Source organism: Helicoverpa zea, chromosome 5, assembly GCF_022581195.2.
Source record: "Helicoverpa zea isolate HzStark_Cry1AcR chromosome 5, ilHelZeax1.1, whole genome shotgun sequence".
Taxonomy (NCBI): domain Eukaryota; kingdom Metazoa; phylum Arthropoda; class Insecta; order Lepidoptera; family Noctuidae; genus Helicoverpa; species Helicoverpa zea.
The window spans coordinates 11,118,473-11,169,705 of NC_061456.1; the positions used below are offsets into that span (position 1 = coordinate 11,118,473).

The window sequence follows — 51,233 nt, forward strand, 5'->3', positions numbered from 1 at the left end:
GTTGTTGTCGCAGTATGTTTATCGTATTTGACACAGATTAACGTGGTTGTGGTGTAGTGAAAGTGTAAGTTTTTGTTGAAATAAAACTTATTTACGTTAAAATAAATGTTGAATAAAAAGGTAGGTACCTTTTTAGAGAGATGCAGGGTGATATTGCTTGTGTTAAAGTAGGATGTTTAAGCGGTGAAGTGGCTGAACATTAATCTCGGCATGGGTACCCAATTAGTGACGGGACCCAAAACATGGTAAGAAAAGAAAAGTATGTGGTTCGATTACAGGTCAGGCATATATACGTGTATGAGAAGAGGCCTATGCCGCAACACTTTTTAACAACACTTACACACTGGCAGACTTTCCGACACCGCTCAGTTTATACGGGGGCTATTTCTTGCAAACAATGGATTACTACCGGTATCAAAGACGACGTTTAAAACCGAGTGACAGATTTTTGCCGCTCGGTTTTGCTACGCGCAACCAAAATCTTCCAGTGAGAAAGCGCTGTTGATGATGATACCAAATCAACGGTACAGTCACGTGTAAAAACACGAGAGTACCCGAATAAGCCTAACGTATGACATATAACCCGAAATGATCAGCCGACAAACGTTACAAGTAGGTAATTGCTATAAGAATGGATGGAATGACCATTCATTGGTGTACTGTACGCGAGTGTACTTGTTCCCCGTTTAGTACATAGTATGATGTGGTCACCTGGGTTGTGAATAAGATGCTTTGAAAAAGGTTAGTGAAATTGTGTATTATGGTTATGAAGTTAGAGTTCAATTTTGTATGCAAAAATTTGTATTATTTGGTTGGAATGTAGAAAAGTGCTGTTTTCTGTCCGTTTCGAAGTTAATGTAGGTAGGTATGTAAAAGTCATGGTAACACCCATGTTATGTGTTTCTCTAGAAATTAAGAATTTGGCAAGCATATTAATAGCACAAAACTGAAGAGAGTGTTTGTTTGCTCCAAAACTGCACGTTTTTTCTAGTTTCCCTGGGCGATGGTGAATCCGCTGCCAGAACTTTATTTAACAGTATATGTATATGTAAAAAAAATATGAAGACGTTCCTCTAGGCGATTATCGACCACGGTGGATGGTCTCTTATAAGCATTATAAAGGACTATCTTCCGCCTGCGGCTTCGCCCGCGTGGTGTGTTGATAAAAAGTAGCCTATGTGTTAATCCAGGGTATCACCTATCTACATACCAAATTTCAAACAAATCTGTCCAGCCGTTTTTGCGTGAAAGAATAACAAACATACATCCATACATTCTCACAAACTTTCACCTTTATAATATTAGTAGGAAGTAGGATTATAAAATTAATGCAATTTAAAAATAATTATCTATCTATAATACGTAGAAGCATTAGAACACTTATTTTCAATGTTGTTCAGTCCATTTGAGATTGACCTATTGAAAGAGACAACCGACATATTGGACTCAAGGCGATCACCGTTATTCCGTCAGTTACTATTCAACGAGATGAAATTGAAAACCTAGACATTAGTTTAGTAAAACCTTAAGTAAGTAAAGCAACCGCTATAATTATAATGGTTATTCGAATGTAGTAGGTAAAATATATCCTACTGATATTATATATATACTTTCGCGAAAGATTTTGCTCTTTCGCGCTAATTCTACGCGCTAGATTTTGATGAAATTCTGCAGTAATACCAGAATAATAAACCTAAAAGCAGCCTAGCAGATAAAAGTAGCCTATGTATTGACATAGGCTACTTTTATCTGCGGCTTCAACCACTGGCAGAACCCTAGTACATAGTGATAAATGAAAAAGCAATCAAAAATAACGTAACAAATAGTCCCAAAACCAGTAGCATTTATAAAAACCAAAACATACCAGTTAACAATCACTACTGCAGTTATCTAAACACTTATCACAAAACTAACAAAAGAATAACAACAATATAAATTCGCACATGCAAATTACAATTTTGATAAAACTGCCAAAAACACCCCATTAACACAACCATTAGTTAAAGTTCTATCAAATAATCACTTAGTTTGACGTAGGTAGGTACAGTCATTGAAATTAGAGGTTGAATCACTTTGACACTTTCGCCATTTTGTAGTTTAAAACATTCGATTGAGATATCACGATTTTTTAAATTCCCTAGACGTGTGATTCTAAAAAGAAGAGACAGAAAATTTATCATCATCATCAGCCTTTTTATTAGGGTACAAACCTCTAACACAGAAGATTAAGTTATTAAAACATTATTTAAGCATTATTTAAACGTAAGATGAAGGAACACTATCTTTCCTTGTCATCATAGATGCTTATAGTATTTAGTGTATTTATATATTTGTATTCATATATTATATATATTTTGTATATACATATTTAGGTTAAGTTCGTGATTATTTTATTTTAGTTATAGCTTCTTTTCTTTCTACGCACTCTATCTGCAACTCTTTCTATTCTAACTCTCTCATAACGGGCCAGCTGGAAGAGATTTCTAATGAAATAAGCTGTGCCTTTGTACTATCTGTTCTATTTTTCTTCTTCTCTGTATTCTGTGTGTGTACATAAACTGTTAAATAAATAAATAAATTAAGCTTTAACCACGCTTGCTCAAAGTGGTTTCCGATTTCAGACTTATAGTACATTTTCCTCGAGGTGTTTAACATTCGATTACTTTCGCCCATCATCATGAGTGTCAAGTAGTTCAACCGTTAAAGTCGGCGACTGTACGTTACATGTCAAAAAATTGACACAAAACGTTCATTAAACAATTTTCTTGAAGCGCTTTTCCTGTATTTTTCCAGTTCATAGCTCTGTGACCGTCGCGTGGAGATAAATGTACAGTAATTATATGTTTAGCACCAACATTCACGTGGATTCTGTTATTGCGAATTTCGTATGTCATTGCTGTTCAAATTAATGAGCTTAGATCAATCATAGGGTCCAGCAAAACTTGGTGCGGTCGGTCCTTGGGTGGACATCTTGTCATGTCATCCTGACATCCTGCGTGTTTGAATTTGTGGGTCTCGGCTTTCATTTAAATATCTCTTGCAGTCGTTACTGGTAGTCAGAAGCCAGGAAGTCCCAGGTAAATGGGTGGAGGAACTCATATAGGCAGTCGCTTCGTGTGACTGTTCATGTTACTGGACTTAGCTGCAACCAATCAGAAGCCGACCCCAACTTAGTTGGGAAAGGTCTAGGCAGATGATTGCTGTTCAAATGAAAGCCGTAGCTAGGCTAGTATGAGAAACTAGTGAATGTGCGAAGCAATTGGAAGCTGTAGACTCTTATGAATGAAGCTTAGGGGGATTGTTTGAAATAGAGGCCTGAAAACTAAAGCTTGATGGAATTGGTGCTATACAGCCTTTGATTCTAAGCCTGCCTACCATGTCCTTTGTTTATGGGCGAAAATCCGTTCTTGGTAAAGGAAATTAAGTAGAAAACCAAAAATTGAAACAGAGCAAATATTGAATATTGAAACCGCAAATATTGAAACAGAGCAAACTACAAATAATTCACAATTAAGCACATGATGTGCTTCACATGATGTGGTGCACACCTGTATTTACCTGTAATATAACCAAGACTATTCTTTCCTTTTCATATCCAGCTCCACATTCACGCAAATCCTATTTACATATCTAAAGTCCTGTAACATAATCGTCGGTAATTCCTCTTAGCATGCCAATTATAACTCAAGGCCTAACATCGAGACACCAGTTAAACACAATGAAATCCTTTACAAACACACGTGACTGACAGATCGTATTTAGTTGATGATCGTAATAATATTATCTATTGTGTACTTGCTCTTCTTGCTGCAGAGAGAAAATTGTAGTTCTGCGAAGAAGTACAATTTTCTCTTTTGGAGAACAAAATAACTAGAAAGTAGAAAGAATAAAAGAAAGTAGACAGCAGGTAGTAAGCAGGCAGAATAACAACCGTTGTTCGGACGACAAGGAACATTACTAACTCCGCTCTCCTACGCCGTCTTTAGAAGCCGCCAATGTTTTGAAAACCAAATCACCAAACAATAAAGGGTTATCTTTGACAGGTTAGTTTTGATTTGACAAGGAACCCGAACACCTCGGTAGTTCTAGTAAATGATCACGCCTATAGTACGTTACACAACCTACAAGAAGGCGCCTGACTTAAGTGCCATTTGGCATCTAAAGCTTATCTTGCTTTCTTTCGTGATTAATCACTTAATAGTTCTGATGTCAGAGTTTTCTCAAATCCGCTTGATGGCTTCTGACATGGAATTGTAAAAACGACTGCTACTGAATTCAGAGACGCCCGCCGGCTTTACGAGTCCTCCGATGCTCGGGTGAATCAATCACCAACATCCAGACTCCTTGCTGCTTTATGAAAGTTTCTTAAGCCCACAAAGCAATTTCGGCCCTACCCGGTAATCGGACTCGAGACTTTGTGCACGGCAGTCGCACTAAGCGTCTACTAGCCCAACGATGCAGTTAAAGTGGTGCTAATAGATGAGAAATTGTTTAGATAAAATCATGCTTATTGATGTATTAAATATAATATATAAAATAAATAAAAGTGATTTCATCCTGTAGATGGAATCATATTTTATTTTTCTTAAAATATATTGTTTTTCTAATTTATTATTTTTAAAGAAATAAACAAACTCTTCAGTGCAGATATAAGTAGAGTAAATAAGCACTTTAAAGAATTAGATACGTGGGTATAGGTATTCTTACAGGTAGGTAAAACATTTTTTTTGTAAAATCAATTTAAAAAACAGAAGATAAATGCTCTATACTTTACGACTCCTATGGGAAATTGGATTGAAAGAAAATAATGTTTCCATCGACGCGTTTATTCTTCAATATTTTGTTATTTAATTTTCCAATTTACGGTATAGAGTCATTCGAATGTTTTTTGTTCTAATCGGGCCTCAGCTAACAACAAACATAGATACCTAGATTAACTTATTATTGCATGGATTGGCAAATCATCATGGTATCGGACTTTGGAATCATTGGTTTAACAGTTAAAGTCCAAAGTGTAACCAAACCTTTGCTTCCGTTGACTGAAACAACATGGTTAAAAAATAAACTCACCTGTGTACACAGCTCAACGTAACCTGAAAACATCCTCGTTTATATTAACACTGATTTTCCATACAGATGCCAGTATCGACTCAGCAGTTGACTTGATCGGGCTTCACCGAACAATGGAGGACTAACTACCAATAATACGCCTACCTGAAAAAATACAAAAGTAATTAGTGCCTTTAATAATTAACAACAAAGCACTTTATCTAATTGGAATTCTACTTTATCATTATGAACGGGTAATTGATAGTATAATATCGGTAAGACAAATAATAAGGCACCCATTCTGCCTATCAATGTATCAGACATAATGTGAAATCAAACATTGCAACAGTGACAGACGGTCGTGTTCGTTTCGCTGTTTATAAACAATGGACGTGATATAACTTCAAATAAACGGTGCATTGGAATTACTTCGAAAATGGCGGAAGAAAAAGTTAAACCTGTGGACGTCGAAGAAAAACCCCTAAATAAAGATGTTATCCAGAAACTATATAAAGACAAAAGTTTTCGGGAGAAGTTGGGCTACATCAGAGATAATATCACTGTTGAACCTTTGTTAGCGGGCCTGATTATACCCAGTGTTATATCAAGATTTGCTATGGGCAATCTTAATTTGGACAAAGCCTGTCGTGTTAACTTAGGTTTCGGAGACGAGATTTGCGACGCACTTATTAAGAAAACGAGCAAAAACTACTCGGAATACGAAAAAGAGGTTCAACAATTGATTTCTTCTATAGACATTTGGAAGGGAGTGATCCAAACGGCTTTACCATGCATCATAATAATGTTTCTGGGCGCTTGGAGCGACAGGACTGGGAAAAGGAAGATAATTATAATGCTACCGATTTACGGAGAAGTTCTAACGTCTTTAAACAATTTGGTCAACGTGTATTTCTTCTATGAGATTCCTGTGCAAGTTACTGTGTTCTTAGAGACGTTGTTTCCAGCTATTACTGGTAGTTGGGTGACTATGTTCTTGGGTGTATTCAGTTATATAAGTGACATTACTTCGGAGGAATCTAGGACATTTAGAGTGGGTCTGGTGAACTTCTGCATGACTGCTGGTCTGCCTATCGGGATCGGCATGAGTGGGTTCCTACTTCAGAAGATGGGCTATTATGGAATATTCTCGATGACAACTGTGATGTTCATCTTGGTACTTATGTATGGTACTTTCTGCTTGAAGGAGCCTGATCAGTGGCTTCAGGATAAAGGATTGCCTCCGGTGAGTAGTTTTGTTATGTTCATACTTTTACTTTGCAATACTAACACTGTGCCCATTTGTAGGTTCTTATGTTTGTTGGAAGCAAAAAAACGTTAGACTGTTGAAAATAATCCATAAATGATGTTTAAAGTACCAACAGTCATCACATAGTTTCTCATTCATACTTAGGTGTTTTGAAATTTGCATTATTTTGGTAAAATATAACCTTTTGACCACTGACTCATTATTTCGTCGCTAGAGTATTTTATTGTTGTTTTTTAAATATCTGAGTAGATAATAAAAACCGTAGTTGTAGGTAGTAATAATTATTTGATTGCATTAAAGGATTAAGATTAGAGCAATGAACAAAATATCATGTATTTGATACAATAATCATGTTACAAACTCCTGCTTCAAGTAGGTATGATATTCACAAAATATTTAGGCATATAACAAAGTCATTGTGCTATATTTTTAAGCTTATCGCAGAATTTAGAGAGATAACTAACAATATTTTGGTGGTCGGTAAAACCTGTAAAATCTGAATATAGGTATTTACCTCAACTTCACAATTTGTCCCCGCTTCTTACTGTCTATAAACCCAGTCAGTTCAGTCTTAAGTAAATTAAGTGTTCTGCCCTAAAATCTTAAGTTACATATCTACCATTACATGAAATACATAGAATTATTGGGAAGTTAGTTATTTAAAAAAATTAGATGTTCCGTATGATTTGCTGGAAAATCGAAAAACTACGCACTGACTGCGTTCAGTAAATTGTTTTTAATCATAATATGGGCATATAATATTGATAGTCTTACATATGTATAGGTATCTAGATATTATTAGCGCCACAATGTTTATTTGTAACAAACGATCACAGAAGCTCATCGATCGATATTATCATAATTAATATTAAATTAAACGCTGATGTAATTCCCGTGCTTAATGACATTTTGGAACCTTTCGTATAACGCAATGTACAGATTATTTTAGCAATAGCTATCTCGATAGTCTATCAAATGCGTTTTTATAGTGTACAGAGAACAGTACAATACGAAGATTCCATTTATTGTTTTGACAACACAAACGTCAGAATTCAATGCCATTTCAAAAAATACAGAAACAAGCTTTATACGAATAAATCAAAAGTGTTTTATATGCTGGACTATAGGTTTACAGGTTTTTTCCACGCAGATTTTTTCGCGACAAAATACGGTTGCGAGGAAACGCTATTGGCGCCAAAATGTAAAAAAAACAATACTTAGGTATTATTTGGTGCTTTTTGGATTTCAAACTAATTACCTACTTATTCGTAGCGCAGAATGCTCCTAATTTAAACAGTAAGTTGAAAATAGAATTTTGATAGTTTGGAATTAAAAACTAAAGCTAAAATTTTTAGAATCCGACTCTTAGGTTTGAATTAATACTTTTGCAACATAATTTATGTAACTATTGCAAATGTGACCTCATTCAAACCGGCCCATTATGTTTTTCTCTAGTTTTCTGTAAAGAAAAAAACACAGATACGTAAGTTAAGAATGCTATTGCGAAAAATGCAGTTTGCTATCAATCATGACTTCGACTCCGCAATCTTGCAATCATTGTCCTCATTAGATTCAAGACAAGCAGTTGCTAGCGACAGATAAGTAATTATATCTATGTATCGTATTAATGAAATATTGGTATTTGTTTCGAGAAAAAACTGTGAATTAATTATGGAAAAAATAATGTAGACATAAGACTCCTTCTTGTTAAAATATCGATTTTAGACACACACTTTCCAAGGTGTCTCGTACTTTTGTTGAATTTGGAATACTTGGTATACCTATTCTCATGTACAGGCATGGCTAGCATCTTTCTTACACACGGCGGTGGATTTTTGTTACGCGTAGCAAAACAGAGCGCATACGCGCTACAAATTCTGAGCGGCAAAAATCGGTCGCTCAGTTTAAACGTCAAGTTTGAACAGGTCGTTATCAATAAAATTGTTTACTTTGCACATCGATCTGAAAATCCTCCAGTGTGAAATCGTTGTATAAGTGAAAGAGAAGTTTCATTTGTACCTACATTATAAGTAATAGAAGTAGGGTAAAAACCCCAATTACCAGAACCAAAGCAAAACCGAGTTTAAAAGATTAAATTCTTTGTTTAATTGTTGAAATAATTTCGTGTTAGTAGTCAGTTTTGTTATCACAAGGTATTAAAGTGATTAGTTTATGTATAGAGTGTGAATGTTAAGCTAATCTGAATAAGATAACGCAAAACCTCTATTTTTATGGACACTGCTGTTATCTTTGTCAATAATTTAGGTGAACATAATATAATCATTATAGTAAGATTAGTAAGGTTGATTCAACAGTTGTGCGAAGTAATATTATATTATTTTATTTTTTTAAATATTTGGAGAAATGGATGAAGAATTAATATCATGTTGTAATGAGTGATTTTTCTATTGACAGAGAATCTGTATACATTCTGGCTGGTATTTTTTTGTTTGTATGTTTTAGAAAACAATTTTATTAGGTATTGTATGACAATAATATGTTTTAAATCTAAAAGCGAATCTTCAATTATGAAGATACTTAAGTGTTCTTACGTTGACTGATTAAAATTCTTACACGTAATTGTAAGTAACTAATTAGTCCATCATAAACATACAAACCGAAAATATCAGTATGGGAAAGACAACAATAACAAATATATAACAATTTAACTATCAAATTACTTAATTTCCACAGTAATAACTATCAACTAAATGAATTACCAATATTATTAACCAAAATATACAAAATGTATCAGAAAAACTTGACAGCTTTATTAATCAACATAATAGTAATTAGTAGAATTAATCACACAATTACTAGATAATGAACTCATTATCATTAATATTTGACATTACTCATTATAACATTAAATACTATGGCCTACAATTTGTTATCTCACCCTACAAATGTGTATTGTTAATCCTTAAATATTCATTAGGAAAACGCTGGAAATATTGAAAACAAGAATGTTGTATAAACAGCAATAAGTAATTACTTTTGTTCGAGTAATATCTTAGTTAATGAGACTTTGCATAGTTTAACAGTAGTCTGAATTTGTTCTTCAAATCATCATCTCAATCATAGGATTTCGACTACTAAACGATAGTTTATTTTATTGATTTTCAACGGCCTGCTTAGATTTAGCTTAGATAGCAATCTTATTTTTGTGTTTAAGTTTTTTTTTTTTTCAATTAATGTAAATATTTTGTGAATAAACACGTACTTTTGAACTTCAAAAATAAATAAATATTTTTTTTTGACAATAAAACAATTAAAATTTTTAGCATCAGCAGACAGCATGTGGTACAATTTCCACCACAAAAAATATTAATTTTCAAAACCGCATAGTCCGTAATACATTTTTCAAGTTCAAAAACCCTTAACCCTACTCTATTAACTACGTAGAATACAGCCAGATCAACAAGTCAGTCCAAATCTTAACACATAATTTCTTTCCAACGTACGTCGTGCGTACAACGATTACCTTAATAGGTAAATGTTCTGTCCAACGGCTATTGTACATACAGTACCAGCTATCACAATAGTGGCCAATTTATCAAGCAATTTGCTTTCACTGGCTATTGAATGTAAACTCTATAGTTATTCAGCTAAGTCACAATATGGAGTGGAGAAGTCTTATGCCTAATATTTTATGTAAAGACCTATGGGGCATTGAGAAAGGAAAACTTCAAATAGTCCTAGTGTTGTGCCAAAGTATTTCATATTTAACAGGTTTCAATACTGCGATGTATTTCTACTTAAAAGTGAGAAATTCATTATCGTTATGCTTAAAAAAACTGTTTATATAGGTAGTGGTAGTACTCCGCGATTGCTGATCTTGAGAGAAAAAAAATCGATTATAGATGCTTCGGAATGTAGGTAGTCCTCATAAAACATAGTTTAAAAGAGAGTATTGTCCATATCCAGTTAAAAATATTTGGTAACCCGCAAATGAGTAGGTAGTAGGGCTGAATGTCCTCAGGCGTTGATTGCATATTTCGATATCACATAAAGGTTATCAGATATCGATTATTTACAATGTTTTATACTGCCAGGCTTAAATTGCACAATGCACCTGTGAAAAGTATTTATGGACATACACATAGTAGGCTCCTTCATTGACTTTTGCGCAAGAGTCAACTCGATAATCGGGCATTGTATTATTTTTCTTTATATCTACTCGTATCAGCACTTTATAAGATAATTCGACACATTTACGATCCCACATTACGGATAATGGTACTTGTGTTCTTTGCACACTACAAACTTTTAGTCGGCCGATAGTTAGTTTGGGCTCATAAATCAGTATGAAGATGAATGGAAGTACACACGTAAAAACGACCAGGTATCAAATTCTCCGGTATCAGACCGACTAAAAACTTTGATTGAATCTACGATTTTCAATAAACATATTTTTTCTCAACCGGCTGTCATTGAACATCCTAGGCAGTCGTTATGGGTAGTCAGAAGCCAGTAAGTCTGACACTAGTCTAACCAAGGGGTACCGGGTTGCCCGGGTAACAGGGCTGAGGAGTTCAGATTTCTTCTTGTAAATCACTGGTACTCAGTTGAATCCGGTTAGACTGGAAGCTGACCCCAACATGATTGGGAAAAAGGCTTGGAGGATGATGATGATTTCTCAACCGCCTGGCCAACAGTCGGCCGACTCTTTAGTCTGCAGTGTGTGCATAGGCTTAAACGAGTTAAATTGTTTGTCATTATGACTTGACAAAAAATGCCATCCATTATAATTAAGCTATGGCGGAAAATAGCATTAAAATTCATTAAATTATCGGTTACATATTTCCGCTCAGTTTGCGTAGAATAGTGTACATATTACACATATCACCGTTGGCCAGCCTTTTCCCGACAATGTTGGAGTCGGCTCCCAGTCTAACAGAATGTAGCTGAGTACCAGTGTATTACATGGAGCACGGCAATCCGATATATTAGTTTTGACTTTACGTGGTACATTTGAACATCTTTACATACTTACGTGAAATACCTACGAGAAAATGTATTTTCTAACATTTATAATCTTGCTAGTTTAGCGAGTGACTAATAGGTAGGTATCTATTACGATGTTAGTATATTTTTTATTTAGGTTTTCCTTGCCTAAATTAAAGAGATAATTGTTAATGCCAGATAAGATACTTCTAATGTTAGTTTTGACCAGCTACCCTATTTGAATAAGACACTTTTTTCAATTGTTTTCTTTTGTAAATATGTGTTAAGCTTAGCATTGTTACACAGATTTTGTGGGTGATTTGATGACGATGCTGGCGAGTAATTTTCCACAGATGAATTTTACAATGGAAAGGCGAATACCATCCTACCATTGTAAGCAAATATGAATGGTACAATGTATAAATAAAAATGAGAATCTGTAGTTGTAGTAATAGTAGGTACGCGAATTCATGAATAGTCATCAAAGTTACATTGATATTATAAATCTGAAAATCACATAAGTTTATTATTGAAATAAAAAAGCAATAAAAATATCTATATAGGAGCCTTTGTTTGCAATTTTTTTTAAAGTTTGACAAAGAGAAAAAAACATCCGAATTGAGATAGTCGTTCTTTTAGGAGGTCGGTTGAAAAAGAGGTTTTAAGACAACATCCATAAGTTAAGATAAAAAAAAATACTAGTGACGTTTAATTACTAGACTTAACTATAATATCGAAAATATCTCACGTAAATACAACTGGGATTTAGCCTGATATAATAATTTACAATACCTGATACAATACAATGCGCTTTGTTTTACAACATTATTTGTTTGATACAAGTCTCAGGTATGTGTTTAACGCAATTGTACGATATAATATAATAGTTTTATAAAGATACTTACAAATATTTGAATTAGGTTCTGTTTGCAAGATATTCAACGATAGAGAACACTTATGTATATAGAAAATTATAGTTATTATATTTTCAAAACTTCATAACTTATAATGGAGCTAATTTCAAAATTCAATCCATAATCGCAACAACTTTATAGATAGGTTTCCCTACGGAAATCCACTGTAGTCTATAAAAGAATGATATTTATTTGCATTTTCTTACATCTATACTAATATTAGAAAGCTTAAGAGTTGTTTTCTTGAACGCGTTAATCTCAGGAAGTATTGGTCCAATGTGAATTTGTCACTCCCAGTGGGCAGCGATGAGGAGTTATTTTGATGCCATTTTATAATTGTTTTTAGTTGTATATATCAATAATAGTTAATAATTATATTTAGGTCATGTAAATATGTACATTTAATTAATTATCAAATTTGAAAAATGATATCTTAAACCCTCGACAAATGGGCTTACTAACACTGAAATAATGTTTCAAATTGGTGAACAAATTCCTTAGATTAACGCATTCTAACAAACAAAACACGTCTGCTTATTACATTAGTAAAGAATTTCAAGTCTAAGGAAGTCGAAGGTCAAAGGTCAAACAACAGGATGTAGACTATTCTTTATGACTACTTATAGCTACTGATATAAACTTTCGTGGGAGGAGACACGTCCGTATTAACTCCTTTACGTAGTGGCCGAGTTTCGTCCATTCGTTGTGTAAATGCATTATATGTCTTAAGGCGAGGAATTGGTCAACAATAATTCCATAACCGGCACGCGCATCTAAGGCGCCAAAAGGGGTCGGAGCGTCTGAGCGGGGCGAGGATAACAATACGCGCGCTAGCTTATAACTAAAAGTCGTAAGCGACAAAATGGTTTTGTAATTTTATTATTTAGAAATGATAATTTGATAAAAATTCCTTCTACAATTTTAAAGAGTATGTACATACTCAACTACTAAAAAAGTTAAGAGGCTTAAATCGGTCCCGTATGCCCATAATATGTGAATCTCTTTTTAAAAAGAGGTATGTTTGATATATTTTTCTCTGTTATAAAAGTTACCTAATCATGTTTCTACGTCTAACAAAATAAGGTTTATATCATGAACTTTCAGGTAACCAAGTTGTATTTTGATCCGTTTTGTATTTACTGAGAAAAATTGAAATCCTTGGCGCCAAAAATTCCAATTCGTCCTCTTAACGTAGATATAGATAAAAGTTTGGAATTTTTGACCTTTTTGTGAACTGGTAAAAGAGTTATAACTAAAAGAAAATCTTTTAATTTAGTTAGCTGTTGAATAGGTTTTGATTTTCAGTGATTGTAATATATAACTATATTATCTATTGTAAATTACAATTTTGATTCTATTGTATTCTTTAGTGTTTCATAATATAAAGCTAAAATTATGATTCAGGCGCTTTGTTAGACAGATGAACGTATTTTGTAGCAATAAATCTGTCACACTGTTCGAGGCGCCATATATACATGTAGTGCTCAATGCGATAACCGCTCCGGAAAAAGTAATAAAAAACAATTGGTGAACAATTGTGTTAGAGACCCATTGTTTAAAACAAAATTGGTATCCAATTTACAAACAAAATTTAAAAGAAATTGCTAATAGGATGCCATGCAATTTTGCTGAATTCAAAAAAAAAAAAACAATTGCAATCTTCAGCCTATTCTAAATTCAAATACTTTTTTTCAGATTGAAAGAGCTGGTAACTCAAATGTATCATTCTTCGACCTATCGCATGTGGTGGAAACTGTGTCGGTGGCGTTCAGGCCGCGACCTTTCGACAGGAAGGTCAAGGTCATCCTCACTCTGCTCATGGTGTTCTTACTTTTTGGACCTACTTCATGTGAGTATTATGCCCATAGTATTTTTATGTAAGTGGTAATTCAGAACTAAGACGTGTGATAAACATAACTATCAGGTGTGTAGGTAGGTAGTCGAAGAAGAGTAGAGAAGAACCTGTTTTTTGATGGAGCTACTAAAATCATTGATCCGCGTAAAAAAATATACTTAGTTTCTAAGCGTATTCCCAACATTGCGTTACGTTGCCATAGTTTTGTGACCAGAGATTTTAATTTGATATATACTCAGTGTGTTTATAAGGTTAGATAGATTGTGAAAATCTACAGAAGTTATGAATAGATAGTCTATAGAATTCCCTTCATAATTTAGTTCTCATCTCCTTCGTACTACAACAAAAATTAAATGCTAAAATTTATCTATTACAGCGGAGCATACAGTCTTCTACCTGTTCGTGAGGAACCGACTGAACTGGGACATGGTGAAGTTCAGCGTCTACCTCAGCTACTCCATCGTTCTACATTCATTCGGTAAGTACCTAAGCGAATTTACAAAAGATATCTTTTTATACGTTTATGTCAAATAGGCGAGTTAACGGCTTGTTATCGTTAAAATTACGTGTTGCTACTTACTGTAAAGTAAGAATTGATTTGACTTTAAGATATAAAACCTATGAAACCCTGTGGTGGGTCTAATAATAATTCGAGGTAACCACAAAAAAGCGACATCACACAAGACTCAACAAATTCTGTCATTGTTTAAAGTAACAACAAAGGTCAGATCAGATCTTAGTTTTTTTGCTACTACCTCGTAATGTGAATAATAAATAAATTATACTTTCCTTAGCACGTTGGCACATTTGGTAAGTGTAAAGTCATTAAAAGCCTTCAAAAAGGTGATATACGATTTTATAGGTACCTTTTCCCTTTAATGAGGAGCCAGGAGTGCCGACAACTTCCCCTGATTGTCAAAAGGACTTTAAACGTTAATCCTATAAACTTCGTGCAACGTCGAAAGATTTGAAAAAAGCCTCTCAATTTTATTACATTAAGAGGTAATGACAAAGGTTTTTGGTATAACAAGAGCAAAACGAATTATAGTGAAAAATCGCTTAGGTTGGCTTTTGTAAAATATGATGTCTGGGTATAAATTGCAATTAGCGACTTTTTATTCAAATTATTTAACAGTTATTGACGATGATGAAAAGGCGTGTTTATTATGTACAATCACAACAATAATTGGGTTACTAAATCCACAGTATTATATTTATAATTTATACGTATAAGCAGGACTCTGATATATTAAACACATTGTCTTATAAAATAGCTTCTGAAGAATGGAGAATCAGTGGGGAGTAATTACTGTTCTTTGAATTTACCAAAATAACAACTGCTTTCTTTCTTCCAGGTGCAATGTTCTCAATAACAGTGCTGAGCAAGCGCATGCAGATTGACGACTCCGTGCTGTGCCTCGTGTCTGTCGTCAGCAAGTTTGTTGGCTCCATATGGACTGCTTTCGTCACTACTGACATCGAAATGTACCTAGGTAAGTGTCTCGAAACTTTCACTATAGTCTGAAGATCCATAGGGAAGCCTAAGGTTCCCACTTGCATTCTCTCTCGCTGACCAATGTCATCACGAATGGCAGCTTAGGAAAACCTACACCTAGTTTCGGTTAGGGATAAGTTTTTTTGAGCATAAGATATGAGCTTTCAAACGAGCAGATTATAAATGCGGTTCTTTATCCGCGCAAAATATGCATTATAGCTTCGGTAAATGACTGTCCGGAATGTGCCCAAAACTGATCTGCTAGTTTGAAAGTGCTCTTAGACAAGAAGTCACACGTAATAATCAAAGCAAGTGAAAGCAAGCGGTGGTCGATACTCGATAGACTCGCCGCAAACCACAGCTTGTCACAACTATTAGAAGTCTAAGTTCCATCCATCTTGTCTTTGGTTTAGTGTTTTAGTTCGATAAACTAACTAGCATATTATACGTTTGTTTCTTGCTTGTCTTTCACCATTCAGTATATCTCATTTTGTTGACCGGCTTTTTTGAGAATAAAATTGTCTTTAACATTGCATAGCAAATTTTCACGATTGATCAGGATTGATCATGAAAATCTTTAAATCCCAAGTTTTTACTTTATTTGTCTGTAAGGGCTAGCCTCTAAGACGGACCCACAGTTATTAGGATTTTATTTAGCATCATGTAATTTAAATAAACCTATAAAATTGTCTTTACCAATAAATACGAAGTTCTACCAGCATTTCCAATATGAGACTATCCCATAGACCTTCTCTTAATAAATTGTAACACCTTTAAACTTTATGTTTCGTTTCATCGACATTTATCACACTGTCAACACTCGATATTTTCCTATCATAGAACATGTAAAACACAGAATTGCAATTACAAAACTGAAATGGATCTTCAATTACCATTGCCATACAAAACCCTGACGGCTCTTCATACTCCAGTTTTATTATGATAATGTGCATTTGAATAACGGTTGGTTCAATGGCGGCTATTAATTTGATTGCGTTCACAATTGCAGTGCCCGTTGCTGAGCTGCTGAATGCTACCACTTTTACGTCACTGCGATCCATCATTTCGAAGCTGGTGGAGAAACAGGAGACAGGTTGGTTGGAGAAGATTTTTTTTGTATTGTGGTAACTCATTAATTGACACACAGGATATAAGTGTAGTTGTATGTTCTATGGGCCTTAGATGTCTGAAATAAAGTTATAAATAAAAGAGAAAGACAAGGAAGATTTGTTTAAGAAGTTGTCCACTGCAAATGTTGTTCGGAGCTACTTTGAGCACATTATAAAATAAATAACCGTCTAATAAAAACTGCTAATTTATATGTTGACAAACTAACAACCGAAATCAAGATAATTGTGTCATATAGCATTTAGTATTTCAATGGTTTTAAGAAGTATGGTAACTATTGTATTATCTGCCACAATATACATATTTACGCGTATTATAAATCATAACACATTGACACATTGACAAGTACAACTTCTACCCTAAACATCGGAATAGATACTACTCGTTATGACCTCCAATTACCACTTCCAGCTAAGGTGAACTCGATGTTCTCCCTGACTGAGACGGTGGCAGCTCTGGTGTTCCACCCCTTCTACTCCTGGATGTATATGAAGACGTTACACGTGTTACCTGGAGCTGTGTTCCTTACCAGTGCTGCTATTGCTATACCACCGTCTATTATATTGATGTAAGTAGTTTTGGAAGTTACTCAAAGAACGTCTACCACTGTGAGTTGAATAGAACGGAGTATAAGAGTCTTGTTCACTACCCACCTATGTTTCTTTTGGAGATCATCGTGTTCTAGAGACAAAGTAGGATATTCTGTCGGAATTAACAGTCATGGAATATTGGATGTAGATCATTGGCCCTTAAAATCTACATTGAAGTATAAAAATTAAAAAAAAACCACGCTTGAATATTACAATCACCTTCTTTACAAGGACTTGATGTCTAGGTCCAAAGGCAGCATTCACAGTGAAATATTACCACCTCAATTTCGTCCCATCCACTAATATCTTTTTGTCATCTTCTAGGTTCTTCTACGCCCAGCACAGAGCAAGTGTGAAGAGTACAAGAAAGAAGGCTCTAGAAGCGGAAGAGAAGAAAGACGCAAAGGAGGCCGAAGCCAAGAAGAATGATCCTCTCCAGTTCATCCCATCGCCAGCTGAAATTGAAAAAATTGAAATGAACAAAAAAAGTTAGCATTTAGGTGAAATAACTGGATTGCAATGACTCTATCCGTTGATTTGCTTACAAGAGAAGGTTATGACGTGCCTTGTATGGGACTGATGTCGAAATTCTATCTTGATTAAGCAAATCTACAGATAGCTAGTATATTGCAATCAATCGACGGTTAGCTTCTTTGAAACTGGATGAAAAGGTTTTCCACATGGATTTGAAAGTACTGCTGTAAAATTTTGTTTTTAATTTTGGTTGTACAAAATTTGTAATTAGTTAAGCTAAGATAAAATCGAATTAATACGCACACCGTTATTTAAGTTTTTTAAGGCATATTTACGTTATGTATATTTTATAAGATTTTTAGTTAATATAGTTTTATAGTATGAATGCATTGATTCAGCAAAAAAGAGAAATCTTCTTGTAAATAATATTAAAGAACTCACTATTTGTCAAATAATACACTTTAACATTTGTAACTAAATATGCATATATTTTGATGAGTTCTACGAAAAATGTTAACACATTTTTTGTGTGTGTGTTTTTTTTATATATATATTTGTAAATATAACATTAATAAATTGGCGTAAATAACATGCATATAACATGATATTTCGATATTCTGTAGAAATGGACTGTAACTACAGATCATAATAATTTATTAAGGCTAATTGCTATTCCCAAAGGCTATGATTAGCTTCATATTTTCCGGTCTAATTTGGTATCTTTGTAATATGAGCTTTATTGCAGCTATTACAAGGCTTAATTTAATTCGATTCTAATTTTGTGCTCGGTTTACGGCCGGTTCACACATGTCTCCGTTTTACTGTTCCGTTTTATCGTGTACGTTTTTTTTTCGTCGATGGTAGATATGTAGTTGTATGAGTGACTTCACACATGGCACAGTATTCTGTATACAACTACATACGCCATCGACGAAAAAAAAACGTACACGATAAAACGGGACAGTAAAACGGAGACATGTGTGAACCGGCCGTTACTTGTATGTACGTTATTTTTATAATTTCTACGTTAAATTAGTATCAAAAGGGCTTGATGTATGTTTGAAAAAGTTATTTATAAACAAAAATATACTTATAAAGTAAATTAGTAAAAGTTCTCGATTTAGTCTTAGGTTCGAATTACGCACCACGTTCAATTAACTGTTTAAACCTAAGACTAAAGTTTGTGTGTAGGTACTAAAGATTTTTTCATGAGTAGTTATACCGATTAAGCCTTTGGGACCAAATTGATGCACATACTTGACTTGTTGTATAATGTACCGAACGAACGTACTTATAATGTCGCTAAAAATGTTTATAATGCCATAGTTTAAACATGTTCATTTGAATAAAACTAATTTTACGGATTTTAATCGAGGTTATATTAATTAGTCTGCCCGTGACCATGGATGCTGTAATAGTCCGAAATGTCGGGATTAAATAATATATTTTAATATAGCCGCGATAAAATCCGTAAAAGTCTTATATTCGCTTAAAAGTGTCAGAAATCAATATGGTCATTTGCTTAAAAAATACATTTAAAATCTGTGTATGTTTGAGTGATGAGAAAATGAAAATATTTTTTTAATAAGTAGGTAGGTAGTAGGTATGAAATTAGTATAACATTAAAGTAAGAGGTGTGTATGTTCGAGTCAAAACGACTTGCATAGGAAAAGTGCTGTGATAAATGTACAGAATGAATGTAATATAACGATTAAGAATAAAATTCTAACTTTTATTATGACTTGTTTATTTATCCTTTCGTAACTAAATCTGAATAAAGACGTTCAGATATTCGATGAGAATTATGAGATACTCTTCTTCATTTTCTACAATCACTTTAATTAACATACCAAGTCTACCACACCTAGTAAACCAGCGATCCCGTGAGGACTATTTCACGCACTTGGATAAAAAGTAAAACATTTCCTCCCCCAATAAATGGCTTATCTTACGCAGAACTTATTTTTTTTGAGGAACAATCATAATTTAATTTTATTCAGCTGAGATCGATAAAATCGTTCGTAGAATATATTTAAACGTTTATATTTTTTGTATTGAGTAATATACTTATATTTTTTAATATTAAATATTGGTCCAGGACCTAGTTTAGCGTGTTTAAGATAACAAAGAAACTTCAGTAAGACAGGTGCTGGAAGAGGTTTCTTCCTGAATGAATTGGAAGACTGAGACAGCTAGTAGGTAACTTCATATTTCTTTAACTTTCATCGCTGGTGTAGTCTAGCTTTATTTTTTTTTCTACAAATCCCTTCTAGAAGAAAATATACGAGAAACTACTTTGTTATATAACAAAAGTCTGGCACTAATTATTTCGATAACACAATTTTTATCAATTAGTCATTTTAATCGATATTTAATCGATTAATTGCAATATCACTCGGGTGTTGTATGCAATAATCATTGCAATACTGATATTATCAATGTCACAAGGTTGTTGACACCTCGAGTGCAGCCAAGGCAAGGAAAATTTCTGGTATCATATCAGAAAAACAGGCCCAGTGCGAGTCGGACTCGCGCGCGAAGGGTTCCGTACCATTTGCCGTTATCGCTATCGAGCAAAAATGAGCAAAAAAGCACGTTTTTTCTTGACCAAAATATTTATTTTATTCTAGTTTTCAGTATTTGTTGTTATAGTGGCAACAGAAATACATCATCTGTGAAAATTTCCTAACTATCACGGTTCACGAGATACAGCCTGGTGACAGACGGACGGACGGACGGACGGACGGACAGAGGAGCGAAAAGAATAGGGTCCCGTTTTACCCTTTGGGTATGGAACCCTAAAAACTAGCTTTCGCCTGCAGTTTCACCCGCACCGCGAAGAAACAACACCTGGATAAAATATAGCCTACATCATTCCTCGATAAACTTTGTTTGTTGTCTTAATTAAATGTTTCTTGATGATGATGAGTATTAAATATAGATTTTATAAGGAATACAAAACCTAGTTCGATGGTCGGGCTATCTAATACTATAGTTCGGCCATTCAGAGAATGCGTTCCTGACACGTCGCGATTGAACTGACGACGTAACTTTGCAATGGCGTTGCAGTTACGATAAAAATATTTTTGCTGGTTGTTTACCGTTTTAACAATTGAGGAGCATTAAAACAACATTATTATATCAATAATCAATGAATGTAGTTACGTCGTCAGTTCAATCGCGACGTGTCAGGAACGCATTCTCTGAATGGCCGAACTATAAATGCATTTATCGAACCCAACGAGTTAATAATTATGTAGTTGTATCTGAGATAAGGGGTTATTTATTATTAAGATATTGTAAAAAGTTATTTGTAAATAAATAATTAAACATCAAAAAAAAAAGAAAAAAAAAAAAAAAAAAAAAAAAAAAAAAAAGATAAGGGGTTGTTCACATAAACAATGAAGCCACAGGCTTGATATTTTTCAGGATACGCTATGCTGTTTTCCTGTTAGAATATTAATTTTACTAAGCTCATCGTGATGAGGTTTTTCCGGTTATCACTAGACTAATCTCAAGCATACATTGACAATGAAAACATAAATAAATCGTGGTATAATCTATCAAATTCCGAGCCGACATTGATACCTTTAAGTAATAAAGTATTATGATAAAAATATGGCGTTGTAGTTAATTACTTTACATTGCAAGTCATCATAAGTAATTATCTATTAATAGTAAATAACTCAAAACACGACTGTCATTTTGTTACCTGGAAATATGTATATTTTGGCGCGATGGCGTGGACGCCGCACGGTGGTTGATAAAAACCTTCAAAATTTATTTTTATTTTTACTGTTATTTCCTTAATTTAATATCGGACATAGGTGAACAAGATGTGCCTTCTCAAAGGTCTGAAAAAAGTATAACTATTTAGTTATGAAATAACGTCACATTTGCAATAAACAAATATACGTCAGTATTAACATCCTTTTATGAGCTTGTAACTAGCGAACAATGCAATCAGCTCTTCAAAGTAAATAAACTGCTTTTAATCTAGGATGTAACGGCGCCGCGATGACATGAAGTGTGTTGTAGAAATCAAGTTAAATGTGCTTGTCAGACTATTCCTAAAACAAATATTTAAAAGTATGAGTATTACCTATTATATAAAAAATACGTTCGTTACGTATAGTTCGTTTTACATAGGTCATATATCTTTTTCCCTTGTATATTCCGATACGAGAAAGGTTTAAAAACGAAATTATTTTTTCAAATGACCAAATAAAGTTTTTAATGTTTTATTTTTATTTAGAAACTGAATATTCATAAAATGTAATGCTCAAAAACTAGGAAAGAGCGTTCAGAATCAAATAAACCACGTCCTAGTAAAGGTTACATATTAAAAAAGCCTTCATTAAACTGCAACGAGTGCGCAACTTTTCAAATATTGCCTTGTCTGTTAATTAAAAAGTCAAGCCGCCACGTGCGCAGTCGAACTATTATTATTTAGTATTGTGCTAAATCGTAAATGTATATCAAGAATGAAGATATCCAGAGCGGCGCCTATCTTCAACTTTTTGAATGGCGGAAACCTTTGCAGTAAACCGATTGCACAATATTTCGTAAGGATAATATCTTTATACTTAATGTAAATATTCAGAACAATTATTTAATTTAAACTTCAAGCGTCACGAGGGTAAGCCGCTAGTCGGCCCGTTCCCACCTGTTCCACATATTCCTTCCCAACGGGTCCAAAGCGTTAAAAACAATTCTTTAAAAATAATAAAAGCCTTAACCCGAACTCCAAAAGATTTTGTACAGAGATGTAATTTTGATATTTTGCTGACGATACACAATTTTGTTTGGAGCTATGTGAACGGAATTTGAAGGTATATTTTAATTAATTGGACCCAAGTGGAAGAAATGTATGAAAACTTTACTGAGAGAAAACAATGGGTTTGACAAACACCCTTTCTGCCAGGAAGTATCGGTTTAAACCGCTTAAATAATGACGCGTGAAAGTGGTAATTTTTAAGAAAAAGTATCTTTTTGTAAAGTAGGTAATTGAAAACGGACATATAAACAGCGATTTCAGACCAGCGAATTTTCCAAGCGGGTATTGCCTACACGCGACGAATGATGTCACGTAAAATTATTCAATGACAGGATCGCGCCTCAAAAGTCGAGCGGTAAATACGTGACTTTGAAACCTGGTAATTATGTATATTTAGGTCACAAATAAAATAAAAGTTTTAACTGTGATAAGGGAGAAAAATAGAAGAAAAGGAAAATAAAACCCTTTTCATCCCACCATCTCGAAAATAGTAGTTTTATCCTTTGATATCTGAGCGCAAAAGCCGTTTTTATCCTCTAGAGCGGCAAAGTGATTTGAATTTAGAACATCGTGTGTAATACCCCATTTGAGACAATCTTGATAAGACTTTTCAAACAAAGACATATTAAACAAATAAAATACTGCTTAAAATAATTATTCAATTAAGTATTTTTTATTATTGTTTTTACATAGATTTTTAACCTCGTTTCATTTTTAAACTGAGTTTTCAAATAAATGAACTTTAATAGGTACTTCTTTTTAATTTGATACTCATTATGTCGCGCCATTTTGTTTTTTTGTATTTCCTCGATGAGGTGGGATGAAAAGTTACGTGTTGCACTCGAGTGCAAAGATTTTTCACCGTGTGCTCTTTTGATTCCCTCGCTATCGCTCAGGATTCTAATTATTATTAGAATCCTTCGCTTGCTCGGTCATCAAAATTGAGCCCGCGGTTAAAAAGCAACTTTGCACTCTTGTATAACAAATAACTATTGTTTCATAATTGTCAAATTTCGTGCCGTAATGCACCAACGCAGAGACTTAAGATTATGATTATCTTATGTAATAAAATATCATTCGATTATTACCTAAATATTGTTTACACGCGCGCGCCAATAGTACGTATCAATAAAGGACATCACTGTGTAGGTACATAATGTCAATTTTTAACCGACTTCCCAAAAAGGAGGTGGTTATAATAGTAGACAGTCATCCATGTAAAGCTCTAAAAAAGTTAAGACTTTGAAGCCGACCCCAAAATAGTTGAGAAAAGTAGGCAGATGATGTGTTTAGAAAAATCTTCATAAAACGTAAATTAAGCAAGAGTAACTATTTCCAATTTACCTTAGTGATGTCTCTTTTCAGCTGTGTTAATTACAAATCGGAAATTGATGATGTAAGAACAATTGAAATTTCGTCACCTTCCTTACAATATTAGCGATACAATAATCGATATTGATAAATGACGAAAATTTCGTTTAAATCGAATTTATTACTTCCTTCCACCCACCGGTGTGGTGGGTGGAAGAAGTTATGACTACCAACTTAATGAATTTATTCTGAAAATTCATAAATGACTTTCAATATTTTCTAAAAAACTTATGATATCATGACCTTGTTTAAAACCATCTATTATTGAAAATAGTTCAGCAATTATATCATCGCGTGGATATTCCTTATCAGTGATTAGGGGCACTTAATATTTTTACAGTTAGTTAAGGCAACCTTCACTAAATATTCCATTGATTAATTATTTGTTTTAAGTAAAAAATCAACTGCATGACCTTATTTAACTCTTCCAAATTTACCGCCAGTCCTTATATCCTAAAGGCGCGTACGCACGTACGAACACGAACATAGCGAACACAAATACCAGACCCGAACATTTGGTTCGTACGTATGGACGGCATATTCGAACACGAACGCAAACCTAGTTCGAGTCGAGTTCGCGAACAACAGTCGTGAACTCTATCTTAGTAGCCATGACGGCGCCGTTGGAAGTGGTCGATTGTGAAGTTATTAAAGCGCTTCGAACACCGTCCATACAGAACACACTACAAGGATCGCCACGAACATGTTTGACGAACAGAGTGTTCGATGTTCGATAGTGGTACGCACGTGCGAACCAAGTTGTTGCATATCATGTAACGCAACAAATTTGTTCGTACGTGCGTACGCGGCTTTAAGGTTTTATTAATTTAATTGGTTCTCAGCCGCATCCAAATCGTTTATTTCAACCAGGATGATAAATCAACACTTATTCTCAAGTAACGAAGACCACTCCCAAAATACCATATTGATTCAATCTTTTTTAAAATCCATTTTCAGCACTAGACATCTTATGGCTGAGATGATGATGATCGCGATCATGACTTCCGCGTTTATTTGGAGTAATTAAGAATCTGACACTCCCTCACGCTGCACCTACAGCGGGAGGGGAATTTGATGATTTCCAACCAAAAAAAGGCTTTAGCCGCAATGCGGCATGTTAGGTATATTCTTAATCATTTATTCCAATTATAGTTCACGAAATGCCAGTGCCACGATGTCTCTCGAAAAGTGTCGTGTGCAGCCGTCCTTAGTTGTCACTAAAATAATGGTGACGATTTACCGTTACTAGGAAAACAAAAAACTGTTCACCGGAATAGATATGAAGTAATATGATACATGCATATCCTAATTATTAATATAATGGAATGGAAAGTGAATTTGTTTGTTGGTTTGTTAAGTTTTCTTGTTCATTTTAGATTTTTAACTTTTGGAAAGGAATTCCCTTCAGAAATAAGATAGGTATGGGCAAAGTTAAATGTGTAAATAATGAGCTTAGAGTGTAATTAATTTGAGTGAGCTTCAATTAAGTGTTTCAACCTCTGGAATGTAGTCCAAAGTCAAAAAATATCACCTCAGACAACGATATTGACTAAAGGATTTAAATAATCAACGTTACCAATCACCGGAGGATGATAACATCTTTTATTTCATCGAAAACAAGTAAACTTACAATTAATGATAAATGTAACTTAATAGGTAATAATAATAATGATGAGAAGTAGGTTATGGAAAATATACCTAATATACTTGAATATACTGACGTTTAGAGTAATCACCCCGATAATGATTACGAATTTACAATCAACGCAGTAGATAAAATTGGATTAGTCTATTAAGATAGTCACAATGTAGGCGGGTATTATTTATGTGTCCGTATCGCTGTACGCTCCCTATATTTGTATCGCAAACAATTGTAATTTTATTGAGAACAAATGTGTTGTAACAAACAGTTCATAATCAGCTGTTGTGAGATCTAGAAGTGAAATAGAAGCAGAAGAATTAAATGTTAGGGTAGTTTAGAAAAGTGATTTTAAAATGGCTGCAGTAAATCCAAACGATGAAGAGAGGTATCGTAAAGAAACAACGAGGGAACCGACTGAAGAGGAACCTCTACAGCAAAATGAAGCAAAAGCACCTACACTCAGTTTTAGTGAAAAAGTGGTTGACGTATTCAAAAATATAACCTTAGAGCCAAGCTTATTGTTATTTGTGGTATCGGCGATGATCATAGTGACTGCCTCACAAAATCTCAACCTTGAAAAGGCATGTCGTGTAAACCTCAACTTTACAGACGAAATCTGTGATTCGCTAAAGTCACAAAACATTGAAAGCCAAAACGAATATGAAAGAGAAACACAGAAGTTACTATCAAGAGCCATGTCATGGAAGACTTACCTTTCAGCTACAATTCCATGCATATTGGCTCTTTTTGTGGGATCTTTCTCCGACAAAACTGGTCACAGAAAGTTTTTCATTGCCATATCCATCATTGGTCAATTGCTCATCGGTATCAACAATATGATCAATGTGTATTTCTTTCGTGAACTGACATTGGAGGTCCTGGTTTTCTCTGAAGCCATTATTGAGGGTTTATCTGGCGGTTGGTGCATTTGCTTCTTGACGGCTTTTGCATTTATCAGTTCTATTACAACGGATGAGAACAGGACTTTTAGGTTAGGACTGGTTAGTTTTAGTGTGACGGTGGCTTTCCCTATAGGAATGGGTGTTAGTGGTGTTCTGTTAAAGAACTTTGGTTATTACGGATGCTACGGTTTGACGACGTGCTTACAATTAATCAACTTGTTGTATATCATTTTGGTGGTGAAGGATCCGAAGAGAAATCCTGAACAGAAAAAGGTAAGTGTCATGATGGTTCAGATATCGGCTTCCCATTGCTGTCTCATAAAGACTTCGTTTTCATTTTAAATATGCTTCATTTTGAAACAGGACAACATTACTAAGTAGTCCTACAGCCAAAATGCAAAGTTAATTTAGTATTTGCTCTCTACCATTTCAAACCAACTTTCCCAGATTATATTCTCTTACACATTTTTGTTATTACTTCTTTCAGCATGATCGTCAAAACTGCTGTCACTTCTTCCGAGTTCTATTCGACTTCAGGAATGTCAGAGACACACTGAGCGTGCTGTTTAAGAAGGCTCCTAAGAACAGAAGAGTACGCCTTTGTGTTCTTCTTGGGGTCGTCAGTGTGCTTTTTGGACCTATGTATGGTTAGTAATAACAGTTTTTATTTAAGCTTAAAGAAACCTCCTATAGGTTTGAAGAACTGAGGATGTCATAGATAAATGTTTTATCCACATTTGAACAAGCAAATATGGTGACCGTCAGAATCGGTCGCTACTCACCGATCCCCTCGAAATACATTAAGAGAGTTGCTACCTAATTACTACCAACTACCATTAGTCGTTACCAATTGCTTTTACAATAATCAGCATCTAAAGGTGACAGCCATTTTGGTATCAGGATGGCTCTCCCGTTTTTGTGAGATGGAACATCTACGACAATTATGCGGATCAATGGATCATAAGGTTAAGCAAATTTTAGCGTGGTTGGTTTACACATATGTGCCAGCCTCTTCAAGCGTCGAAATCTAAACGAGCCTATGCTTTTTCTTTCAGGTGAAATATCAGTTATGTACATGAATACGAGGTACAGATTTAACTGGGACGAAGTGAAGTTCAGCATTTTCCAGACTTACAACTTTATCACCCACACTATTGGTAAGATGTTGTTTTTAATTTTACTAGTTATTAGTAGCTATTAGAAGTAGTTATTTAAACGTTGACGTGGGCCTTATAAAGGTCAACAGAGAATATAATTATTTTTCATCAAATCTTAGAGTGATGGCCTGTCATACACTTAATCGAAAGTTCTTAAAAAAGGTTTTAAACCACTTCTGTTGCTTTCAACTAACTTGCAAGAAGACCAGTTTAATTTTTTTAATACTTCATTAATAATGACTTGCAAAATAGACATTATTTGTCATTTAACTAAGTATGTTTTGCTTTACACTAATGAATTTGTAAATTTCTAATTAGTCACTTCCCGTGATTGTAGGAAAACACTTTTAGGTATAGTACAAGTATGATAATTATCGATCCATCGCGTACTCTATCGAATCGAATGACAAATCGGATGTTACTGATATATTATATAATGACATACTTAGCTAATCCTCTTTACGAGTTCACTGAACTTTTTCAAGGTGCATTTTGATGACGTTATTAACCACCTAGCCACACCTCAGCATTTTAAATTATCAGTTCAATTTTGATTTTAATCGATACTTGAAAGTAGTCACTTGCATTAATTTGACTGCACCTTTTCGAGTGCTCTTGAAGAGGTCATACAGATTTCTTAAAGTTTTTATAATTGTATCCTTTGATGAGAAATCTGTAAAAAGGTTTTTCTGTAATAAGCTTTTGCGACTATTATATTTAAAAGCAATTGAAAGCTGTCTTGAAAGTTAAAACAAATGACTCTTGACTCTTGCCATAGTATATTACTCGTAATTTTGTTCTCCATGGTATATTATGACCATGTCTTTTATTCATGTCATATACAAATGTTTCCAGGTACAATATTCTCCATATTGGTGCTGTCCAAGTACCTGCAATGGCACGACTCCTTGCTGGGCATCGTGTCAACGTTGAGCAAGATCGCTTCGTCCTTCGTCTACTGTTTTGCTCCGAATGAGAAAATATTCTATCTTGGTAAGTAGTTCTTAACTAAACCAATAATTAATAGTGAAAGACAGATGTGTGTGAAGTCTGGAACATTTAAAAGCAAGGGAGTAATTGTATCGAGAAGAACATGCACGATGCTACCTGTGATTTCCAAACTCCCGTCTGTATTAACATACAGGATGATATTGAATCTCAGAGTTTTCATGAAATTGTTATCATGGAGGTAAAAGCTTTTCAATAAGGCTGCTAGGAACTATTAATACGAAAACGAATACCATTTTTTTGGGTTTTTGTCCAAACGCAGCCTACAATACTGACTCACTCACTCATCAAAAACCTAGACCACTTTCAATGGTCGTATTGACTTGAAATTTGGCATGGAGGTAGGTCTTTATGTCAAGGTAAAGGAAAAAATCTGAAAATGGCCACGTGTGAGTCGGTTTCAAAATAATGAAGGTGTATACCCCTAAGGAACTAAAACGAACTAAAGGACAATGGGCAGATTGGTATACCCCACCAATAGCGATGTCATACATATCATTGGATAGGCCTTTTTATGTAGAACAACATTTACTATGACAGCTTTGCTGAAATGTTTGTCCGTTCCGAGATATAGATCAAAAACTGTGCAAAAGTTAAACTAAAGTTAACTTAATAATCTATTGATATCTCAAGTTTTTAGAGGAAAAACTAAGTTCCACTAAGTGTAAGTCTCCTGAGTTCTTCCTGCTGTATCCGTTAGGGTCCATAATTGTTACTATTATTTAGCATTTCAACCTTATACTGTAACCAACTGGATATTGGCATAATGATAAACCACCACCAATAGCAAAGTCATGCATATCGATGGATATGTCTTTTTAACTGGAACAACATTTACTATGATAGCTTTGTTCTATTGTTTGTCCGTTACTTGGCAAGTTTTAATAGAAATTAAATACTTGATTCCCTGCGTTTAGTAGGTTTTTTAACAAGGTGTGTGAAAACTTGCCAAGTAACATCATTAAAAAGTAACTATTTTTAACTGAGGTATGTGTATGGAACTTGGTACTTATTCAGATCTCACTTATTTTATAGGCGAAGCATTCCCATATTATCGAACTTGGCAGTCTTTCACATTTTTGTTTTGGGTGGTTATATTAACGTTAGGTTACTTCGTCTTACAAAAGATTTAGAGCTGCCTCCTTGCAAAGAAGGATTGTGCAGTAATCACCACGATAGTTCAATGCCAGTTGGTGATTTTATACTTTATAGCGCGAGATGTTTTCTTTGAGGGGTATTGGGATGCCCGGGTAACTGGTTTGAGGGGGTCAGATAGGGCAGTCGTACTCCTTGTAAAGCACTGGTACTCAGCTTCATCCAGTTAGACTGGAAGCCGACCCCAACATAGTTTGGGAAAAAAGGCTCGGAGAATGATGATGAGCGCGAGATGTTTTCTTTCACGTTTATAAAACTAAAGTAAAAAGTTATAAGTGTATGAGACTCCTCTAAGAATGCCGAAGATGGACGTAGTGTCTAACCATGGTCAAGGCCTACACAATACGATGGCTGGCAGTTTCTTTTAGGGCTATTAGGACATATATATTTTTTCTCTATATACTGAACTTCACTATCAAATGCAGGAACAATTTTCCAGATCCATCTAGTTGTATCTGAGATCACTTATCTCAGAAACTGCCTGTTTAAGTAAACTAATAAACTGTATGTGTGTTCAAACAGTGGTTCTAAACACGTTGTAATTATTATTAACTTATCTCGAAGTGACGTGACATCTAACAATTGTTATCATTGTATCGATAATACTCGATACAAAATACACTATACTCGAATGATTACATATCAATAATTCGGTAACCTTTTAACGGTATCGATAACTAGTCATTTGCCCGTGGTTTCACCCATGTCCCGTACGAACTACTGCCCGTACCGGGATATAATTTAATATAGCCTATGTTACTCGGGAAGAGTGTAGCTTTCCAACAGTGGAAGAATTTTTCAAATCGGTTCAGTAGTTTCGGTGCCTTTAGGGTACAAACAAACAAACAAAAAAAAAATATCTTTATTATATTATTACCTAATATAGATGGTATATAGTACATAGTATATAGTACAACGGATAACGACTTGGCCATTCCGTTCTAATCTATAATATCTTCGCAATTTTATGATTATGATTAAATAGTTTCTATTGGTTTTATGAACGAAAATAAAATAATCGCGTGAGCATGACCTAATTAGATTTCTTTAATGATGTCAGTTTTATTTCGAATTTTTTACATATTTTTTGAAGATTTTATGGTAAGATATGATGTTTGACACTCAAAACGCCTTTTTGTCAAAATAGTTTAGATCTGTTATCCTCGTGTTTTATCAATATTTAGGTACCTATAGGTACTGATTGATGGTTTTTCCATATACATACATACACACTTCTTTTAGGATCGTTATTAATGCTATTATATATAAATGTATTTTTCCATTCGTAATGAAATTTGACATGAATTTTTTTTTCTTTTTTCAGCACCGTTGGTTGAAATTCTGAATGGCACTTCTCTGCTGGCTATGAGGTCAATAATCTCCAAATTGGTTGAACCTGATGAATTAGGTAAGTTTATAATTTTCAAATTCATAAGTTTAGTAAGCTGGTTAGCGATAGTCCCATGGCCAACACGGGTATGCGGGGGTCGTGGCTGTCAATAGCGACGTTGCAAAGGGTTGTCTCCGGTGTCCACATAAAACTATTTCCAGTGAGACTGATGTCAAAAATATTATAATGAAATTGTTAATGGAACATTAAGCTTGTGGCACATTATAGCAGCACCGCAACATCACGGCTGCAGCACGGCGTCGCCTCGAATTAAGACTACGGCTAGCTGCCAGCGCGCCAACCACGCGCTGTAAGCTCGCCGTCGGCGCGCCGTCCGCTCGCCGTCGGCGCGCCGGCCGCGAGGTGTAAGCTTGCTGTCACCGCAAACTCAATATTATTTTAAGACGATTATGATTGATGTTATGATTGAACACGACGTAATGACGTTGTTTCGCTGCCGGCTCGGAGTCGGCGCGCAATTAGCACGCCGTCGGCGCGCTGTACGCATGAGGACCGCTCGCTTGCAGCACGCGGGCGGCGAGTCGAGTTGTGTGGAAGCGGCAAGCACGCTGACTGCTCGCCGTTGGCTTTTTCATATTGACATTACGAAATATATTATAATATACACGATTTAATGCTCTAAATTGAATGACAACTTAAATGCTGGTGTGGAGCCGTGCTGTTGCGGTGCCGCTATAATGTGCCATAACCTTTCTTGTGCACGACTAAATTAAATACAGAATTTTTGTCAATTAAGTTCCTGACAGAGGAAATTTTGCAACGAATTCAAGGTTATCAGAAAATAATCAGCGAATAATCCTGTGTCATGCAAGTAAAATAAACTTAAGTAGGTAGCAACTGCCAATAAGCGGTTTTAGTCATTAATCTATTGATGAATTCAATTAAGTAGTAAACAAGACACTATATCAAGTAAGTAGGTACAATATAATGAATTTTCGTTTTAGTTTTTTTTTTTCTGAACGTAAAGCACTCATGATTTTGAAGTACCTATAAAGGTAAGTTTTATATTTCACACATGTTTGAGTTGTATAGAGTAATGTCTCTCATTCAAAATAACATAGATTTAAATTATTACTTTTTTTAAATATTGAAATTTAAAAACCATTTCAATTAAATAATCGAATAATATATATTTTGCTGGAAATAATAATATCTACTACCACGAACACTTCTCTTACGAATAGAAGAGAATTCCAAGATAGTTTAAAAGGCTGTATTGCCATCCATTTCTGAACATAGGCCCCTAATCAACCTTTTTTGTGGAAATTCACCAAATGACATCCCGCTGCGAGTGCAGTGGGAGACAATGACAGATTTTTGCAGACTTAAGCTTTGTTCCTTCTGTAACCCTTTATGTACCAGGACCGCTTTAACTCTTTTGAACAACCCCGCAGTCTTTTCTAATCAACCCTTTAATGTTCCAGGTAAAGTGAACTCGCTAGTGGGTATGGTGGAAACCCTGATGCCTCTGATCTACGTGCCGCTATACACCAGGGTGTATGCTGCTACCATGGAGGTACTGCCTGGTGCCGTGTTCCTCTTAGGAGCCAGTATGACGCTTCCAGCTGTGGTTGTACTCTTGTGAGTATAAATACTTCTTAATACCCGGTTCCAATGCATAGAAAATGATTCGTTAGCCTTACGGTAAGAAGGGTTTTACATAGACCCGTATGTATCTCAGAATAAATTTAAAAAACTGTCATCCGTGAAAAAACATTTTGACGAATGGTAACTAAGTAAAAGATACCTTTTGTAAGCACCTATAAGAGGTTAAAAGGAAATAAAAACCTCTGACTCTGTCCTTAAAATAATAATCAGTTAAAAATCATGTACTTCGTCTTATCAGACGGATTTCAGGTTCGAATGTCTTACATGCCCTTGATACCTTATAACATCAAATAATAATAAATTATTAAGAATATTAATTACTAAGACATTAGATTGTTGAAACAGCCTGCAAAATATTTATGAACATATCAATAGTTCTGAGTTCGATTCCCAGATTGAGTGGTAACTTTTTATGTGGTTTGACTTTGAGGGCCTAAAACAGAAGACAATAATAATAGGTATGAATGTGCTTGTACTACTACTAGGCATATAAGGTGTACCTATGTAATTATATTCAGGGAAAAGATATGTTATGTTATGTTTATTTCTTTTATTATTTATTTAATAAGTTTTTCTTTTATATTTCAGCTGGTTATTCTACGAACACAGGAAAAATGTCAGGAAAGAAAAGAAAATGGCGAAGTATCCAGATTAATGAAGAATTGTTATTCTAGTTAGTGAATAAATTAAGTATAAATATAGTCTAGGTAGTCAATCTAGATATTAATAGATTATAATTGTTATTTTTTAAGTAGGTATATTAAGTTGCGCCTGTACCTTAATTTTGGAATTTAAATTATACTTTTTTAAATAATGCTTGTCTTTTATTTAGGTACAACTATTTCTGGAAACTAATCTATACTGGTAATAGGTGCTATAAGGCGGAAGACTTTTTTGTTGGTTTTTAGCTGTAAGGAGCTACTGGTCCTAAATGGCGTACCTTTTCAGCAAAGACGCAGCTTTTTTCAGCAAACTCTGTTTTATTTTTTCGTGGGTTTCTTTACAGTTAGTCCAGAATTAAAGATTTAAGAAAATATTCATAGCAGATCTGAAACCTTGTACTATTGAACTTGAACCTACAATTTGCTGAACAAAAATCATTCGAGAAAATCGACCAAAAATATGTTAAAGTTTTAATGAGTAGTGTATAATTGGAGCATCATTAATTAATTCGTAGAATTATTTAACAGTAGTAGTATCTTTAAGTGGTACTTTTTCAGAAATGTGAAAGTCAAAATCATTTATTGAGAGTAGGTTTATTAGATTGGCACTTTTTCACGTCAATATATAAAGAGAAAAACACTGCCTTTCAAAGTTAGTTCTAATACCTGATGTAAAACAAAAAATAAGTGGAATATTACGAGCATTTCAAATAAAAAGTTGAGCATCAAGATTTTCGCCCGTATTTCTTTAAACGGGTGTCGTGTCCAAAAGGCTGGCTGTATTGCTGCGTTGATTGCTGATTCTTTACCTGAATGTGGGCCAGCCTTGAGGCCAATCTTCACGTGTGGAGACGATTTTAACTCTATGTAGTGTGTATGTTTTGATAGGGAACACTTTTAGTTTTTAGTATCTACTAGATGTTCAGCTAACGTATGTACGTATGAGTTCGTTAATCACTAGTGTCATATACAGGGATTTGAAAAACACACTATGATTATAAGGATCTAGTTACCACCAGCGTCCCATGGGCACTACTTCGCATATCGGGATAAAAATTGCTTATTATCAATAGGGTTAAAAAAACAGACAAACAAACTCTTTAGCTTTATGGTATTACTATAGATTGAATACAGACACTATCCAGTTACTGGCAGGCAAATCTATACGTATACTACACCATTAGAAAGCTATATTATCTGCGATAATATAATATAATATAGAAAGCTATATTAGATATATTAACATAGGCTATATTTTATCCCGGTGCGGGCAGTAGCTCCCACGGGACGCGGGTGAAACCGCGGAAAACGTCTAGTATTACATAAAGAAGTTCGCACGAGTGAACTTGTGTGGCACAGCTAGTCTCCAAGAAAAAATGATGACCGTATTCTAACATTTGATGATTCCACTTGGCCTAGAAAAGCACAATTTGGATCGATACAGTCATAATTACAAAATTAGCTTCCAATTAAGGACATTCATTACCTGGACCGGACAATGTCATACGGTGCTTAAAAATAGATCATACAATGCTCTTGGCAAACAGTACCTTCATACTAGCGGATTTTCCGGTCCGTTTTTTACACGCACGTCAGATTACGAGCGACAGAAAAAGTATCGGGCGGTTTCACGTGTCATCGATTGAACCGATACTTGTCAATTGTTTTCTCCTTTGTACGATCTCTAAAGCTATACCTATATAGCCAAAAATAGTCCTCCCTTTTTTGGAAGTGGGTTAAAATAGTAATTTATTTGTGATATGTACTTTTCGATGATTTTCGTAAAATAATGGAAAATTTATATATTTGTTTTGAATATATTTGACACGTGTATCGCTGCTTGCGTAGTTCCAAACCTAGATAATTATAGAAATAACAACAACGGCCTATTTATTACGCCACAAGGTATAATATACTTAATGTATAACTCTAACATTAATTGACGTAATTAGTTTAATATTAGTAACTATATCTACCACGTCATAATGTAATGTTAGACTGACCGCAAGGTTGGTTACACATATAGGATAGAAGTCTTTATTGCAGCTATATATACCAGTAAGTAATTATAGGTTAGATTAAAAAAAGTCGTGGTGGCCTAGTGGGCAAAGAACCAACCTCTCGAGTATGAGGGCGCGGGTTCGCAAGTACCAATGCAACTTTTCTAAGTTTGTATGTACTTTCTAAGTATCTCTTAGACACCAATGACTGTGTTTCGGATGGCACGTTAAACTGTAGGTCCCGGCTGTCACAAAACATCCTTGGCAGTCGTTACGGGTAGTCAGAAGCCAGTAAGTCTGACACCAGTCTAACCAAGGGGTATCGAGTTGCCCGGATAACTGGGTTGAGGAGGTCAGATAGGCAGTCGCTTCTTGTAAAGCACTGGTACTCAGCTGAATCCGGTTAGACTGGAAGCCGACCCCAACATAGTTTGGGAAAAAGGCTCGGACGATATAAGTAATTATAGGTTAGGACTAACACTTAGCCGTCGTACCACATAAACTTTTAAACGTTCTTTTGAACACTTGTCTAAAAAATGACAGATTATGACGTTGAAATAATGTTCGTTTTCCAGCCACATTTTTTTAAACATGTGTTCAATAGATGTTTAAGTTTTTGTAGTAGGTACCTAAGGCTGTAGATGTTCTATTACGTTTAAGCGGGTGAGCCATTACAGGTACTAAAAACTAGCTAAACTAAACTAACTAAAGTTAAGTGGAAAAGGTCCCGACGTATTGAGAAACTCCTCCTTTTTTTGAAGTCGGTTAGAAATAAGCTAGTGTGAAAGCTTTACTTCAGTGATGTTCGTCACAGAAGTTGTAAAATTGCAGAGATAAACTAACGAGCAAATGTTTTGGGTTTTTAGCAAAATAATAATAATGATAAAAAATGTCACGTTATCAGCACATGGAACAACGTTTTCCTTAATATAGTTTATGTAATAAACTAATTACATATTTTCTTTCGGATTTTCCACACTGTTTACAAAAAGCTAAATTACATAACTGTTCTTTTCAATTTTTCCGACTGTTTACAAAATTTTAGTCTTGTTAGACTTGTAGTAACTTGACTTTGGAACAACGCATATTTACAATTTAGTTGCAGGTTTTTTTCTATAATATCTATACTAAATATTCTTATAAAGCTGACACGCTGGTCTCAGGAACTCCTGACAAGATTTGAAAATTAATTTCGTTGTCAGATAGGCTCAAAAGAAGAAAGAATCTGTGGCTAAGGTACCCATTCCACATTAATGTAGTCGCTTATTATTTTCATTGACTAAGGCATAAATGTAGGTATCTTATTGTTAGGTATTATGTTAGAAGAAATGCAAGTGACGGTTAACAGTTCGACTAGAACAGAATTTAATATAGATTTCTGGGAAACAACATCAAACAAACTAAACGACCTAATTACTTAATTTGATGGATCATCATTCAAATGAGTGTTAGTACTGATAAGAATAATCCTTAAGCAGACGAACACTCGATTTACTCTAATGAGGACAGAAACTGTCGCGTTCGCGTCACTGGCGTATGTTCATACAGTCACTTAGCCGACCCGGCGTTCATTCAGACCTCCCTGAGAGGCAAGTCGTGTGACGGTCTCTTCAAGTAACTGAATACTCCCTCATTAACATATTCTCCATACATTTTTATTAACACCGCAACGAGGAAACACATTGTTTTCAACTCAAACTAAAATAGATTTATCTGTGTTTACAAAACCACAATCACGCCGAGGGAATTCTAAGAATATTTACTATTGTAAACCTGGAATTGTTTTATGACAGGTATTAGAAAACGTTGATAAAAAGAGATGTACGCAATTGGCCCGTGTAATATTCCTTATCAGTATCAAGTCGAGACATTATAAATATTGAATCGGATAAAATATTATATATTATAAGAACCACAACAAACAGTTGATGTACAAACAGACGCAATACGGGAGTATTGTTGTCGAACAAACTCATCACATCACGGACGACAAAGACACAAAGTAGCAAGAATGACTCCCGACAGTGAACCTGTGAAAACTAAAGAAGAAATAGAAGACAGAAAAGACGACAGTGATGAATCTTCTCCTTTGAAACCAAATCCAGAAGAAAAAGTAAAAGACGAAAAACATGAAGAGGAAAAAAAGATAACTTTTAGAGAAAGGCTCAAAATAATAAAAGAAAACACTACTGTGGAGCCTATTATGGCTTGCTATGTCATGCCCAGTGTACTCGCATCGTTAGCTATATCAAATTTAAATTTAGAAAAGGCCTGCAGAGTCAATCTAAATTACAGTTCAGAAGTGTGTGATGCTCTAAACCTAAGACAGACGGAAAATTACACTTACGAAGAACAAGAAGTGCAGAAGCTTATAGCAAGTATAGGAGTATGGAAGAACGTGGTGCAAACATCGATTCCTGTGTTACTTATTCTTTTCGTTGGAGCATGGAGTGATAAGACTGGGAAGAGAAAAATATGTATCATGCTGCCAATAGTTGGGGAATTTGTTGCTTGTCTCGGGTTCATCGTGAATACATATTTCTTTATGCTACCTGTGGAAGTGACTGTGTTTACGGAGGCTATATTTCCAGCTATTACTGGGGGTTGGTTCACAAACTTCATCGGTGTATTTAGTTACATTGGGGATATTACTACGGAGGAGAATAGGACCTACAGGGTGGGGTTGGTGAATATGTTCATGTCTCTGGGCTATCCCATCGGGAGTGCTTTGAGCGGTGTGATGCTGTCCTGGGTGGGGTACTACGGAGTATTCACAGTGTCTTCTTGTCTTTACATCTTCAGTTTGGTCTATGGTTTCGTATATTTGGAAGATCCGAAGCAGAGGGCTATAAAGAAACTTGTAAGTACCTTGTATGATTAGTAACACAGATCGCATTCATTTGAAATGCTTTGTTTTTTTAAACAAAAGATGTCGTTAGGTATAAAGAAAATAGATAATCTGAAAGAACTGTGTTAACGTATTGATTTATTTGTGATTTAGCGCGGTTGTAATTTTCCTTTATCTTATCAGTCGGTGACTGATTTATTGTTTATTTATAGTTTTGATCATTTGTAGTCTTAATATAGGTTTTAAATAATTTACAAGGGTATTTTTTGTAAAAATAGCTGAATTACATTTACGGTATCATCATGAACGTCAAGCACAATATAATTCCGAGAATTAGAATGTCAAAATGACTGTAAAATATCAAAAGGTTTTAATACAGCAAAGCTGCAAAATAAATACAAAGAAACATCCATATTGCTAGCTAAGCCTTCGAACAAAGTCATCATGCTAGCATATTTTTCACGAATATTAGTACTTATACTGTCCCACAAATATACTCGAAAATATTTAGCTCCTGAAACCGGGTGAGGCATACGTGTGTGTGTAGATTCATGCACATTCTTTTTGTAAGACTCGACGATTCGGCCACTACTGAACGTTCCGTAGCTTACACACACAAAGACAATGGCATGTACATGCAAACACAGGTATGGCTTACCCACATCTGTGTACTAAAACTACATATACCTGTTTTGTAGATGGATAAAATTACAAACAATTTCAGGAAAATAAAAAGCACAAAAAGAAAAGCTTTCTCCGAGAGTTCTTTGACTTGGGGCTGGTGATGGAAACCTTCAGGGTTGCCTTCAAGAAGGGCCCCGGGAACAGAAGACTGAGAGTTTGCCTACTGCTCATAGTTGTATGCGTGGTATTTGGACCTACTCATGGTAAGTACCATAGGCTTTTGAGAAACTAGCGTGAACCATTTTGAAGGGACTCCGGAGAAAATTATACGATTGTTGCTGCTTCAAAAACAAGTGAAAATCGGATTGCCTATTCTTATTTATTATAATGATGTCTAGGGTAATTGTCCGAAAATTTGTTATGTATGTGTATTTGCGGAAAATAGTTTCCTCAGGACGTAGGTAAAATTGCGGGCGAAAGCTTGTTAGTAATATGGGAATAGTGGAGAGTAGATCATCACTCTATAATTCAGTAGCAGTCATAAAAATAGTATAAAATTACCAGAAGAAGACAATGTTCAATGCTAATAACAGTAATTTAGTAGACTCTAATTTGATAATGATACGTAGGTAAACGATAATGAAAAATCAAACGTCACAATAGTATTTATTTTTCCTTCTACTATATCTCGGTCATCAACGAAATTCCGCATTGATACAGAACGTCCAAATTGTTAACCTAGATTGATATATTAACCTGGATTTTACTACGGAAATACAATACTTGATGACTTGTTTTATTTCAGGTGAATTCAGTGTGATGTACCTATTTACCAGGTATAGGTTCAATTGGGATGAGGTCCAGTACAGCATGTGGTCGACTTACTCTATTGTCACTAATTTATTTGGTGAGTAGTACATACGTATAATTATCATCATCATCATCATCATCTCAGCAATAGGACGTCCACTGCTGAACATAGGCCTCCCCCTTTGATCTCCACAGATACCTGTTGGAGGCGACCTGCATCCAGCGTCTTCCGGCGACCTTTATAAGGTCGTCTACGTATAATACTATACATTGTTTATGGTTTGCACCTAAAAGCTTCGTAACTACTAAACTGAATTGAATAAAACTTGAAGCTGTACTAGCTATGAAAGCTATACTATTTCCGGGCGACATAGGCTATATGTTATCTGGGCGAGGGAAGTTTTAGCAGGAAATGGATGAAACTTCTAAAAACATTTATATTTATAAATTATTTGAGGATACACGGAAGCGTTACAATTATGTTATCGTCACTTACTCAAAAACTGACCAACCGATTACTGAATGGATTAGTGGATGGATACATGGATTTAGTTTTACTTTTTAACCGACTTCCCATAAAGGAGGAGGTTCTCAATTCGGCCGGTATGTTTTTTTTTTATTCGGTTGTGTTAGTATTAAGATCTTCCTAAATTTTGCAGCCTGAGGTCATGGCTAATGTCTCTTGGAGCTCTAAACGGTTCCAACTTCCTTGTTACTATTAGGTCTAAGCAGGCAATAAACGGAATCCGGTTGTTATATTAACTACTGGTCATTTAACGACGTGTTAGCTTGATTCCCTTCATTAGTTCAAGTGAATAAGTTCTAGATTGAACATAGACACGATTTTGTAGATACTCTCTTATTATTTATCTACTTAGGACGCCAAAATATTCGACCATATATGTATAATACGACCGATAAATTATAAAGTTAGACAACTCTTGGCACGTTCGGTTCGTGGGTGACCATCTTGTCAGAACCCAGGTAACTGGGTTGAGGAGGTCAGATAGCCAGTCGCACATTGTAAAGCACTGAAAATCAGCTGTAACCGGTTACACTGGAAGCCGACCCCAACATAGCTAGGAAAAGGCAGATGATGAGTATACCGAAGTAACCAGTGTACCACATATCTGTAGAAAAAATATTTGATATACACTTCGTTTTCCAGGAACCTTCTTCTCAATAACCCTGTTCAGCAACTATATGAAGCTGGATGACACGATCCTGGGCATCATATCCAACACCAGCAAGATCATAGCTTCCTTCGCCTATGCCTTCGCTAGAAATGACCTGGAAATCTATTTAGGTAAGCACGTGGTTTTTTTTTAAGGAGTAAGGAATGATGAGTTAAGGATCTAAACCATGGATGAATTGTGTAAAAGACGATGTAGATGGAACTTATTTTAATCAGACGCCAAATAGAGTATGGAAGAAAATTAGCTACGCTGATCACTTATAATAAAAATTGGGATAAAGGCAAGAGGTCGATGATGACGAATGGAGACTGATGAAGAACTTGCTCGATATGGAATGAGTTTCTAGATCTAGAAAGCATATAAACTGTAAGGTAGACTAAATTTACCTTTGGGACTGCTTATCGAATTGTAAATAAAAATACCTATTTCTTGTGTCGAAAGTCAGTTCAGCACAAATGTTTATGAAATCAAAATTTTCGTAAATACACAGTAATTACAGTCGGATTTTAACACAAATACTGATAATACACAGAACTGAGAAATTAAATGATTTGTACCTTTATACTCAGGTAATGCTCTACGCTTTGTATCTTGCATCCCAGTCCCAGTAGCATTAACTACGGGTTAGGGGGAAACTCGCCTCTGGGCCGCGGCCCAGATTACACGGTATAATAACAGTCGGGAAAACTGGTCCGAATGTGCGGGCCAGATTACTATGTGAAAAAAGTGTCGGAGGTAAGTCGACCCATTGGGACTTAATTTCATAAAATCCGATAGTTGTGAAATTTTTCACAGCTCAAAATCGTCAGGAGGCAAAAAGACTTAGATCTTTTTCATAATTTTCATCATAAATATAATACTTTGTCTAGATGTTATCTCTGTCAAAACATGAGACAATTAATAATCTCAATTTATAAGTAAAACGTAAATATAGAAACATTGTTTCTTTTATCAAAATTTTGTTTGAGTGTTACAAGAAAAAACAAATCCCCTTTTGGCAACAAGAGTATTTTTGTAACACTCATTTATGTTGACATTGGATATATAGACATCAATATAAAATAATATAAAAATGAATCGCAAAATGTGTTGGTAAGCGCATAACTCAACAACGCCTGGACCAATTTGACTAATTCTTTTTTTGTTGTGTTTGTTATTGTCAGGAGAAGGTTCTTATGAAACAAAATAGGGTAAAGTAGAGAAGTCAGTTGACGGGAGCGAAGCCGCGGGCAAAAGCTAGTTTTCGATAAAATTATGAAAAAGATCTTTATTTTTTTAGCTTCTGACGATTTTGCGATTATTAAATATATAGGTATAGGAACTAAATATGCAACAAAAACTTTAATGGGGTTTTTAACATGCTGTAAGTAAATAAAAATAAATATTATATCCTACTTATACACACATATTCTACATATGTAAATATCCCACTATCTCCACTAATCTAGATATTAAAAAAAAAGTAAAAATAAAAACTATGTATCAAATATCTATAGGAACTTCATTATTTAACGAAGTTTATATTAGCTACTAGGAGTCCAGTATCTAGGCAAAGTATTATATTTATGATGAAAATTATGAAAAAGATCTAAGTCTTTTTGCCTCCTGACGATTTTGAGCTGTGAAAAATTTCACAACTATCGGATTTTATGAAATTAAGTCCCAATGGGTCGATTTACCTCCGTCACTTTTTTCACATAGTAATCTGGCCCGCACATTCGGACCAGTTTTCCCGACTATTATTATACTGTGTAATCTGGGCCGCGGCCCAGAGGCGAGTTTCCCCCCACATACACTACATATATGTAATATAACATGGAAGTACATAACCGGATTATGTACAAAACTGAACTCGTAAACCCTGACTCGTAACTTTTAAATGGCAGTTATAAGTTTAACAGCATTCAGCTTTATGTTAAATGAATTACTCTCAGTAACGGCTTTGTAAACGATTCATAGTTTATATTGCTTTACGAGGCTTAGTTTATATGTAAATTGTTTTATAACACCCTTTTTTGTTATTTTTATTGTTCATTTGTTTAACTTTTCGTATGGGAAATACCAATAGGCCACGACGTTAGATAGTCATTTTTGTTCTTAGACATGTAGAACGTCTGTTTAATTAACTACATGCATATGTAGAACAATAACAAGATTTTGAAATCAGTTGCATCGTATTGGAATTATTTAAGAGTGGACTGCACCATGTATTGGGTTGCCCGGGTAACTGGTTTGAGGAGGTTAGATACAGCAGTCGCTCCTTGTAAAGCACTGGTACTCAGCTACATCCGATTAGACTGGAAGCCGACCCCAACATAGTTGGGAAAAAGGCTCGGAGGATGATGAGGATGGACTGCATGTATCTATAACGATAATCCAACTATAACCAGTCGTCAATTGGTCGGCAATTGGTCAAATGATTAATGAACCTTATGAGTACCCCAACACTGCAAACTTATAGTCGGCTGATAGTTTATTCAGGCTCATAAGTCAGTATGATGATGAATTATTTGAATTTCCAGTCAAAGTTTTCAGTCGGTCAATCATAGGACCAAACATCGGGTCAACTGTCGGCGACTTACTTTAGTCTGTGTACTCTTAAAGTTACAAAACAAATGAAGCCTCTGTATAGTAAAAAATACATTACAAGAATCTTGAATTACACTACAATACATTCCATTAAAGGATAAATGACTGTAAGTTTTTTCATGTAATCCAATTCGATATTGACTGCGAACCCTTAATGTCAGCTACAATTGATTGATGACTTACAATTCGTAAAAGATATGCATTCACTTTATTTACTCCGTAATGATGTAGAAATAATCCATTTTCAGTGGTTTTTAACACGCTTTTAATAGGTCGACCTATACGTTATTGTGTAATGAAATCTAAGGTAATTTAACCATTTTCCAAGGTCCGTAGCGTCATGAAAATTTACAGCTGTATGTAGTTTTGAAGACTATACAATAACATGGAACATCGTATTATAACTGTGTTTGGACTTTTTATAAAAGTCACGTGATGAACTATGACCACGAATAGGTTTTAAAATCTAATGATGAAGCCGGTTTTGTTTTTTTTATGTGCGTTTTGCAGGCTTTTCTAGTGTTGTTTAACTATTAATTTATTTAAGATAAAGTGAATGCCTTCGTCTTTATATTTACCCAGTGAATTTTTTACGAATTATTTTGTGATTATGTTGAAACACGTGTTTAAGATTTTAGTGATTAAGTTTTTTGATTGTGATTTATTTTGAAGTGACGTGAGAAATAGTGTCAATATTATATACTCGATACTATCACTCAACTTTAAATAGTTTTGAAATTTAAGATATTAACAAATAAGGTGTACTTCACTAATTAATAAAGAAGTAATTAATTTAGTATGTCTATGATGCTTATTGTCCCGCAGAAGATTGTCAACGTTTATTTTGTGTCGTAATTTTAAAACAATAGTTATTCATTATTGTCTTTTGTCTTTTAACATAAAAATACCTTAAATAAAAAAGGACGCATAACATGTTACTTTCAGAGGGAATAGGTTTCATAGTGTATGCTCACATTATCTATGTAAGGATCATCTTTTAGAATGAGTTCCAGAAGACGGTTAAAATGTTAGAAAAACTACGCAATATTTCATACTTATTACGTAATTAAAAAACATTTACCTACATATGGACATAATCCTACAAGTCACTTATGCAACATCTTGTACCTACTAAAGAATGTATACCTTATAAAACTAAGAAGCCTCTCATTATATGATATTATTATCTTCCAGTATTTGCATGCTTTATTTGTTCCTCGATAAGATGGGAAGGTTATCAGCAATTAAACAGTTTGTTATCAAAGTGGCAACAATTATAGTTCGGCCATTCAGAGAATGCGTTCCTGACACGTCGCGATTGAACTGACGACGTAATAACATTCATTGATTATTGATATAATAATGTTGTTTTAATGCTCCTCAATTGTTAAAACGGTAAACAACCAGCAAAAATATTTTTATCGTAACTGCAACGCCATTGCAAAGTTACGTCGTCAGTTCAATCGCGACGTGTCAGGAACGCATTCTCTGAATGGCCGAACTAACAATACAAGTGTCATTCCCTTCATTGATAAGTGGGATAAAAATCGTTTGTGTAATCAATAGAGATCTTTATTTGATTAAATATTTCAAGATTTCTTAACAGACCCCGTACTACAGACTTTTAGTAGGCCGATAGCTTGTTTGGGCTCATTAATCAGTGTAGCGATGAATGGTAGTGCGCACATTACAATGATCAAATATTCGATCGGACTGACTAAAAATTTTGATCGGATTGGCAAATTATAAACCAAAGCCAAGCGTCAGCGAACTATCGGCCGACAGTTTGGTCTACAGTAGTTCAGTATGCATTGCTATCATTGATATCAGAACTATGCATATGAAACGCATAATCTATACATATAATAAATCTGTAAAAAAACTTTGTCTGTACATTGAATATAATAAAAAAAATATAATTGAGTGGAGTTCAGAAACAGTAATCGAGCACAAATCCAAAAAAAAAAATCTGTCTGTTTGTCTGTATGTCTGTATGTCTGTATGTCTGTTTGTTTGTACACGCTAATCTTCGGAACTACTGGACGGATTTCAATGATTTTTTCTTTGTTGTATCGGTATAATGTCTGGGCAACATATAGGCTATAATTTATCTTCAAAACTTGAAGACCTGGTGCAGAACTGCAACAGATCAACAAAACTATAAGAGATACAAAAATGGTGCCATGGCAAAAATTGTTCCACGTGATGAGCATTCTCGGTTGAGAGAATAAATTTGAAGATCTGGAACACCTGATGTGGAACCCCAAGAGCCCAGCTACACTGTAGCATATACGGGTATGACGTTTTAGCAAAAGTTGTTCTATCTGATAAGCACTCTCTGTTGACTTATAAAAAATGAAGATCTAAAACACCTGGTGTGGAACCCCAAGAGCCCAGCTACTCTGTAGCATATACGGGTATGACGTTTTAGCAAAAGTTGTTCTATCTGATAAGCACTCTCTATTGACTTATAAAAATTGAAGATCTGGAACACCTGATGTGGAACTTCAAGAGCCCAGTTACACAATAGCATACATAGGAATACCGTTTTAGCAAAAGTTGTTCAATCTGATGAGCACTCTCTGTTGACTTACAAAAATCGAAGATCTAAAACATCTCAAGTTGAACTCCAAGTGCCCTACTACACTTGAAATGACGTTTTAGCAAAAGTTGTTCGATCTGATGTATATTTTCTGTTGACTTATGAGAATCGAAGATCAGAAATAACTGATGTGGAAATGAAAGCTATCTCTAATTTCACTGTATAGTGATATAATAAGCTGGAAATACCTCCAAGCAGTGAAGGCGGTAATAGTTTAGGACAGACTTTCAATGGTGATGGTATATCATCGTCAATTTTACTCTTTTACTACAAAACTTTATAGAATGAATGTTCGAGTTTTAATGCTATTTGAGTGTTGTATTCTTTTTCATTTATCTTCGTGACAGGGTAGCCTACTCAGTACCGCGGGGGGCGAGGGGGCAGTCAGCTAGATTTTAATTGATCAGGTATCTTCTTCACAATAAAACTATTACCATGGGTCGAATCTTTTCCAATGTTCTTAGGGAGAGAATCATAAGATCCCAAAGATATACCGAAGAGCGTTTGGAAGGACTTGATGCTGTTCGAGAACATCAGTCTGCTACTTGCTCCGAGGAAATCTCATCGGATCGCGAAGCGCGCTTCCGTCATTGGCATATTTACGCATCTACATCCATATGTCTAGAGAACTTCTCAAGTAAAGAATATGCTACTCATTGTCTCGCGAGTCGGACACGTTTACTGATACAAATTATACAAAATAAGCATGGTGAATCAAAGAAAGTAATAGTCCGTCTTTTAGATAACCCTAAAATAATGGACAAGTATTGTTTTTTTTTCTTTCACAAACAAAGAACAAGGAAGATACAAAACGCTTGAATTTTGTATTAAGTCACTTCTTAGCACAAATTTTACATAGACGTGACATCACGAGCTCTCCGACTTTGTTGCGTTTAATCTCATTGTTATTATTGTTATTACTTCAAGAGCCTTTTCCCCAACTATGTTAAGGTCGGCTTCGATGCAACTGAGTACCAGTGTTTGACAAGAAACGACTGCCTATCGGACCTCCACAACCCGGTTACCCGCTCAACCCAATACCTCTTGGTAAAACTGGTCACACTTACTGGCTTCTGACTGCCCATAACGACTGCCAAGGATGTTCATTGACAGCCGGGACACACTAGAAATGACAGCTCCTCCAAAAACCGGTCATTGGTGTCCAAAATATTCTAAGAAAGTACATACGAACTAAGAAAAGTTGCATTAGCAAGTACTTGCCAGACCTGTAATCGCAGTCACACACTCATACTTGAGAGATTGGTTCTCTAAACACTAGGTCACCACTACTTTGTTATTTAAGGGTCCGTTCAGAAAAACCACTTAAATGCGGACTAATTAGAATCACTACTTTTATCCCTATGGTCACGCCTATTGCGCTTTAGTTCTTAGCGTTTTGTTTAGTCTGCTGTGCTTTTGCCGTTGACGTACAAAAGTTAAATATATAGAACGTTTCGAATGATTTTGCGTATTCCGTTGTTTTCCCGTCAACGGGCCCTTTAAATTCAACATCAGACGATTCAGATCTTTGATTTTGCTAACCCCGTAGTCGCTGGTATAAGGGACAGGATCCGCGTACGAAGTCGCGGGCAGAAGCTAGTATATAATATGAAGATTATATGAAATAAATGCTTTTGGTAAAATGTAATAATTCTTGTTTCTTGTTCACAGCACCTCTGTTGGAGATATTGAACGGCACATCCTTCATAGCGATGCGGTCCATTGCTACAAAACTAGTGAAAGGAGAAGAATTTGGTAAGTATTCATTGATACAGTTGGTTTATACTTTAAACAGGTTGAATGCAGAATTCATTGACTTTTGGTCTTTCTGAGACTTATGGCAAGATTCCATTCATTTAAGTTGTTCACGCGCATTTGTTTGCTCACTAAATGAATACGCGTTGGTGCAGTCAGTCATGCCACAGCTGGCGCAAAAAAAGTTGCAATTTTATGGTCATTATAGAAATGTTCGCCATAAGTTGTTACTGTTTGCTAGAGCGAGTAGACCTCAAAACACAACCGTGTGTCTCACAGTATTTGACACCGGAGGCAGGAGGTCTTATCTGTAGAAATACACACAATTATTACTTATCCTATACCTTTTCAATTTCCAGGTAAAGTGAACTCCCTCTTCGGTCTTGCAGAAGCGACAATGCCTCTGATCTACGGCCCCCTGTACTCCAGGACGTACATGGCTACACTAGATGTGTTACCAGGTGCCGTGTTCCTACTTGGAGCGGGGCTGACGCTTCCTGCTATTGCTATATTTGGGTAAGTGATCTTTGTTTATCAGGAATCGTAAGGTTCAGAACAAACTGCGGTTCTATCAGTCTTGTTTTGAACACAATTATTTCTTCTAGATTTCCCTTTAAGCTTTTATATCAAAGTTACGGTTGATATTGATATACGATATGATTTATTTTCCATTAAGACTATGTCTACAAAAACATTCGAATTAAGATTCTCCTCCTTTTTGGTAAATCAGTTAGTTAATAAGTGAAATACATATTTTATAAGCCTGCAGTCTATGTAGGTTACATGCTACTTTTGTAGTTGACTTCTTAATGTCTTTAAATAAGTTAAATATGCTTATATCTAGAGAAGATTCACGTCAATTTGAACTCACGAACTTTTAACCGCTGATGCGTTAATCATCTAAATCACCCCTCCATACAGTCACAATTTTCTACACCTAATAATTCAAAAATTCCCTCTAGAGATTAAAACCTTCTATTTATTTCCAGATGGCTGTATTTCGAGCACAAAAAAGATATATTAAGAAACGCCGCGTTAGCCGAGGATAGTGAAAAGCAACAAACCGAGCCATTAAAGTAAATTTTAATGGAAATGGCTTAAAAATATACGGTGCAAGATGTATTGGGCTCCATAGGCTTTATGTAAGCCGGAGAGAATTGATTGATCAATAACATCAATGGTTAATACATTATGTACTTATGTGTTTGTTTTCTTTTTTTTGCGGTAGTTTGGTAGGTTGAAAAAAGGTTGAAAAGAATTACTTATCGGAAGGGTGTGAACTTGCGAACTTTTATAAAAAGTTCGTATATGTTAGAGGTATTTAGCGGGCATGTATTACCCCGTATCAGACTTGAGACTCGTTCAAGTGACTACGAAATCCATCATTAGGTATGGTTAAATCGTGAAATAACGGCAGACCTGATAAAATAATAGCATGGTTATAAATAGGATGATTGTTTTAATACTTAATCTTAATTTGCTAAACTTAACAATAAATAATAAATAGATCTCAACATTTTTTGCTAATGTTATTAATCCTTGACACTCGTAGCTCAGGGTTCATGAATCATGATCAATTAGTTAGTCGGGATTAGGGTTCTGAAAGTTGTCTCGACTAAAAACATATTAAATATCTAATATTGCTTAGCAGCTGTTTTCTATATTTCTTTTCTTAACTTTGTCGTATTTTTATGTACCAAAAAATATCTTTAGTTATGGACTCATTGCTTGATTTTTTACAGTTTATTAAACTTTTTATTATGTTTTAAAATCTCATGTAGGTTCGCGAAAAGCATTTCATTGGAAATTGCACCCTGCTACCAGGTTTTTAAGTACATATTCACTTGACGCAGGGTTACATCTATAGCCTAAAAATACGTCATTACGAAGGTTATATTTTCACCCTAGACGTGACGTCGCCACTTTATTGCAGATTATCCAATTAAAGGACGCCGAATTGATTTATTTTTATACAAAAAGATTTTTTTGTCAAAGGTATTTCTTAATTTAGTTTTAAATCTTTTTGGGTTCTCATTTACATGATATATCGGTGCGTATTCTAGTAAAGCCTTTTCTCAACTATGTTGGAATCGGCTTCCAGTATGACCGAATGCAGCTGAGTTCTAATTTTTTTATTACATAAGTACATTGGCGGTGATATAAGAACACCCATTATAGTGATTCTTTAAATTCGTTTTGGGGGTTTTTCTTACGTTGAAAGTCAAACATATTAAAATTCTAGCAATTAACTGATTAGTTGACTGGGAACGCTACACTTATGTTGACAACTTAAATACTAGTGTTTTTTAATACATATGTCTCTATAACATTTAAACTTTTAAAAGATACAAAAAAAATGTTTAACCGACCTTAGTTTACCTGCTACTACGATTACTGCAGGATTTACCACGCTACAGACCATTTCATCAAATCCTATTTAGACATTAAGTAAATTGAGTTACTATCTATTCATAACATTATCTTGCTTTACGATCCACTGGCCTTAATAACTTAATTACTGTGTTATTAGATACCATGAATATTAAGATGCAAATATGATAAGAGGAATAATAGAGAAAATGCTCACTTGATCCTCATAATTGCTTATAATACTCTGCCTCTGAATAAACATCTGTTTTATTGAGTAGCTAAGAATATAACGCCATTAATACTCTAGTTATTGTTTTGTTTTGGTAAGAATTAGCGATGGTTGTGACGGAAAATTATTGTTTTTATCTCAAGTTGTGTCGTAGTCCTTTTACGCATACTGTAATCAGTTTCAAACACTCCATTTTCAACCAACATATTACTGCTCAGTCTGCTCTCGTGGGAACTACTCCGTGAAAGTAACCTATATAGTATAGTAGTAGTAGTATAGTAGTAGTAGTATAGTAGTAGTAGTAGTATAGTAGTACTAGTAGTATAGTAGTAGTAGTAGTATAGTAGTACTAGTAGTATAGTAGTAGTAGTAGTATAGTAGTAGTAGTAGTATAGTAGTAGTAGTAGTATAGTAGTACTAGTAGTATAGTAGTAGTAGTATAGTAGTACTAGTAGTATAGTAGTAGTAGTAGTATAGTAGTACTAGTAGTATAGTAGTAGTAGTAGTATAGTAGTAGTAGTAGTATAGTAGTAGTAGTAGTATAGTAGTACTAGTAGTATAGTAGTAGTAGTATAGTAGTATAGTAGTACTAGTAGTATAGTAGTAGTAGTATAGTAGTATAGTAGTAGTAGTAGTATAGTAGTAGTAGTAGTATAGTAGTACTAGTAGTATAGTAGTAGTAGTAGTATAGTAGTAGTAGTAGTATAGTAGTACTAGTAGTATAGTAGTAGTAGTATAGTAGTATAGTAGTAGTAGTAGTATAGTAGTAGTAGTATAGTAGTAGTAGTATAGTAGTAG

The 51,233-nt window shown here is 34.8% G+C and overlaps 3 protein-coding genes across 3 annotated transcripts; all 3 read left to right on the plus strand.

The window, feature by feature from the left end:
• The first annotated feature begins 665 nt into the window (after positions 1–665).
• Positions 666–19,454, plus strand: LOC124630368 (proton-coupled folate transporter-like). The gene is made up of 8 exons (XM_047164246.1): positions 666–741; positions 5,137–6,292; positions 13,873–14,026; positions 14,409–14,510; positions 15,388–15,525; positions 16,537–16,620; positions 17,067–17,223; positions 17,570–19,454. The coding sequence occupies exons 2-8, from the start codon at positions 5,486–5,488 to the stop codon at positions 17,736–17,738; spliced, it is 1,611 nt and encodes a 536-aa protein (XP_047020202.1). The 5' UTR covers positions 666–741; positions 5,137–5,485; the 3' UTR covers positions 17,739–19,454.
• Positions 19,455–25,661: 6,207 nt separating this feature from the next.
• Positions 25,662–33,564, plus strand: LOC124630369 (solute carrier family 46 member 3-like). Its single transcript, XM_047164247.1, has 7 exons — positions 25,662–26,684; positions 26,899–27,058; positions 27,467–27,568; positions 28,424–28,561; positions 31,056–31,139; positions 32,567–32,723; positions 33,339–33,564. Exons 1-7 carry the CDS (start codon positions 25,863–25,865, stop codon positions 33,403–33,405), a joined length of 1,530 nt encoding a protein of 509 aa, XP_047020203.1. The 5' UTR covers positions 25,662–25,862; the 3' UTR covers positions 33,406–33,564.
• A 3,374-nt stretch (positions 33,565–36,938) lies between these two features.
• Positions 36,939–49,036, plus strand: LOC124630580 (proton-coupled folate transporter-like). Its single transcript, XM_047164539.1, has 7 exons — positions 36,939–38,272; positions 38,985–39,147; positions 39,690–39,791; positions 40,863–41,000; positions 47,753–47,836; positions 48,196–48,352; positions 48,826–49,036. Exons 1-7 carry the CDS (start codon positions 37,424–37,426, stop codon positions 48,914–48,916), a joined length of 1,584 nt encoding a protein of 527 aa, XP_047020495.1. The 5' UTR covers positions 36,939–37,423; the 3' UTR covers positions 48,917–49,036.
• The last annotated feature ends 2,197 nt before the right edge of the window (positions 49,037–51,233 follow it).

Coding starts and splice junctions, on each gene's coding strand:
- LOC124630580 (XM_047164539.1), top strand. CDS start 37,424: ATGACTCCCGACAGTGAACCTGTGAAAACTAAAGAAGAAATAGAAGAC. Junction 38,273..38,984: donor AGAGGGCTATAAAGAAACTT/GTAAGTACCTTG, acceptor AAACAATTTCAG/GAAAATAAAAAGCACAAAAA. Junction 39,792..40,862: donor TATTGTCACTAATTTATTTG/GTGAGTAGTACA, acceptor TTCGTTTTCCAG/GAACCTTCTTCTCAATAACC.
- LOC124630369 (XM_047164247.1), top strand. CDS start 25,863: ATGGCTGCAGTAAATCCAAACGATGAAGAGAGGTATCGTAAAGAAACA. Junction 31,140..32,566: donor GGTTGAACCTGATGAATTAG/GTAAGTTTATAA, acceptor TTAATGTTCCAG/GTAAAGTGAACTCGCTAGTG. Junction 32,724..33,338: donor CCAGCTGTGGTTGTACTCTT/GTGAGTATAAAT, acceptor TTTATATTTCAG/CTGGTTATTCTACGAACACA.
- LOC124630368 (XM_047164246.1), top strand. CDS start 5,486: ATGGCGGAAGAAAAAGTTAAACCTGTGGACGTCGAAGAAAAACCCCTA. Junction 6,293..13,872: donor AGGATAAAGGATTGCCTCCG/GTGAGTAGTTTT, acceptor ACTTTTTTTCAG/ATTGAAAGAGCTGGTAACTC. Junction 14,027..14,408: donor ACTTTTTGGACCTACTTCAT/GTGAGTATTATG, acceptor TATCTATTACAG/CGGAGCATACAGTCTTCTAC.